This window comes from Taurulus bubalis, assembly GCF_910589615.1.
Source record: "Taurulus bubalis genome assembly, chromosome: 7".
NCBI classification, from domain to species: domain Eukaryota; kingdom Metazoa; phylum Chordata; class Actinopteri; order Perciformes; family Cottidae; genus Taurulus; species Taurulus bubalis.
The window spans coordinates 28,059,204-28,113,496 of NC_136595.1; the positions used below are offsets into that span (position 1 = coordinate 28,059,204).

The window sequence follows — 54,293 nt, forward strand, 5'->3', positions numbered from 1 at the left end:
CTCAAAGATACAAAGACACAATGAGACACAATGAGACACAAAGACACAAAGAGACACAAAGAGACAAAGAGACAGAGAGAGGAGGTTTGAGACGAGGACGTCCCATCTGGACTCCATAACTCCAGAATATCAACTGCTCTCATTACGAACCAAAAAGAAGATAAGATGAATTTGTTCTGTCGTAATTTAAAGCGCCATCAAAAGGTTCTGAGTCGCCTCCCATCGTTATATTTCGGCGTCCATGTTGTTCGTCATCTTCATCGTCGTCAGCGTAACCATAACGTCCAACATTCCCGTCCTCAGATGACGAAGACATGAACCCTTTGCTTCCTGTTGCAGGGCCGCCCGGAGGACCCATGGAGGAGACCCGTCAGTAGCCCTTTGGACCGAGACTTCACCGACTCCTCAAGCTGAACGATGGAGGGAAGCGCCGCCCAGAGCCCGTCTGACGGCGCCGCGGTGGGAGGAGGAGACGCCACCGGCAAAGCGGAGGAAGGGGCGAGCCCGCTCGCTCCGGCTGCTTCCTGCGGCAGCAAAGGGGCGGAGCATCCAGCGACGGTGGCGAGTCCCGCCGGCGAGTCCCCAGGAGGCGTGGCCCTCAAAGTGGCCACGACCGTCTTGCACCCGGTGTGCCTGGGGGACGGCCCGCTGATGCTGCCCATCCACCTCCAGATGGCCGGTGCCGCCGGGGCCCAGCTGGGCCAGATGGGCCAGATGGGGGCGGCGCCGTACTTGATAGCGAGCCAGAGCCCGGTTTCGCTCCCGCTGGTCTTGGATCAGCAGGTCCTGCAGCACATGGGCCCCTCCGTGATGCCCCAGAACACGTTCGGTTTGCCGCCGGCCGGCGAACACAAGTCGGCGGGGCAGACGCAGGACGCCAACCTGCTCTCCTTGCTGCAGAACCCGGCGTTCGCCGCCATCCTGCAGGACCTGTTCCCCTCCCAGGCGGGCGCGTCCGCCTGCCAGTCGCCGGGCTCCGCCTTCTTCCCGCTTCCTCCCCTGGCGCCGCCCTACGCCTCGCCGCTGGCGCCCTTGGTGCCGCCCGCCACGCTCCTGGTCCCGTACCCGGTCATCATCCCGCTGCCCGTCCCGCTGCCCGTCCCTCTGCCCATCCCGGTCCCCGCACCCCAGGCCGAGGACTCAAAGGGGAACATGCCAAAACCGGTTTGCACCGCGAGTAAAAGCACTCAGACGTCTCCTAAAGACACTACCTCTCCGCCGCCGTCCTCACGCCGATACGTGCCTTCGCTCCCGCCGCCTCACGCCTCGCCGTCCTTGCTTCCCGTCGATGACGGGCAGGCGTTGGACCTTTCGGTCCGAGCGTGCCCGGTCGTGCCGAAACAGGAATACCCGAGTCCCCATCAGGACGACGTGCTCGACCTGTCGGTGCCGGCGGCCGCGAGGAGGAAGTGCGTCCAGTCTTTCCGTGCCGGTCCGGACGCCGGCGGCGCCTCGTTGTCTCTGGGCGTCGACTCCAAACTCCTGGGCAGTCTGGCGTCGCTGCAGTTCAGCCGGCAGCACAAGTGGGTGGTCGACAGCACCGCCGGCGGGTCTGGCTCCCTGAGTCAGCCGGGCGGCGCCGGGACCCTGGAGATAGTCAGCGCCTCGCAGACGGCCAAGGTCATCGTCTCGGTGAAGGACGCCATCCCCGCCATCCTCTGCGGGAAGATCAAAGGCCTCTCGGGCGTCTCCACCAAGAACTTTTCCATCAAGCGGGACGGCAGCCAGGCGGCGGCGGCGCTGCAGCAGCTCTACGGGGTGCCGGCGGCGGCGGCCAACGGGGAGCAGCACGACCCCAACAACCCGCATAAGAAGCTCCCCAAGAGCCGGGCCATCAAGCTGAAGAAGGTCAGCACGCAGGAGATCCACTTCCTCCCCATGAAGAAGCAGAGACTTGCAGCGCTGCTTCCCAGGAAGTGAGAGCTGGAAACCCGGCCAGAGCAACATGAAACACATTCTGTAATCAAACTTATGAACAATCAGAGCGTTCGGCTCCAGACTGAAGCTCATGAATGTCTGACGGGGAACACAGAAGCCACCGAGACGCTTTCTGTCTGTAACGCTCCACTCGATGAACTGAACCACAAGTGTTGTTGTTGTCTGCCAGCTTAAAGGGACAGTACGGTGTTTAGAGGTCAGAGTTCTTCTGCAGCAGAAGCAGCAAAGTGATGTTGTGTGTAGTCGTATTTTAGACTCCTAGAAGAATCACTAAACCCTAGGGTCCCCTAATTGGGGTACCCTTTTATATCAGGAAGATCAAGAAAAAATCATGGTATCAATCCCTCCCCCCGCCAAAAAGAACATGTTAGGTATCAAATTAAACATAAAAATCAGGGCTACAATAATATATAATCCCCATGAACAACCTCTAAACACAACTCAAACAATAAATAGGATTAGGGGTTAGGGTCAGTAAAACTCTCAGAAGAACTCCTACAAGCATCCGTCCCTTTAGCTCTCCGTGGCTTTGAAGATTGTCTTTTCTAGATCAGAGATGTTGAGGAACAGAAAAGACACTTTGGGTTCCAGGTTTCCATTTGGGATCACGGTTTGTTTCCACTAGTCCCTTTTTTAATTTTTTAATTTAAAACCTAAAAGAAGAGCTTGAGGTTCTCAGCGGATCACTGGAGCGTTTCCCTCTCTTGTGATTGGTCGGGGGTTTAGCAGGGCGGGGTTAATCGTGACTTGGCATGAATTCATTCAGATGAATGTTGGCGACTTCCTTTTTAACGGAAGTCTTCACATTTCATCAGAACTTTCTTCGTGCCTGTGAGTAAAGTTTTTTTAGTTTTCTGGAAAAAGAGAGCAAGGTGCATGAAGCCCAGAACCCGCCGCTGCTGTTCCCTCTAACAGACTAGTGCAGGTTTAATGTGGGTTTCACTTATTGAACTTACAGCCAGGTTAAAGACGAAGAACCCCCGCTGGTGATATTAGTGAAGTGTTATTAGTCTGTTATTAGACACATTAGTTCCACGTGGTTTGGTGTCTTTTTTATTTTTTTACATGGAGGTTTCTGTTCCACGATGACGACCAGAGTTGTGAATGTGTCGTTTATTTATCCCGTTGAGTGCACTTTGTCATAGTTTAGTTGAGAAAGCGTTGCAGGGTCTTCTGTGAATCTGTGAAAGCCGGCGGACTGATGAGCGAAGGACCTCCTCTTTATTTATATTCATGAACTTCAGCTCCTGTCAGTTGGACTTGATCCCTTCTGGTCCTGCAGGGTTCCACCCTAATTTATTCACTGTACAACTGTTATTTATACGATCTGTGCGACTGCTAGCGGCTAGCTTCCTTCGTAGCCGGACGGCTCCTGAAGCTCTTTTTCGCTTCAGAAACCTGTTTGTTTGGATTGAAACGTGCTGCCTAAATGTTTGCTTTCTGTACAGTTTGTGTGCTTTTCATATGGAAGTGAACTTAAAAATCGCCGAGGTCGACTATGTGTCTCTCTTTTATTTTATTTTATATCTCAAATGTGTTTGTTTGTGTTGGAACTGGTTTGAAATGTCAGAATTTACTCATTTAAAGACGTTCTGATAAAATATCCAGCATTAAAAAGCCACACATATATCACTGCTGTATTATAGAGATAATACATGTTATTCTCCTGGTGTCCACTAGGGGCATCACTGCTGTATTATAGAGATAATACATGTTATTCTCCTGGTGTCCACTAGAGGCATCACTGCTGTATTATAGATAATACATGTTATTCTCCTGGTGTCCACTAGGGGCATCACTGCTGTATTATATAGATAATATATGTTATTCTCCTGGTGTCCACTAGGGGCATCACTGCTGTATTATAGGGATAATACATGTTATTCTCCTGGTGTCCACTAGGTCAAAACAAAGTAAACAGAATAACAACGGCTTCAAATAGCGTTTGTGGTTGAGGAGATTTTCTGTGTTTAGTATGGAGATGCAAACCATTCGCAATTTTTGAGGAAAAATCGCTCATTTTAAACAAACTTCCTGGTTTATATTATATTGCTCACTTTTTAGGTTTATTATCAGTTGTTCTCTATTGTTAGTTATGTGTTTAATTTAATATGAAATAAATCCATAAAATGTTCATGTCAAATAATTATAAAATAAATTATTAATAGAATACATTCTTGGTATAAATAATCTGCTGCAGTCAGTAAAAACACATCTTTTAGTTTTTGGTAGGTTTATATATAAAGAAAAGGAAATACACAACGTCTTAAACACACATTGTTTATCTGGCGTGACAGAAAATGGACTCGTGACACTTCAAGTAGTTCTGAAGAAGAACCTCCAGCTGTCGGTTCCTCGGGTTCTCCTTTGGCACAAGTCTTTGTGTTTAGATCCAGGAAACAGGAAACTTCTTTAGAAACAGTTTGCTACAAAAGTGGACTAACAAAGACCACCGGACTCACAAAGACCACGTAGACCTGAGAGATGTCATGAAGCGTCGAATAAGATTAAAAACAACAAAACAGACAGAAAGGCAGACTGGAAATCTGCTTTTCTTCTTCTTCTCATCTTCACATTTCTAACTCGGGTAAACGATCTCCTTTTAAAATATTACGTTTCTACAAAAATGTACATTCTTTGCTGATATTCATGGTGAAACCCATAAAACTGTACATGTGTTCTCACTGGAACAGAACCAGAGCCCTTCAGGAGCCGGGCCACGAACCAACCGCCATCCACTGGCTCAGAGGAGGGCAGTGGTGGTGATGAAGGTGATGATGACGATGCAGGAAACTCGTGAGGTTCGATCAGAACGGGGGAATGAAAGGTGACGACGTTCGAGGCGGAAGAAGACGACGTCCGTCTGAGGTTACACCCGTCTGTTGGTCGTCCTCTAACGAAGACGACGCCCCCTTCGTCTTCCACTAACGAGGAGAGCGTCCTTCATCTTCCTCTAACGAGGAGAGTCTTCCTCCTCTTCCTCTAACGAGGAGAGCGCCCTTCGTCTTCCTCTAACGAGGAGAGGAGGAAGACCGGCCCTCTGAGAAGTTTCCTCGGAGGATTTCCTCAACATGAAGTCTTAAAGACTCGATAAGAAGGAGTACAGACTGTAAACCTCAGAGGCAGATTAGTGATTCAGTTTATACAAAATAAACTGAATTAAACTCCGTCCACCAACACGGCAGGAACAATAATTAATTGATTAATTAATCAGTTAATTGTTTTTTTTTTCATTTTCTTTGAGTCAAAAGAAAAAGTAAAAAGACGTATAAATTAATCCAGAAAATGATCGTGGATGAATTCATAGTTATTTGAAGCCACAATGTGAAGAATTAATAGTAAAAGTCTACTAATAATGCACGATCTGTAGACTACTACATTAATCAGCAGCTGTGTTGATAATTGATGAATGAGTTTGAGTTATTTGATTGAATATAAAAAGCCTTCCTCTGTGACAGTTAAAAACGAGAAAACAACTCGTCAATTAACTGATAAAAACATCAACAACTCATCACAATGAAAATAAAGTTGCTCTATTGTGAAGAATTCATAGTAAAATGTCTCAGGATACGACGGGAGAGGAAGCAGCGGCGAGAACGGAGGACTTTTATTGTGAAGGAGAGCCGCGTGTCGACTTTAAATTAATCTAAAACTATTTCGATAACCGATGAAACGGTTTGTGAAGTATTGATAGTCAAATGTGCTTTTTGTTATTTCTTAAAGTCCACGAGTCCCACGAGAACTAACAGGAAATGAAATGTTTATCCGCCGTTTCACAGCCGCTCTTTTTTTAAAACCACAAAATAAATATCGATCGCGCCGAGAAGACGAGTGTGACCGCGGCCGAGCAATGACATCATCAATCAGCCAATCAGCGTTCTGCAGGCGATTAAAAAAACTCTACAAAATAAAATGAAAGATTGAGGCAAACAAGTGAAGAGATAGAGAGAGAGTGAGAGAGAGAGAGAGAGACTCTCCTCCTGAAGGAAGAACTTCTGACTTTAGTTTAGTTTTTCTCAGTAGATAAGAAACGTTCTCTTCTTTGGGGATCAGAAGGTTCCACCTCGATGTGCTGAGCAGAACGTGAGTACGGCAGAGGTTCTGTTCCTTTGGGGGGGTCGAGGTCCAGTCCCTCATGAGGTCCAGACCGCGTCCCCATGAGTCCTGGTCCCCATGAGTCCTGGTCCCCATGAGTCCTGGTCCCCATGAGCCCTGGTCCCCATGAGCCCTGGTCTCCATGAGCCCTGGTCCCCATGAGTCAAGGTCCCCATGAGTCAAAGTCCCCATGAGTCCTGGTTCCCCATGAGTCCAGGTCCCCATGAGTCCTGGTCCCCATGAGTCCTGGTCCCCATGAGTCCTGGTCCCCATGAGTCCATTGAGTCCTGGTTCCCCATGAGTCCAGGTTCCCCATGAGTCAAGGTCCCCATGAGTCAAGGTCCCCATGAGCCCATGAGCCCTGGTCCCCATGAGCCCTGGTCCCCATGAGTCCTGGTCCCTCACGGTTTCCCGTGCTTCAGCCGCTCGATGTGGTGGCACAGCTTGAGGGCGGGGCCGAGCTTCAGCCCCATGTACTTCATGATCATGTCGCTGCGCAGCAGCATCAGAGCTTTACCGTCGATCTCCTGGAGAACCGGACGAGAGAACCATCAATACATAGAACACGCAGCGAGACACGACTTGCTGCGACCAACCAATCAAAGTGTTATTAGCACAGAACCTTTTCAAAAGATTGACCAAAACAAAGAGGATAAATTATTTTTATAATAAACTATTTATTTATTAATGTCCTTTATTTAGTGTGCATTAGTCTCTTCATAGTCTCTTCTGGTTTTTAAAACATTTAAAAAAAATTTTTTAAAAAGTAAGAGTTAAAATAAAAAGAAGATATAAAATATTTCTAAATCCACAGCATAAAAACATGACTGTGTATAAAATAAATAAAACCATAAAATAATCAAACGATCAAACAAAAAAAGCACCGGCGCCAAATGTTGGTTCCGTTTGGTGGAACCTCTAAACATTCTGGTTCCGTTTGGGGGAAACCCTTAACGTTCTGGTTCTGTTTGGGGGAACCCTTAACGTTCTGGTTCCGTTTGGGGGAAACCCTTAACGTTCTGGTTCTGTTTGGGGGAACCCTTAACGTTCTGGTTCCGTTTGGGGGAACCCTTAACGTTCTGGTTCCGTTTGGGGGAACCCTTAACGTTCTGGTTCCGTTTGGGGGAACCTCTAAACATTCTGGACGCAGGAAGCGGTCTTGAAGGTAACTCACGTGTTTCCTGAACAGCTCGGCATGCGGCGCTAGCGCCGTGGGGTCGGCGTCCCTGACGAACTGCATCACCTCCTCGATGGACCAGGTGGACGGGTGCTTGCCGGGCGGCTCCGGCGCCGGCGCCTCGGGGCCGGTGGTGGAGCTGGCTGCTGCCGGAGCACAACGGACACACTGAGCACCGCGTTCACACTCACACACACGGACCGACCGCCCGCCGGTTCTCACCGTACCTTCTACTCGTCTGAGCGGCTGCTTGCTGCCGGGCTCCGCCGGGTCGGAGGAGAGGCGCCGCGCGGCCGCCGCCGCACCGTGCCGGTAGCGGGCGACGCCGTGGGAGGAGCTGTGGTACTCAGAGGAGCCGGTGCTGCGCGCCGCCGCCTGGGGTCGAGGGGTCATGGAGTTGGAGGCAGAGTCCATGAAGCGCTGCTCCTTTAAGAGCCCGTTCTCTTCATGAGGCAGCGTCTCTGCTGGAGAGAGAACCGATGACGTCAAAGACCACGTCCAGGGAGATGTTACATACCATAATATATATAGAGAGAGACCTGTCAATCACCTTGTAGCCCCGCCCCTAAAGCGTCCCCTGCTTTATGGTCTGTTTGACTCTAAATTACTATAATGTACTAAATGAACATCATGCTGTATTGAAGACTTGAAACTAGAGATTGAGACAAAAACTCATGTTTACAATGTTTACTGAGGGAATACATCAAGAGAAGTAGAGTCATTGATATAGACTTCTATACAACCAGAGGAGTCGCCGCCTGGTGGTCAGGAGAGAGAATGCAGCTTTAACACATGACAATAACAATAAATAACAATAAATAAGGAGGAGCCATGTTTTTTTTTCCTGCAGGGTTTCGACGTGACGGCGTCAGCAAGTTGCTGATGAAGCTACTTTTTAATTTACCAGACTGCGTCACAGAAACAAATGCCGGTTCAGCCGGTTTTTATTGACACTGAGCTCGTCAGCCGGACTCCAGTGGGAACGGTGCATTGATGCCACTAGAGGGCGCGGTTGGAGAACATCTGTGTGTGAGCCGTACCTTCTGACGGATGAGCTTCGGTGCGTAGATGTTTGGGCGACAGAGGAGCGGCGTACGGCGGCGAGATCCCCGAGAGGCTCCGCTTGCCGCCCCGAGCCAGAGCCGGAGCGTCCAGCGCCTCTTCCTTCACTGCAACACATGAAGACAGGCCGTGACCACCTCTCCTCGCCTTAAACGTTACCGTCGGGGCTCCCGGAGCGCGGCGTCACCTGACTTGGTGCGGTCGTAGGCGGCGTAGTGGCTGAACGGCTGGCTGCTGAACAGGTTGTCGCACTGCAGGTGGCGGCACATCGTCTCCAGGAAGCGCAGCACGAAGGACGCGCTGGACGCCGCCGGCAGCTTCACCACGCGCACGCCGCCGTCCGCTCTCACTGCGAGGGACGAAGATTTAAAACGACACGAAGCCGTTAAGTGATTAAAACAAACAGGGCAGCCTCTCGTACCGAGGATCAGCATCACAAATCAAGATTTAACCCGTGTGTTGTCTTGGGGTCAAAATGACCCATTAACACACATATACACTCGTCCTTTTGACCCCAAGACAACACGAAGAGAAGCTATCGCTTTGTTGCGCCATATGTTTAAAATGTTTTCACTCATAAGTTATCTTCTCTAAAAGGTAAATAACTAAACACACATTCAAATACATCGAAGTTCCATTTAGAAAAGATCAGCAGTGGCTATTTTTAAAGTAGTAGATTTAGTAAACCATGAATACTGGATCGGGTGTTGGCTACTACTACTATTTATATGATTATTATGATCCATCCAAGATGTTGCGGTGGCTCTACCTCTGACCACCTCTCCTCCTCCCGAGTGGGTCTGCAGGGCTCCCAGCAGGACCTTGGGCTGGTACGCACAGTCGATGCAGGACTGGACCACCTGCTGCAGCACGGCGTTCACCGGGCCCGGCCCGAAGTGGTCCGGCAGGCGCTGCATCTGCTTCCGGTCCAGGTGCGGCCCGCAGACGCCCTGCTTGTTCACGTACACGCACACTGGAACCACACCAGCTAATGAGACGTTCTAATGGTTTAACCTTCCTCTTGTGTTCGGTTTTAAATACACTTTCTTTTTTTTTATTAAAGAACCACATAAATGTGTTTATTGCATCAAGGCTTTTTGACTTTTTTTACCACTAAATTATAAAAATGTATAATGTTATAAAAATATTGTAAAAATAAGATTCACTTGATTGTTGTTGTTTTTTTTGACCTTGCAAATCAATATGTTGTGCTATGACTCGTTCTGCTTTTCATTTTGTGTTTGTATTAAAGTTCTATTGCTAAAAAAAAGTAAAAAAGTAAATATATATGGGTCAAAATTGACCCGTAACACCATAGATGTTACTATAGTTAATAATATTAAAATGAAAAAATTACTAAAACAAATTTATTTAAGAGATGTGTTCTAATACCCCTCAGTAATAGCCAGGTAACACAACAACCTTTTATTTATTTATTTATATGATTCTCTTGAGGTTCATTTTACCATTTCTTTAATAGAAATGGAGGTATGCTGACAAAGAAAAGGCCCAGAGGCTGCTAACAGAAAGCTAACACAAGAGATGCTTACAGAAAGCTAACACAAGAGATGCTAACAGAAAGCTAACACAAGAGATGCTAACAGAAAGCTAGCACAAGAGAGGGTAACAGAAAGCTAGCACAAGAGAGGGTAACAGAAAGCTAGCACAAGAGAGGGTAACAGAAAGCTAATACAAGAGATGCTAACACAAGAGATGCTAACAGAAAGCTAACACAAGAGATGCTAACAGAAAGCTAACACAAGAGATGCTAACAGAAAGCTAGCACAAGAGATGGTAACAGAAAGCTAACACAAGAGATGCTAACAGAAAGCTAGCACAAGAGATGCTAACAGAAAGCTAACACAAGAGGAAGGTTACCTGTTGAAACCACGGAGTTCAGGCTGCCGGGGCTTTCTTGAGGAACCTGGATGCTCTGCAGCTGTGCCGGGCTTTGGAGAATCTTGGACTTCCTCTGTAAAAAAGGGACACATTCATTTGCACCGCGGCAGTAAAAGAGTGACGTCATCACGGGGTTTGGGGGTGTTTGTGCAGCCGGTTCTCGTGGGTCACATGGTCTCACCTTGCTTCCGGGCTTGGGCCCCCTCTTCTTGTAGATTCGGGGGACGAGCTGCGTGCTTTCGGTCTCGGCTCCGTTCTGTGCGACCCTGCCGGCGGCGGCGGCGGCCGCTGCTGCTTCCGCCACGGCTTTGAGCAGAGCGATGGTCTCGCTCTTGGGCCGCCGGCCTCGGACCCCCTTCCTGACGGGCAGCGCCGGCAGCGGGTTGGGGAGGCGGTAGGGCGACTGCATGGAGCGCCTGCTGGGCTTGGAGGGCGACGCCGGCAGGATCGGCACGGCCTTCGGCATGCTGACTGGAGGAGGAACGGCGGGAAGATTTGGTTTGAAGGGAGTCGATATAAAAAAAGACTAGCGAGCAAGTTGTGATGGTACGGACCGTAACGACAGATTAACGTTAACAATCACAGAGCAAATAAAGTTTATCCTCCAGTATCCAGTAGAACATGTGACCAGTAAACACGGATGTTTCTCTAGTCTCTTGTGACTTTGTAAAAAAACAATCAGTGTTTAGACCAACAGGAGGAGAGCTAGTAACGTTAGCAGCACCGCTAACGGAGAACCAACAGGAGAGCTAGTAATGTTAGCAGCACCGCTAACGGAGAACCAACAGGAGGAGAGCTAGTAACGTTAGCAGCACCGCTAACGGAGAACCAACAGGAGGAGAGCTAGTAACGTTAGCAGCACCGCTAACGGAGAACCAACAGGAGAGCTAGTAATGTTAGCAGCACCGCTAACGGAGAACCAACAGGAGAGCTAGTAATGTTAGCAGCACCGCTAACGGAGAACCAACAAGACGAGAGCTAGTAATGTTAGCAGCACCGCTAACGGAGAACCAACAGGAGGAGAGCTAGTAACGTTAGCAGCACCGCTAACGGAGAACCAACAGGAGGAGAATTAGTGACGTTAGCAGCACCGCTAACGGAGAACCAACAGGAGGAGAGCTAGTAACGTTAGCAGCACCGCTAACGGAGAACCGAGGAAAGCTAGTAACGTTAGCATTACCGCTAACGGAGAACCAACAGGAGGAAATGAGGACTAGCTCAAGGTAAACGATAACGCTCTCATGATGCGTTCAGGCTCCTCTCACCGCTGTTCCCCGGCGCCTGCAGGCTGTGCTTGGTGAGCGAGCACCAGCCCACTGGGAACACGTCCCGGGCGTCGTACTGGCACCAGTAGTCGAAGGCGCCGCGCCAGCCGTCGAACATGACGAAGACCTCGTCGCCCTTCACCTCCCCGATGGTGGCGGGGCAGATGAGGTACGGGTTCTTCTTGTCCACGGCCTCCAGCTTCATGCCGGGCTTGAAGAGGTTCTGCGGCGCCCTGGGGGGTTCCTTTAAAACAAGAAATAACAATACAACGGCGAGTCAGAGCGCGGTTCTGCGTCTGTGTTGCGGGTTCTTGTTTGTTTGGAACTCACCTTTTTAAAAGCGATGGCCGGAGCCATCTCGGCTCCGTTCAAGGTCCTCAGCAGAAACATGGGCCAGGAGGACGCGTTCATCCGGAAGCCTTTAGCGACAAAGAAGCCAGAGGTGAGACGGACTACTTCAGAACCTTATTAACGCTCGTTATCTTTCCTGCTCCCGTTTCTTTCCTTATTTCATATTATTTGATGATATTTCCTGTTTTATTTCATACTCGCCACCTCTTTTGTTGCAGGCGGGGTTCCATGACTTTTTCAGGTTTTTCATGACCGTGAGAATTCTGTGCGGACGACTTCCCTTCCTGCCCGTCCCTAATTGTTCCCTAATTGTTCCCTAATTGTTCCCTAATTGTTCCCCTTTGTTGTGTTTAGTCTGTGCTCGTCAACATGTATTACATGTATAACTTGTGTAACTTGAATACATGTGTACATGTAATACAAAGAAAGACATTTGCAACGCAAAACATTAAACTGCATGAAGTCAGCGTAAAAGGAAAAGCTCCTCTTGTTTGTTTTTTCTCTTCCTTCGTCTTAAAGGCTTTGAGGCGTCGAGCGATCGGAAGGAAACAGACGTCCGCTTTATGGTTTAATATTTTAGTTTATGTGTGCAACTTATTTATCTTACTATTCTAATTATTCAAGCTGTATTACAACAATGCAAAAGAAAAAACGATGATAATCATAATAATTCATGTAAGTAGGAAAACTTATTTTCCACAGAAGACGAAGCTAAATGTTCAACGGCTATTTTCTTTCTATATATATATATATATATATATATTTTTTTTTTTTTTTCTTCTTCTTCTTTTTTTAATATATATATATATATATATATATATATTCTTTTTATTATATATATATATATATATATATATATATATATATATATATATATATATATATTTTTTTTATTATATATATATTTATACATTTATATTTTTTCATTTGTATTTATATATATATATTTATTTACCTGGGTGAAATAGCGATGTAAAATAGCGTTAGCTCGAGAGCTAATTTATCATTGGTAGTTGATCATTGGTAATTGATCATTGGTAATTGATCATTGGTAGTTGGTAGTTGATCATTGGTCATTGATCATTGGTAGTTGATCATTGGTACTTGGTAGTTGATCATTGGTCATTGATCATTGGTAATTGATCATTGGTAATTGATCATTGGTAATTGATCATTGGTCATTGATCATTGGTAGTTGGTAGTTGATCATTGGTCATTGATCATTGGTAGTTGATCATTGGTACTTGGTAGTTGATCATTGGTCATTGATCATTGGTAATTGATCATTGGTAATTGATCATTGGTAATTGATCATTGGTCATTGATCATTGGTAGTTGGTAGTTGATCATTGGTCATTGATCATTGGTAGTTGATCATTGGTACTTGGTAGTTGATCATTGGTCATTGATCATTGGTAGTTGATCATTGGTCATTGATCATTGGTCCTTGATCATTGGTCCTTGATCATTGATCGTGTCCCGGTCCCTCACCCAGCGGCGGCTGCAGCATGTCTCCGTTCTTCTCGCAGCTGCCGATCGGCTGGATGTCGGACGAGTCCACGAGCCTCCAGAAGTCGTTGCTGTTGTCGCTGCCGTCCAGGCGGAGGCGCAGGCGGACGCCCGTCAGGCCCATCACCGTGGCGATGCACACCGAGGTGGAGTTGCGCGGGTCGTGGGCCTCGAGCTTCATGCCCACCTTGAAGTCGTTGGAGGGCGGGACTCGAGCCTGCGGACACAATGCCGTGAGCGTGAGCGTGAGCGTGAGCATACGCAGAACGGTCGAGTGGATTGAAAAGCACGTTTTCTTTAAACGATCATTAAAACTACACCGTCAGAAACTGTAAACAAATTAATAAAAGAACAGTCCTTGAACGCATCATGAGAAAAAGCAACGAAAGTGAAGCTTAAAATCTTTACATTTCATCAAAAAACATTTTCTTCTGCATGTTTCATTTAAAATTTTGCTTTAACGAGATTCAGAAATTCATAAAAATTTTAGAAATCATACCTGACGAAAGCATCCTGGTGGAGCCGGTAGAGAAGACGTCTCTTTTAGATATTCTTCCCAGTTGAAAGCATCTAAATACAAAAGAAATACACAAAATATTATTGTAACAATAACTGTTTAAAGCTAAATATTGAATTGTTTTCCCCTTTTTATTTGATTTAACAGTTTAAGTGTTAAAGTCCATTATTTTAAAGTCCATTTTGATATTTTTATATATATAAATGTCAAAATTGACTATACAATAATTTAAAAAGTTAATATTTTGCTTATAAATCACATAAAATCCAGTAAACGCTTCAATCAAATGAGTTTCACCTTTAGCGGGCGCCGGCGTCGCTGCTGTCAGCGGAACCATTCTGCCTGGTTTCTCTTTTTTGACGTCTTTCTGATCTAAAAATAGGAGAAAAAAAATGAAATACATCAATTTTATACGTGTGTATGAAAGTAAAAAAGTTGTTGGTTTTTGATGGATTTATTTAACTTATTTAATTATTTACAAACATCTCATCATTTCTGGCATTTCAATAACTTTTCTCATTTGCCAACTATAATGAGAAATAACAGTTTAAATCTGGATTTCTGAGGAATTTATTGTCAAACTTAAATATCAAAATCAACAACTCTCCAACGCTTTAACCGTCCTAACGACACAAATGCAGATTATCTATATAATATTTATATAATGTGATAATTACACATTATAAATCCCACGCAGGAGTTTTCACTGGATTAACAATTTAAATAATAAAAATAACCTCAAGTCGTGAACAAAGTAAAATGTGGTCTACTTGCCTTTTAGCAGCGTTTTACCCATGGTGACTGACGACCAATGGAGACGCTCCTGCGATGACGGACCAATGGCGACGCTGCTTAGACGACAACCAATGGAGACGCTTCTTAGACGACAACCAATGGAGACGCTGCTTAGACGACAACCAATGGAGACGCTTCTTAGACGACAACCAATGGAGACGCTTCTTAGACGACAACCAATGGAGACGCTGCTTAGACGACAACCAATGGAGACGCTTCTTAGACGACAACCAATGGAGACGCTGCTTAGACGACAACCAATGGAGACGCTTCTTAGACGACAACCAATGGAGACGCTGCTTAGACGACAACCAATGGAGACGCTTCTTAGACGACAACCAATGGAGACGCTTCTTAGACGACGCCGTCGGCGACCAGGTGAGCGTCCTTGCAGCTTCCGGTTGTTTTCTAAAAAGAAAATGTATTTTACTTTTGACTCAAGTAAGATTTTGACTGTAGGACTTGTGTGTTTTCACTTGTATCACAGTATTTCTACACAGTAGTAATACTGATAGTACTCAAGTACAACAGCAGAGTACTTCCTCCACCAGTGGAGTAAATAAATAGGCTCGTTCGTTAGAGCAGCGGCCGCAGCAGGAGGCGTTGACAAAAAACTGCGATCAAGTCGGACAGTGTGTTATGAAAATACAATTTTGTATTATCAACCACACAAGATGTGTTTTTAGATTAAACACGAGACGAATAGTCAATAATCGAGGGTTAAGTGTTACAACTACACATGAAATAAGTGGTGTTTGCTGTCAGATCTAAGAGCCAATCAGCTCTCTGATGTGGCGAGAGCCAGGCCTTTCCCATCATGCACTGGGCCAAGCAGTCGTTTGAGAGCAACTGCGGCGGCTGACTCTGAAACCGACAGCCGGCTTGGTCTCGTGAGAGTATCGTTGACCACGTGTGCATGACGTCAGAGCAAGTCGGACACAAATCTACCCAGCATGCATTGCGCGCCGATCGCCGCCGATCGATTCTGCGCAGAACTGGCTCATCTGGAACGAGCCTTATGTCATCTTTGGGGGAAACAGGAAGTTGTTTTCCTCAGAAGTCACGTGAGCGACAATAACAGAGAAAACACAAACTAAATAATAAATAACGTTATTATTAATAGTTATATAGTTACTTTATCCAGCAGCATTTATAGATACAGGTAAGCAATAAAAAAATTAAATACACAATATATATATATATATATATATAAAAAAAAAATAGAATAGAATAATAAGAAAAAAATCACTATATAAAAAAATAGAATAGAATAATATTAAGAAAAATGCTCATAATATACAAAAGGTACAACATAGTAATATTACATTAAATGAACTAACAAATAAAACAGGATATACTGAATTGTATTATTATATCTAACATTGCAATATATATATATATATATATATATATATATATATATATATATATATATATATATATATATATACGTATATATATACGTATATATATATATATATATATATATATATATATATACACGTATATATATATATATATATATATATATATATATATATATATATATATATACGTATATATATATATATATATATATATATATATATATATATATATATATATATATATATATATATATGTAAATATGAGACAATAGTCTGTGGACTTTCCACTGTTTTTCCAGCCAGCTCACGTTAACCCACCTGGTGACGTCACCGCAGCCCTCAGGTGTACCTGCGCTAGAACATAAGTATAACAAGACTTTACTTACGGAGGAACACAAACACTAAAACACACTTATTGTTTTACAAACTGCTTCTTTTCCTGCGACGCGAACAGCAACGGAACGCGGCTCCAGGTGATAGTCTGGGCCCAATGTTGACAACATGGGGCCGTCTAACCCCCGCGTCCTGAAGCCTCACGCGCCCCCCCGAAGTCGTTACTCGTTAGAGTCCGAAGGAAGGAACTTACGCGCGTTGTGTTTTTGTTGTTGTTTTTGTTTTGTTGTTCCTCCTCTGAGCGAAGATCCTCACACTTCTCCCTAATCGTCAGCTGCCATTTTTTTTCCTCCACGAATGATATTTTGTAGGAGGAGCAGAAGATAGTGTGCTTCCGCATGCCCAAGCAGTCGACCAATCAGGTGTCGCGATACTCTCGCTCACAGCCAATCAGGGGACGGCTTGTTCGTTTTTAACCAATCGGCGTCTGTTCTACTCGGAATGTAGTTTGGGATCCCAGAAAGGAAGAGGAGTGATCCCTCTTCGTGTTCTAAATTCTTTGAAAGATCTTTCTGACGCGGAGTCTAAAAATGTATTTAAAATAAAATTATGTCAACGATATTACTCAGAAATAGAAAATATACGAAAATAATCTTATAGTTTCTTGAATACATGTATATATATAAATATATATATATATGTATATATATTTATATATTAAAAAATAAATAGTATACAGAAATACTATTGACCACAATTATGTTATATCATTTAATTTGTTTTATCTTCTATTTTTTAGTTTTTGTTCGTATATATAATTTGGTCAGAATCAGAATAACATTTATTACACGGGCTATAAATATTCTGATTGTGTGAACAATAAACATGTGAAGAGGAAATCTAAATGAAAGCAAAGTACTGCAAAGGTCAAGAGCATAAATATAAAATTACAAAATAAATAGGAAGAATATTCCAGAACATTACTGTGACAAATAAGTTATTTAGAATGATATTCTTGTTGCTGCAGTATTGTTGTGTTATTGAGGAGGAACGTTGTTTGTCATTTGTATTTACAAACTAATAAACATTGTTAAAAAACACATTTAACGACTAGACAAAAGGCTGTTATTTAAACAATTATGTAATAATTAAAATACAATATAATAAGTTAACAAAGTGAATTAAGCAGAGAGGCTGTTTTCATTCAATATAGAAGACTAGATCATGTATAATAAAACATATTTAAATGATGAACTAAATAATAAAAAAGAGATGATGTGGATATTAAATCCCAAAAGTGATGTTTATATTGTTTAATGAATTAAAACAGTCCGTTTCTAAGAGTGACAAAAAAGAGAAGAGTTCTCTCTCTGTTTGGTCACAACGATCTCCTGTCTTCACTCTGGTTTCCTCTCCCGGAGGATTAACCAGAACATTATTCTACCAGAACATTATTCTAGAACATTATTCTACCAGAACATTATTCTAGAACATTATTCCAGAACATTATTCTACCAGAACATTATTCTACCAGAACATTAATCTAGAACATTATTCCAGAACATTGTTCTACCAGAACATTATTCTACCAGAACATTATTCTAGAACATTATTCCAGAACATTATTCTACCAGAACATTATTCTAGAACATTATTCTACCAGAACATTATTCTAGAACATTATTCTACCAGAACATTATTCTAGAAGATTATACCACAACATTATTCTACCAGAACATTATTCTAGAACATTATTCCACAACATTATTCTACCAGAACATTATTCTAGAACATTATTCTAGAACATTATTCTACCAGAACATTATTCTAGAACATTATTCTAGAACATTATTCTACCAGAACATTATTCCAGAACATTATTCTACCACAACATTATTCTAGAACATTATTCTACCAGAACATTATTCTAGAAGATTATACCACAACATTATTCTACCAGAACATTATTCTAGAACATTATTCCACAACATTATTCTACCAGAACATTATTCTAGAACATTATTCTAGAACATTATTCTACCAGAACATTATTCTAGAACATTATTCTAGAACATTATTCTACCAGAACATTATTCCAGAACATTATTCTACCACAACATTATTCTAGAACATTATTCTAGAACATTATTCCAGAACATTATTCTACCACAACATTATTCCAGAACATTATTCTACCACAACATTATTCTAGAACATTATTCTACCACAACATTATTCCAGAACATTATTCTACCACAACATTATTCTAGAACATTATTCTACCACAACATTATTCTAGAACATTATTCTAGAACATTATTCCAGAACATTATTCTACCACAACATTATTCCACAACATTATTCTACCAGAACATTATTCTAGAACATTATTCTAGAACATTATTCCAGAACATTATTCTACCAGAACATTATTCTAGAACATTATTCTATCACAACATTATTCTAGAACATTATTCCAGAACATTATTCCAGAACATTATTCTACCAGAACATTATTCTAGAACATTATTCTACCACAACATTATTCTAGTACATTATTCCAAAACATTATTCTTCCACAACATTATTCTAAAACATTATTCTACCAGAACATTATTCTAGAACATTATTCCAGAACATTATTCTACCACAACATTATTCTAGAACATTATTCTACCAGAACATTATTCTACCAGAACATAATTCTAGAACATTATTCTAGAACATTATTCCAGAACATTATTCTACCAGAACATTATTCTACCAGAACATAATTCTAGAACATTATTCTACCACAACATTATTCTAAAACATTATTTTAGAACATTATTCTAGAACATTATTCCAGAACAATATTCTACCACAGCATTATTCTAGAATATTATTCTAGAACACAGCTGCAGTGACTGAACATTACTGTATGTTTTATTTTAAATGATTGTAATGAGCTTCATGGTTTCACTCAGACATTTATGACAACGTGGAATAACAGAAGAGAGTAAAATACACATTTAAGGTATTTGTATGTTAATTTATACTGAAGGAAATGTTGTAGTTTTTACTCCAACATTTAGAGATAATTAAGATCAAATATCAGACATTTTCATGGATTAAACCCCATAAAGTATGTAAAATAAAAACAGCTCCATCTCAAACTAAATTAAATGACTTACATATTATTATTTTTATTATTATTATTATTATTATTATTATTATTATTATTATTATATGATGTATTTACATTTATAAAGTCATTTTCCTGCATTCTGCCCTTTTACTTTTCATGCTTTAACTACATCACAGATTCATTCAGTCATTTTGCTTCATTAACATTTTGAACGCAGTACTTTGACTTGTTATGGAGTATTTTAATGTTGTTGTATTGCTAATTGTACTTAAGGATCTGAATACTATCATCATTATTATTATTATCATTATTAATATTATAATTATTATCATTATTATTATTATCATTATTATTATTATTAAAGTGCAGCTTTCAATAAAACATTATCTCTTTCACATCCTGTGATGTTTATCACACTTTCTCACAATTACAATAATTCATCATAATCCTCATAACCGGTTCAGTGGTGAACTTCATGGAGAATGAGCCAATTCATATTCAGCAATCAATAATCAATTACAAAACAAATCGATGCAGTAACCAATAGAATAATCCATAAGGCATGTATAGAAATGTCCAGTAAAAATGGCAATATTGTTTTTTTTACATTAACTCTCCAATAAAATGTGTATTTTCTTCATATTTTTAATGGTGAAAATGCTGCATTCCATGAAATAAAACCTGTGCATTTAGATTTAATCAATCAAGAAAATATTAGGGAAATACAGAAATAAACTTAAATATATTTTAGTGGCAAACTGCACATTACCGACTATCAGATACAGTGTTAGGTCCATCCTGTAGGGGGCAGCATAGATTCATGTGACGCACGGACATGGAGCGAGCCGCAAACATCCTTCAGTTTTAAATATCAATAGTTCATATTTGGGTTGAAAGACCCGTCAGCAGCTTTCTGTGTGGGCTGCAGCTTTTCATTTTCTATTCATGATGACGAGGAAAAGAAATAATGATCGCGTCTCTATTCACCAAAAGCAAACGTATAATCCCAGCCCTTTGACATCTGAAACGAGACATTGATTAAACACAACGCCGAAAAGAGTGGAGAAAGAAGCAGAAAACCTTCGTAGCGTTCAATGTTCAATGATTATGAACAAGTTCATCAGAGTGAACTGACAATGTGATGAAGATAACGTGTGTTCTAGTGTGTCCTTGAGAGGAGAAAACGAGATAAAGCGCATTCTAGTGTGTCCTTAGGTGGAGAAAACCTGATAAAGCGCATTCTAGTGTGCCCTTGAGCAGAGAAAATGAGATAACGTGCGTTCTAGTGTGTCTTTAAGTGGAGAAAACGTAATGAAGTGCGTTCCAGTGTGACGCTGAGTGGAGAAAACAAGATTAAGTGCGTTCTAGTGTGCCCTTGAGTGGAGAAAACGGGATAAAGTGCGTTCCAGTGTGCCCTTGAGTGGAGACAATGGGATAAAGCGCATTCTAGTGTTCCCTTGAGTGGAGAAAATGGGATAAAGCGCATTCTAGTGTGCCCTTGAGTGGAGAAAACGGAATAAAACACATTCTAATGTGTCCTTAAGTGGAGGAAACGTAATAAAGTACTTTCCAGTGTGCCGTTGAGTGGAGAAAATGGGATAAAGCGTGTTCTAGTGTGCCCTTGAGTGGAGAAAACGGGATAAAGTGCATTCCAGTGTGCCCTTGAGTGGAGAAAATGGGATAAAGCACATTCTAGTGTTCCCTTGAGCGGAGAAAACAGAATAACACACATTCTAATGTGTCCTCAAGTGGAGAAAACGTAATAAAGTACTTTCCAGTGTGCCGTTGAGTGGAGAAAATGGGATAAAGCGCGTTCTAGTGTGACCTTGAGTTGAGAAAACGAGATAGTGTCCACTAAGCCGCTCTTCCGGTGGAGAAAACGAGAGTGCGGCGGCTAAGGTGCCCTTTCACTGGAGAAAACGGTATGAAGTGCGCTCTATGGTGGCCTTCCAGCGTAGAAAAGGAGACGCAGTTCCCTCCGGCAGCCCCTCTGATGGAGGAAAGGTGCGTAAGAAGCCTGCAGCGAGCCCACACAGCGGAGAAAAGCCCACACAGCGGAGAAAACACGATGTCGCGTCACAGGCTTCCCCGTCTACATGAAACTTTCTGAGGGCTGCTGCGCCCACGACATGCAGCTGCTGCCCTTTATGTCTTTTAGCCCCTCCCCATCAGACCATTTATATCTTTTAGCCCCTCCCCCTCATATGGTCTGAGTTTAGTGAGGGTTGAAAAGTGACTTGCTGCCCTTGAGCAAGGCAGTTAAAAAAAAATGCGTTGCTTAATATTATATTTTGTGGTTTATATTTATAATGATGCTTTAAATAGTGTAGATTATATGATGGTACTGAAAGCAGGGTGGGATCTTGTAGGTTATGTAATTGAGAAATTAGAACAATATTATCCCACCTCATAGAAACACCCCCCCTCCTCCCTCCCCTTGTTGCTGCCGTTCTGCTCTCTGATTGGTCCAGCCGAAGGGGGGCGTGAGCATAAACAAGCGCTTCTCCCGTTTCCATTGGCCGTCGCCGCGTCACTCAGCCGTTGCCTTGGTTACCTGCCCGCGCGCAGCTCGTCACCCGCTGCTGCAGGAGAACTCCTCCGCGCCGGGAGGACGATCTCCGGGCCTCGCTCCAGCGTTTTCTCCCCCAGCAGGGACCGAGCGAGTCCCGTCTCCACGCGCATAAGGACCGCGAGCCTCCCAGCAAACATGTTGGCGCCTTCAGGTCCAGATCCCGAGAGCGGCAGCTTCAGGTTCGTGTTCCAGATCATGTGCAACACAAACAGTGTTTGTGACTTAAACGCAGAGCTTGCCGTGTTGTTGGTGTTGAAGTAGTCCGGGCTGCAGAGAGGACAGGTGAGGCTGGCTGGTTGCGTTCATTGCCGCTGCTCTGCATTGAAACGCGTTCATTCTGTGGGGAAGTCGGAGTTAACGCGCACACCTGAACGCCGCACGGGTCCATGTTAAAACACTCGCTTTAAGACGTGCGGTGCGTTCGCGGGCTGCTGGTGATGCGAGGGAACCAGCAGCAACAGTGTGGGACACATTGTTGTTATTTTAAATATCATAATGTCATTTTTTTTTTTTATCATAAATGTAAATGTTTGCTGGCTATCTTTAATTTTTTTGTTGTTGTTGGCAAAAAATGTGTTGTTAAAGTACCTAAAATGGCAGTGACGTAGGCTGGATGCTTTGTTTCTGCAACACACACAAAAAAAAAATCATCTTCCCACTATGAGTCATTTTTCCTGATCACAAATCCCAACCAGGTATCGATAACAAGAGCAATTGATCACGAGAGGAGGTTTAATAATAAAAGTCCTGCATTTTGGATTCCACAGCCTCGGTCCATTACCACGCATGAGTCATTCTGCTGAGAGACCCAGTGTGTGATCCTCACAGTATGTGATCCCCCAGTATGTGATCCCCCAGTATGTGATCCTCACAGCATTCCTGCTCATGTCAGCTCCTCGGGTCGGGGGCCTGGAGAGAATTTGGCTGAAATCTGCTCTGAAAAAAAACAAGAACAGGCTGCATGCCACTGTGTGTAGGTTGTGAAAGGCTTCTTCTTTTCTTTCTTCTTCCTCTTCTTTTCCTCCTGCAGCCATTGTCTTGCATCATCATCATCATCATCATCATCATCATCATCATCATCATCATCCTCAAGTTCACCTACAGTTGGCCATCAGTTCACTGGTGTTGGTGGCGTTCAGGGTCCTGGGGACCAGAAGGTATTCTGGTTGTTGTTGTTGTTGTTGTTTGGGTGGTCGCATCCCGATGAGCCCGTAGGTTATTATGGTCTGTAGAGCGATGTGAGTCCTCCAGCCAGGAGCAGATGAAATGGAGAAAGTGGTGTCGGGAGTCTTGTCTGATTCCATGAGATGAGGAGGAGCGCGTGGACGCCAGCGGAGGAGCTTTGATCTCCGGGCTGCGTGGCGCTGATTCACCCTCCACTAAGAGAAGAAGGTGGGAATCTAGCGGGGAGCAGCTGGGGTATCTTTTCCTATTATGTTCACAATGTACAGTAAAGTATTAAAGGCATGAAATATGGCACTTCAATTTTTTTTATATAATTCAAATGATAGGGCCTCATTTGTACTGTTTGTGCACATGAGAGTCAGGAGAGAAACCGGTTGTATAACCGTATCTTTCCTGTGGCTCCGGGGAGATTACTGGGATCTGGCGGGCGAGATAACCCGATGACATCATCGGGTTATCTCGAGTGAAACTTGAGGCTGAGAATATCTGGAACGAAACCCGTGTGTTATTTGCTCAGTGGAATGAAGTTTGAAAGGCAGGGTTTATGTAAGAAAATATATTATTTTTTAAGTGCATTCTGGGATCCAGTGTTTTTGTTAAAGTGTGACCCTGTAGTCAGTGCTGCTGGACTCACGGTTTCTATTTGAGGGGAAACACTTGAGTTGTGCTTCGGGTTTAGTCACAGACACACACTGTTGCAACGTGACGAGTACAAAAGAAAATGTCGGACGATCGTTGGAGCGCTGGACACCAGCCCAACCTTTGGCTAATTTTCTGTTACCAGTGTAGCATCAAAGCATGGCAGAAGTAGCTGGCTAGCCAGCTAGCTAACTTACCCACTGTCCACCCGCTAGCTTGTTATTTCCACCATGCTTAAGCGCTTAACTGGGTACAGAAAATGAGCCGAAAAAATTGTCACTCATCCATTGATAGCAATTTTCTTTCGGAAGTTAAGGTTTCTATTTGAGGGGAAACAGTTGTGCAGAAAAACATTTATATAATTAAACTGTTTACTGAGGTAATGTGAAAAATACAAAAGAAAATGTTCATTGTTTGCGGAGCGACTGTTAGAGGGCTGGACACCAGTCAACGTTCGGCTCATTTTCTGTTACCAGTGTAGCATCAAAGCATGGTGGAAGTAGCTAGCTACCTAGCTAGCTACTTCCACCAGCTAGCTAGCTAACGTACCCACTGTCCACTGGCTAGCTTGTTAATTCCACCATACTTTAGTGCTGCACTGGTTACAGAAAATGAGCCGAACAAAGTTGCAATTTTTTTTCGGGAGTTCTCTGACCGCCCTGCTACGTTGGTTTGAATGGGAATGTCCATGCTAATCCTTTTTCATTTCTATTCGCTACAGGTTTAAACATAGAAATATATTAGGGTGTGTTGCGTAAAGTGTTGTCACCGGGAAGAGAGTGGACGCAGCTCTGGAGATGAAGGGTTGGCTAGTTAGCTAGTTAGCTTGTCCTTATTAAATGCACGGACTGCCACTGGACAGCAGCTAATTTCCAGTGACGCATGATGGAATTAGCACGCTAGCTAACTTACCCACTATCTACTAGTTAGCTACTATGTTATCATTTACCTTCAGCCAGTACTCATTTTCACTGAGCGGAGCCTGAATGCATCATCATGTAACTGAAGGGAACCTCCGCTGTTTCTCCGTTAGCGGTGCTGCTAACATTACTAGCGCTCCCCCTGTTGGTTCTCCATTAGCGGTGCTGCTAACGTTACTAGCTCTCCTCCTGTTGGTTCTCCGTTAGCGGTGCTGCTAACGTTACTAGCTCTCCTCCTGTTGGTTCTCTGTTTAGTGGTGCTGCTAACGTTACTAGCTCTCCTCCTGTTGGTTCTCCGTTAGCGGTGCTGCTAACGTTACTAGCTCTCCTCCTGTTGGTTCTGTTAGTGGTGCTGCTAACGTTACTAGCTCTCCTCCTGTTGGTTTTCTGTTAGTGGTGATGCTAACGTTACTAGCTCTACTCCTGTTGGTTCTCCGTTAGCAGTGCTGCTAACGTTACTAGCTCTACTCCTGTTGGTTCTCTGTTAGCGGTGCTGCTAACGTTACTAGCTCTCCTCCTGTTGGTTCTCCGTTAGCGGTGCTGCTAACGTTACTAGCTCTACTCCTGTTGGTTCTCCGTTAGCGGTGCTGCTAGCGTTACTAGCTCTCCTTCTGTTGGTCTAAACACTGATTGGTTGTTTACAAAGTCACATGATCAGAGATCAGAGACTAGAGAAACATCCATGATGTCCTGGTCACATGATCTACTGGATACTTAAGGATACACTTTATTTACTCTGTGATGGTTAACATTAAACTGTAATTAATCTGTGGTTCACAACAACTCTGCAAAACCCCAAAATGTCTAAATATATTCAGTTCTGGCTGCTAACTGATGGTATCTCGAAGCTAACGGTGGAATATGTATTCATCTGCACACATGTATGTAAGTTGGTGGGTTTTCTTTCCTGCAGGTGACCCCTGAAGGAGGCATGTGGTGGATGTTATGGCTTCCAGCCGGCACTCGCCCCTCCGGTGCCGACAGCCGGCCTCCTGCCGCCGCCCTGTAGCCGGGCCGCACGCCGCCCACCCCTTACTTCATGAAGATCCCCGACACCGGTGATGTGATGAATAAATTTGAAGTCCTTGGGATCGTGGGTGAAGGTGAGAGTTCTCCTCTCAATGCCCCGTTCTGTTTCTGTTCCCGTTCCAGCCACGTCGGAGATGCGCTGGCACACGTCAGAGGCTTTTTCAGTTCAGTTGATGTTTTATTTTGCAACTCGATGAGGTTGAGGAGGCTTTGTTTGTTTTTTATATCGTGGAAAACATTGAAGATGCTGTGACCTGAGTTCATCCTCTTTGTGTTGCTGTTGTTGTAGAAATGAATGAGGTGGATTGTTGGACACCGTTTCATTGTTGTCAATATCAATGGGGGCTAATTTAGAGTGTGTGTGTGTGTGTGTGTGTGTGTGTGTGTGTGTGTGTGTGTGTGTGTGTGTGTGTGTCCGTCATCATAGATTTTTCCTCCCTGATCTCGAGGTCATTCAATGTCGTTCCTCTTTTAGGACGCAGAGATGTTCTTTTTACTATTCTTTACTATTTCTGCACGATACCGTGTGGCCGACGAGTGATAAAAACAAATATATATATTTATGTGTGTATGTATTTATGTATGTTATATATATATATATATGTATGTATGTATGTATGTATGTATGTATGTATGTATATATATATATATATATATATATATATATATATATATATATATATATATATATATATATATATATATATATATATATATATATATATGTGAGGTGGTTTCTGTTGATAAACCGTTGGGTAATATTCTCCCTAAACTTGACTAATTTAGTATTTTTTTCTGGTTATTGTAAAGTTGGTCTCATATTTCATATATATATATATATAATTTATATAAGTCTTGAAGTCTTAAATCTAACTTTCTGCTTGGATCAAACATAAATATGAACCCATTAGAGGACTTCCTGTTGCACTGATTCGAGTTCATCATGCGCCGCTCGGTCCCAGACCTCCTGTTGACCCTGAGGCGCTGCCAGGGTTCACCGCATCACTACAGGAGCTCGCCAACACTCGTGTCCCACTTTCTGAGCCACCTGCTCTCTCTTTTATTTTTATAGCGTGGGATGTTTTTCCTTATTTCATGTCAACATGTGAGATGCATTTAAAAATGGATGGAAAAGCATGTTTTCTTTAAACAATTGCCCCAAAACGACCCCGTTTATCACAGCAGGAAGCTGTAAACACTGTCATAATCGTCAGATGTTCATCTTACCGACGGCCCTTGAACGCATCATGTGTGACAAAAGCTTCCGCAAGAAAAATCAACCGAACCAAAGCTTAAAATTTGTATATTTCATCATAAATATGTCCCATTTAAAATTGTACCCCAAATAAACCGTAAAAAAATGTAAACAGCTTGATATTCATCACATGTAGAGCCTCCATTTTATTTCCCATCGCTTGTGGACACTTCATGTTGTGTGTGTAGATTATATTGTTTGCTTGTGTTTTATTTTGTTATGATTTATGTCATTCCAGCTGTGTGAAAAATAAGAGTTTGAAACACATGAATACTTTGAATAGCTGTGGTCTCATTTTAACGCTCCGTTTACTTCTCTCTTTAAGGTGCCTATGGTGTTGTTTTAAAGTGCCGACACAAGGTAAGAAAATTAAATCCTTGTTGTGTTTATTTGAATACAGTTACTATTTAAAACCATGTGTGACTTTCTAATATGAGTCTGGTGATATTCCATTGATCCTTTCGTCCACTCAACTCCATTGTTGTCCAAAGAAAAAGATTTAAAAAGATTAAAAACGCATCATGTGAGCGACACGCTCCGCCTGGCGGCTCGTTTCTTTATGTCCACGAACAAAGGCGTGAGCCGGTCCCACAGACATGAATAAATACCAAATATGTGTTAATCCACGGCTGAAAATAGTCCCGAACAAATGCAGCATTTACTCCTATTTATGAGAAACATCCCCAATGTTGTAGGAAATAATGTTGCATGTACAACCAGAGGAGTCGCCCCCTGGTGGTCAGGAGAGAGAATGCAGCTTTAACACATGAAGCATAGACTTCTATACAACCAGATGAGTCGCCCCCTGGTGGTCAGGAGAGAGAATGCAGCTTTAACACATGAAGCATAGACTTCTATACAACCAGAGGAGTCGCCCCCTGGTGGTCAGGAGAGAGAATGCAGCTTTAACACATGAAGCATAGACTTCTATACAACCAGATGAGTCGCCCCCTGGTGGTCAGGAGAGAGAATGCAGCTTTAACACATGAAGCAATGCCTACATCCACTTCTTATATTCAGTCTGTTCGTATTTGTCTCCTCTCGTGTTCGTCAGTGATCAAATAAATCTGCTTTGAATGGCAACAGTCAAATGAAATTCTTCCCCTGAATCTGCCGCTTCATGAACCTCACCCGGGTTTCCATCAAGCTCTCTTTAGTGAGACCTGAGGTTGAGGTCGTGCATTCAGAAGCGAGGTGAAAAAGAAGAGAATCTTAGCCTCTAATTGCGGGGCTCTGTTATTCAGACCGAGGCAGCTGCAAAATGCCAAACGTCTCCAGCAGAACTCATCCGTCACACAACAGACGGAGGCGGCTGCTTTGTCTGCAACACATTATCTTTTATGTTTTTATTTGTTCCAAAATACATCGCGTCATCGTGAATATGTATCACTGAGTGTCTGCAGTGTTTCAGAGCTTTAAGCCAGACAGATGCTCTGTGTTGGAGAGTAACATTAATCAATATTGGCAGGTTTTTAATCACATTTCTTATGGATTGATTTTGATTTCTGACTCAATATTCCAGTTCTGGCCTGAGGCTGTTGTTTAAATAGTTGTGTTGCAGTCTTTATATTTCCAGAGTGAATCTGTGTTTGTGCTCTGGCTTTACAAACTGTTTGACCTTCAATTTTGTGTTTTTGTTGCATGTGTAAGCAAAATGTATCTTGTTTCCGGTTTTAAGATAAGACGCTTTTATTTTGAAGGCGTTTCGGCGAGTTAAAAAGGAAGTGGATTTAATGTAAAAGGTACGAAAAATATGATCAATTTTTTATACTAATTAGATACAGTAAAGGTATCAGCACTAGTTAGTTCAGGTTGTAATAACTGTAATAATTGTAATAACTGCGTATGTTTTAAGGGAATTAGCATACACAGTTAATGGAGTTAGCATACAGTGTTGGCTCTGTGTGTGTATGCTATATTAATGCTAACGAGCAGTAATCTAACACATCATTAATAGTCTTAATTCATATTATTCTTATTATTATTATTAAAGCGCTCGTAAACGTGTTGGGAGGAAATACGACTTTAATTAAAAGGTGAATGTGTTTCAGTGTTTCACCCAAAAATCTATTAATGCGGATTTAAAGCGGAAGTAAATTATATATGTTATATTAATAATGGATATAAATTACTGTGTGTAATGTGAAAGTCTTTTTTTGTGATAAACACAAAAATAAATAAAATATCACCCAATTTGCTGATTATTATAAATACTGTGATCTCTTTTCCATACGGGGAAAAATGATTGATCCGTCTGATCAGGAATGTTTTGTCTCCTGTGTTTATGATTTTTAATATGATTTGACCTTCCTGCGCTGCTCTTCGCTGCGTCGTGTTGTTGTAATACTCACATCGGCCACAAGAGGCTGAAGCGCACGTTTTAAACTAAAAGTTTTCTTCAGGCGAGTTTTAATTTACAGAACTTAGTAACACACAAGTACCTTGTTTCTAGAGTGCATGGAGTGAATACAACTGCCTCTTGTGGTCGATATGAGTATTACAACAACAACACTATGTAGTGTATCCTGACAGGACACTGAAACACAGGAGAGAAAACTACTTTACATCTGACTGAGGAAAATGTTTCCCCAGGATTAAAGTTTCTTTCTCCCCTCTGGGTTTCTGTAGCAGAAACAAACCGCAGATGTTGAACCACCAAACAGAAATAATCCGGTTTCTAGGCGTCGCTCTTGATCTCAGAAGATTTTACCAGGAATTAAAGGCCTCCCTCATTTACAACCTGCAATGAAGTAAAAAAAAAAGTAAAACATTAAATTAGATCTTTGGCTGCGTTTTCACGACTCGATTGGACTTTAGTTTATAAAAATAATTTGTCTTTTTAATTAGCTCATTACACTTTTATTATCTCTCTGGCACAGGTGTGTGTGTGTGTGTGTGTGTGTGTGTGTGTGTGTGTGTGTGTGTGTGTGTGTGTGTGTGTGTGTGTGTGTGTGTGTGTGTGAGAGAGAGAGAGAGAGATCAATATGGACCAGTGCCATCTGGAAAGCATCATATTGTTGGTGTGAATAAACAAAAGGGCCAACTCACAGCTATGCTGCATAATTATGTGTGTGTGTGTATATACATATATGTGTATATACATACACACACATACACACATACACACACATACACACACAGCCTTACATGGTTTTGCTGAAGCTCGCTGACCGGAGGAAAGCGTCTGTATTTGTGCAGCTGCTGGCGCTCACAGAACATCTCCCGACACGCCCCTCGCGGGGCGCTACGCCTACATCATTTACCGGAACAATTAGGTGCCGGCGCGGAGACGGATTTAGAAAAGGATGGAAGCGGGGAGAACGCCATTCATCGGCGTGCACATGATAATCTGAGTCTATTTAAGGACTGCTGGAATGCGTCCGCCCCCGCGGACCTTGAACGCCTCACAACATCTGAACGCTATGTGGGGCGCAGGCAGAGTTAACTGTGTTGTTTATGATGTTCACATGAACAACACCTGCTGCCCATCGGTTTTAGGATTGATCAGGAAGGACTGAAAGGCAACTCGTGTTTATTTGTGTTTATTTGTTTACATTGACATGTTAATAAAAAATAGTTAATTTTTTTTATTTTAAAGGTTTAACATTTAAAATGAAAACATTTACAAAAAAATATTCGATATATTTTTTATTGTATTAATTCAACGTTAAACTCTAAACATTGTAAACTTCAACGCGCGCTTCAGCAGCACTCCTTCACAAACGTTTTTTTTATTTTTTTATTTACATGTTAATAAAAATATATATTTTTGTTACATTTTAATTTTAATCATTAATTTTTTTAATTTACATATTTATTTTTATTATATTTTAATTTTTTTAAATTTGAAATTTGACAAATAAATATTCTATATATATTTTTTTTATTGTATTAATTATTCAACGTTAAAATCTAAACGTTGTAAACTTCAAGGCGCTGCCATCTCAAAAGTGTTGAGCTCAGAAGCTGTGGTCTCGTATTCTGGCTCATATTTTATTCATTTCTCATAAATGGGTCACCAAAAGAACAAGTTGGGGTTTTCTCTGTGATGAGAGAACAGTGTTTTCTTAAATTAGAGTCAAAGCGCTGCAGCTACGAGCAACTTAAGGTTTCATTAAACCACACAGATTATGTTTGTTAGCCTGCAAGCTAATTACAGAAAGAGCCTCCGTGAGGATGTTGGTAAAGTCAACATGCAGCTGTTCTTCAAGTATACAGTTCTAGTACAGCGTCTGTTAGCCCTGTTAGCATCTGTTATCATCGGTTAACCCTGTTAGCATATGTTAGCCCTGTTATCATCTGTTAGCCCTGCTAGAATCTGTTAGTCCTGTTAGAAAATGTTAGCCTTGCTAGAATCTGTTAGCCCTGCTAGAATCTGTTAGCCCTGCTAGAATATGTTAGCCCTGCTAGTGTCTGTTAGCCCTGCTAGCATCTGTTTGTCCTTGTAGAATCTGTTAGACCTGCTAGAATATGTTAGCCCTGCTAGTGTCTGTTAGCCCTGCTAGCATCTGTTTGTCCTTGTAGAATCTGTTAGGCCTGTTAGAATCTGTTAGCCCTGCTAGCATCTGTTAGTCCTTGTAGAATCTGTTAGGCCTGTTAGAATCTGTTAGCCCTGTTAGCATCTGTTAGCCCTGTTAGAATTGCCAAGTTGATAAATGTCATTGCTCTTCCATTTCAATGTAAATTCACAGAACAGTGCTTCTGTGTTCTTAATCAGCATCTTGTCAATATGTAGATCTCATTGCTGAGAGGAAACCCTTCGGCTCCAGTTTGCTCTGTGAGTTCCTGGACATGAAGGAATGTTTACAGAGTAAAGCTCTCATCCATCGTACACTAACCCAGTTGTTCATCATTAAAATAATACATCTTCAATTGAAACTGGAATTACAATTTCAGTATATTTCCTTTTATTTTTTTACATTAACAAAATGGAGCCGTCCCTGAAATAATACCTAAAAAAAACAAGGCACATAATAAAAATAATAGCAGTAGTAATAATGATTTAGAGGCTTCAAAGCGTCCACCGACGTGTAAACGTTCTGTGCTCTTTACCCAAAAGACACGCCGCTCCTTTATTATCATGTGGATATTTGCTGCTTTGCATATTTCTGCTGAAATGAAACGGTATGATTTATTGAGGAAGACATTTAAAAAGAACGGAGGAGGAACATTTAGTTATATATTTGTTCTGTCTTTCCTCCCACACATCGCTGATGACTTTGAGTCTAAACTTATCTCTGGAAGTCGAACACAAAGACTTCTCCGAGTCCTGAACACGACGCCAGTGTTTGTTTAGGCGGGAAAACCCCTGCAGTCGCTCGGCAGGCGGGAAACTTTTATCAGAAATACGAAGGTGATTTAAAAGATAAGATAAGCTGAGTGTAGCAATGCAAAACAGTCCGAGGGCTCGTTGTCGAAAAAACTGGGAAACACCGGAAAAATAAACCTTATTTATTGTTGGTCGAAAAGCATAATTTGGGTGAAAAGAGGCGTTCAATGTCACTCTGGACTTTCCATACACAGGGAGAATGATGACGACTTTAAAGGACTTTTAAATCTTCAATAAAATCTGTGGCCTTTAGTTTTGTGGCTTGCAGAAATGTGTGTGTGTGTGTGTGTGTGTGTGTGTGTGTGTGTGTGTGTGTGTGTGTGTGTGTGTGTGTGTGTGTGTGTGTGTGTGTGTGTGTGTGTGTGTGTGTGTGTGTGTCTCTTGGGTAAACATGTTAACAGACCTGTTATCCTGCGTTGGCTCCTATGAGGCGACGCCAGCAGGTTCCCTGAGAGGTTCATTTTATTTTATAGCAGTTTATCTTCTCCGTCGTTCTCACAACGCGACGCGTTGACGTTCCTCTACAGACGAGGTTCTGCGTCACGAGGTTCTCCTCATGTCGAGGATGGAAACGACAACGAGAGGAAAGCGTGAAACGTGTCTGAGACGATGAAGAGTGACGCTCAACATTCTCTTCCTCTCGTTGTCTCGGTGAAAGACGGGCTGCCAACATGGAGACGTTCTTATTGGCCGCGTTCAGCCAATCAGGAGGCAGCATGTATCCATTCAGTGATACAACACGTGTGTGTGTGTGTGTGTGTGTGTGTGTGTGTGTGTGTGTGTGTGTGTGTGTGTGTGTGTGTGTGTGAATATATATATATATATATATATATATATATATATATATATATATATATAAACGGCCCGTTGACGCACCAAACTGCACTGGATTTACTATTAAAAGAACAGCTTCCCTGGATATTTGTTTTCACCGTTTTTGGGCGGTTTACAGTCTGAGAGATTTTGGTGATTTTGAGCCTCAGAGACTTTGAGATGAAACGTCTTAAAGATTCAAATCTGCATCGCTGATGTAGAGAGAAGAGAACGGAGAGCTTCTGATGCAGCTCAGAGCTCTATGCTTCATGTGTTAAAGCTGCATTCTCCTCTGGTTGTATAGAAGTCTATGCTTCATGTGTTAAAGCTGCATTCTCCTCTGGTTGTATAGAAGTCTATGCTTCATGTGTTAAAGCTGCATTCTCCTCTGGTTGTATAGAAGTCTATGCTTCATGTGTTAGAGCTGCATTCTCTCTCCTGACCACCAGGGGGCGACTCCTCTGGTTGTATAGAAGTCTATGCTTCATGTGTTAAAGCTGCATTCTCTCTCCTGACCACCAGGGGGCGACTCCTCTGGTTGTATAGAAGTCTATGCTTCATGTGTTAAAGCTGCATTCTCCTCTTGCCTCCATCAGAAATGTTCCTCTTTTTTAAGTATCTTGTATCTCAGCCTCAGCGTCACATGACCAGATTGCGTAACCGATGGCGTTTTCCCTCCAGATAACAGAATGATGCCGGTGGCTTAAATCTGGTTCCTCCTAAATAAGCCGAGTGGCTGTCAGAAGCACGGAGACGCATTTAGAGAGAGAAGCGTCTGTTTCTGCTCCCAGTGAGCAGGAACTGGGGCAGCAGAGAGGAACCAGCACTAACTGGGTCACCTTGAGGGAGGAAGACGAGCGTCTGATGGACGCTCGTCTTCCTCCCTCAGAGACGAAGACTATTTCTGAAGGCTGAGCCTGAGCCACCTGTTGACTCACATCATGGGGGCGTTAATAATAACAAGAGCAATGATAATACAAAGATATATCAAATAATAACATTGATAAAAAATAAGATAAAAATAGAATAATAAATAATGTTAAATATATTATATATAAAATATGTAAAATATTGTTGTATTATTCATATTATTATATCAAATAATAAAAATGATATAAAATCAATGATATAAAATAAAATAATGATGATTAGACATATAATTATGTATAAAATATTTCATTATTATTATTATATTATTATGTACAGCAATACAAAATATAATGACATGATAAAATAATTATAATAAAAATGTAAAATCCAAAAATAATAATAATGAGGACATAGTAATTGTTAACTATTTGACACACAAAGTGCTTTCCACTTAAAAGACTTAAAGTAAATCAAACACCAAGCGGCAGTGAAGTAATGATCTGATGTCACAATGCAAACAAGTTCAAAGATATATGGAGGATTATGAAACTAAACCAACACAATTTAAATGTCACAGTTTAAGTAAATCACCATAATTATAATAGAGGATAGAACAGAATGTTTAAAGGTTCTCTAAACATTTAGAGCATTTCTGTGTTCCTCCACAGCTCCCAACATGCGCCACGGCTGAAAGCCGGTAGCTAGCAGCTAACGGCGCTAACATCGCTAACAGTGCCGACGTGAGCTAACCAGCGTGGCACGCTCACGTGCACTAACGTCCACTAAAAGCTCACGTGCACTAACGTCCACTAAAAGCTCACGTGCACTAACAGAGCGAGGAGAACCTCGGCTCCTGCACCTTTTTTTAATTGCAGCTCCTTTAAAGTCTGTTCCAACAGTAAAGGGACTTGTTGTTGTTGTTGTCGTGTTGTTGTCGTTGTGTTGTTGTTGTTGTCGTCGTTGTTGTTGTTGTCATTGTGTTGTTGTTGTTGTTGTTGTCGTGTTGTTGTCGTTGTGTTGTTGTTGTTGTTGTTGTCGTGTTGTTGTCGTCGTTGTTGTTGTTGTCATTGTGTTGTTGTTGTTGTTGTTGTCGTTGTGTTGTTGTTGTTGTCGTCGTTGTTGTTGTTGTCATTGTGTTGTTGTTGTTGTTGTTGTCGTGTTGTTGTCGTCGTTGTTGTTGTTGTCATTGTGTTGTTGTTGTTGTTGTTGTCGTGTTGTTGTCGTCGTTGTTGTTGTTGTCATTGTGTTGTTGTTGTTGTTGTTGTCGTTGTGTTGTTGTTGTTGTCGTCGTTGTTGTTGTTGTCATTGTGTTGTTGTTGTTGTTGTTGTCGTGTTGTTGTCGTCGTTGTTGTTGTTGTCATTGTGTTGTTGTTGTTGTTGTTGTCGTTGTGTTGTTGTCATTGTGTTGTTGTGTTGTTGTTGTTGTTGTCGTTGTGTTGTTGTTGTGTTGTTGTTGTTGTGTTGTCGTTGTTGTTGTTGTCGTTGTGTTGTTGTCATTGTGTTGTTGTTGTCGTTGTTGTCGTTGTGTTGTCGTTGTAGTTGTTGTTGTTGTCGTTGTGTTGGTGTTGCATCACTCTGAGCCTCACCTGTCGGGCTCCCAGAGACCCTCCAGCCTTTATTAAGACGTCCCACGGCTCCTTATCTGGGCGTGACACGGGACCGGGACGTTATTGGTTCCAACCCCTCCTCCGTGCAGAAAGTCGATGCGTTCAGGACTTCAGTTTTCTGCAGAACTTTGGCAGCGACGCTCTTTTCAGACCGGGGGTGAAAAACTGAGAGTGCTGACTAGCTGTGTGAATAACTTAGAGATTAATTATGGTCTTTTAGTGGGAGATATTTACATAATTATAACACCGATGCATCTGTGAATTGTGGGACCAATTATCTAAAAGTACACGATTTAGTCACAACTTAATTGTTTAAAATGACTCATTAACACTTAATTACCAGAACATTTCCACCGTTCAGTTCAGTCTTTCTCGGCTTGTGAACGTGTTCTTTGCTCTGGACTCTAAATGTTGGACACCGAGCCTCAGGGGGCCGGAGCTCAGCAGGTATCGAACCGCCGTTCCCGTTTGACCCGGTTATGAAGTTTCTATATAAATAAAGATTTACACGCTTTGGTTCTCTCCCACACAAACGAGCCTCGGAGGCCGTCGCCACGCGGGAATTCCTGAAGAGCTTCAAATAAATCATTGCACAGAAAGGAGAGCAGGGAACACGCACGTGAACGTGAACGCGCACGTGAACGCGCACGTGAACGCGCACGTGAACGTGCACACGCTGTATGGCACGGAAATGTAATCGCCCGTGTCTGTTAACAAAGGAGCGATTAATGCAAACACAAGTGACTGAGTCGCTTCAGTTCTAATGGTTTGATGCTGCGTTCGGGGTCTCTTATAGTGCTGCGTTCAGGGTCTCTTATAGTGCTGCGTTCAGGGTCTCTTATAGTGCTGCGTTCGGGGTCTCTTATAGTGCTGCGTTCAGGGTCTCTTATAGTGCTGCGTTCGGGGTCTCTTATAGTGCTGCGTTCAGGGTCTCTTATAGTGCTGCGTTCGGGGTCTCTTATAGTGCTGCGTTCAGGGTCTCTTATAGTGCTGCGTTCAGGGTCTCTTATAGTGCTGCGTTCGGGGTCTCTTATAGTGCTGCGTTCAGGGTCTCTTATAGTGCTGCGTTCAGGGTCTCTTATAGTGCTGCGTTCAGGGTCTCTCACAACGCTGCGTTCAGGGTCTCTTATAATGCTGCGTTCAGGGTCTCTTATAACGCTGCGTTCAGGGTCTCTTATAGTGCTGCGTTCAGGGTCTCTCACAACGCTGCGTTCAGGGTCTCTTATAATGCTGCGTTCAGGGTCTCTTATAGTGCTGCGTTCAGGGTCTCTTATAATGCTGCGTTCAGGGTCTCTTATAGTGCTGCGTTCAGGGTCTCTTATAATGCTGCGTTCAGGGTCTCTTATAGTGCTGCGTTCAGGGTCTCTTATAATGCTGCATTCAGGGTCTCTTATAGTGCTGCGTTCAGGGTCTCTTATAGTGCTGCGTTCAGGGTCTCACACAATGCTGCGTTCAGGGTCTCTTATAGTGCTGCGTTCAGGGTCTCTTATAGTGCTGCGTTCAGGGTCTCTTATAGTGCTGCGTTCAGGGTCTCTCACAACGCTGCGTTCAGGGTCTCTCACAGCGCTGCGTTCAGGGTCTCTCACAATGCTGCGTTCAGGGTCTCTTATAGTGCTGCGTTCAGGGTCTCTTATAGTGCTGCGTTCAGGGTCTCTTATAGTGCTGCGTTCAGGGTCTCTCACAACGCTGCGTTCAGGGTCTCTTATAATGCTGCGTTCAGGGTCTCTTATAGTGCTGCGTTCAGGGTCTCTTATAATGCTGCGTTCAGGGTCTCTTATAGTGCTGCGTTCAGGGTCTCTTATAATGCTGCGTTCAGGGTCTCTTATAGTGCTGCGTTCAGGGTCTCTTATAATGCTGCGTTCAGGGTCTCTTATAGTGCTGCGTTCAGGGTCTCTTATAGTGCTGCGTTCAGGGTCTCACACAATGCTGCGTTCAGGGTCTCTCACAACGCTGCGTTCAGGGTCTCTCACAGCGCTGCGTTCAGGGTCTCTCACAATGCTGCGTTCAGGGTCTCACACGTAGAACCTCTTGGCGCTCGCGGGGTCGACCCCGCTGTGAGTCACGTATGTTCCGTGTTCCCTGTGACGCTCGTCTGAGAGCCAGAGGCAGAAATACCCGGCTAACTAGGACATGTGGAGAAACGGGGCTAGGAGGCGTCTTCCAATCACAAAAGATTGTTTTGGCTGAGTTTTTGTATCAGAACCGTTCCTTTTGTCGAGGAGCCAAAGTCCTGTTTCTACAGTTCAACAGTTCAGCTTAAAAACATCTAAATAATCAATTATTTGGCTAATCGACTAACTGTTACACATCAGACTGGTTCAGGATAAAACCTGGGAATATTATGACGAGGGAAAAATATCCTGCCTGTCAGACGCCGCTCAGGGCCCACAGGACCCTCTGTGTGATGTTTAAATAACCACATTGATTGATAGATTTCTCTCTGTTGTCTTTAGGACACCAATGAAATCGTTGCCATTAAAAAGTTCAAGGACAGCGAAGGTAAGTGGACAAAGAGATTCCTCACCTTCATCTCATCGTCATCATCACGCCATGATCCTGACTCCGCCTCCTGTCTCACGTCCAATCAGAAAATGAGGAGGTCAAAGAGACGACGCTGCGGGAGCTCAAGATGCTGCGCACCCTGAAGCAGGAGAACATCGTGGAGCTGAAGGAGGCGTTCCGCAGGCGAGGGAAGCTGTACCTCGTCTTTGAGTACGTGGAGAAGGTGAGCTCTTCCTCTTTTACCTGTTCCTCGTCTTCGAGTACGTGGAGAAGGTGAGCTCTTCCTCTTTTACCTGTTCCTCGTCTTCGAGAATGTGAGGAAGGTGAGCTCTTCCTCTTTTACCTGTTCCTCTTCTTCGAGTACGTGAGGAAGGTGAGCTCTTCCTCTTTTACCCCACAACCTTCAGCTCATCAGCCAGAAGCTGTAAAAATCGTGTCAGATATTCATCTTTCCGACGGTCCTTGAACACATCATGCGGAACCAAAAGAAAGAAACATTTTATTCTAATGTCTCATTAAAAATGACACAGTAAATAAACCGTCTGAAGAAACCAGATTCTGTAAAAAACATAAAAATCTGAGCTCTTAAACGCAACTATGACGTCATAATTTATTCACCTGAGACCAACGGTCATGTGACCACATGAGGAGAAACTGTGTGTTGTGGTTCTCCTGCAGAACATGCTGGAGCTGCTGGAGGAGTTGCCCAACGGCGTGCCGACGGATAAAGCTCGCAGCTACATCTACCAGCTGATCAGAGCGATACACTGGTGCCACAAGCACGACATCGTCCACCGAGGTACACACACACACACACACACACACACACACACACACACACACACACACACACACACCGAGGTAGACCCAGTGAAGACCCTGAGAGGGTTTGAGTGAGGTGGAGAAGAGGCATTCAGGCTCATGCACAGACGGCGGTATTTACCACTTCACCATCTGTGCTCCGCTTTGAACAAACAGGAGAAAAACAATGCTGCACATGTCACTCTTTACACACACACACACACACACACACACAGAGAAAGTCGTAGAATAAATGTAGAGCGTTCTTCTCTCAGAATGTGATGACCTCAATGTTCACGACACGTTGAGCTTTTAGGAGAAGAGTCGGTAGCAGGAAGCCAGATGGACGGTGAGCCTTTTGGCTCCTGAATGCAACACGGCATCCAAAGGGCCCGCAGTGCAGCCTGCTACACACACACACACACACACACACACTTATGACACACACACAGACACACACATGCAGACATACACACACACACACAGACACACGCATACACACAGACACACACAGACACACACACGCAGACATACACACATACACACACACACACACTCACACACACACAGACACACACAGACACACACTCACACACACACAGACAGACACACACACTCACACACACACAGACACACACAGACACACACTCACACACACACAGACACACACACAGACAGACACACACACTCACACTCACACACACCGTCAGATCTCATGTGTAAATCATATTTTGTCATTTACAATCTGGGACTTTTTTACACGATTGAATTCTTTGATTTTAAATGTTCATGAAAGGAAACTGAGAGAATGAAACAATGTATCCGATGAGACGGAGCATGTTGAGTGATGACGTAATGATCTGCTCCTTCTCCTAGACATAAAGCCAGAGAACCTCCTCATCAGCTCTGAAGACGTCCTCAAGCTCTGTGACTTCGGTGAGCGCCTCCTTCATGAACGCGTGTAAAAAGCAGTGTTGTTGTTTTGTCTGGAGGCTCGGTGGCTCCATCCGCTCTCTGAAGCTCCGTGCATCTTTTCCCTCGCCGCACACGGATGAGGAGCGTGTTGGGAAAACAAGCTCGCCGGCGCGCGGAGGTCCAATCTGGTCGCGCCACAACATCACCATGATGTCGCAATCTGGAGCGAGAGACTGGAGGCTGAGAGCCGGAAGGCTGCGAGAGAACCGACAGAAAGGCCACCGGCCTGCTGAGGAGGGTCACGTCTCACTGAGCGCTCACTGTCACTGCTGCAGACGCAGAGTTCCACTGCAGCAGTGATGCCCCCAGTGGACACCAGGAGAATAACATGTATTATCTCTATAATGCAGCAGTGATGCCCCCAGTGGACACCAGGAGAATTACATGTATTATCTCTATAATACAGCAGTGATGCCCCTAGTGGACACCAGGAGAATAACATGTATTATCTCTATAATGCAGCAGTGATGCCCCCAGTGGACACCAGGAGAATTACATGTATAATCTCTATAATACAGCAGTGATGCCCCTAGTGGACACCAGGAGAATAACATGTATTATCTCTATAATACAGCAGTGATGCCCCCAGTGGACACCAGGAGAATAACATGTATTATCTCTATAATACAGCAGTGATGCCCCCAGTGGACACCAGGAGAATAACATGTATTATCTCTATAATGCAGCAGTGATGCCCCTAGTGGACACCAGGAGAATAACATGTATTATCTCTGTAATACAGCAGTGATGCCCCTAGTGGACACCAGGAGAATAACATGTATTATCTTGATAATACAGCAGTGATGCCCCTAGTGGACACCAGGAGAATAACATGTATTATCTATAATACAGCAGTGATGCCCCCAGTGGACACCAGGAGAATAACATGTATTATCTCTATAATACAGCAGTGATGCCCCTAGTGGACACCAGGAGAATAACATGTATTGTTTCTATAATACAGCAGTGATGCCCCCAGTAGACACCAGGAGAATAACATGTATTATCTCTATAATGCAGCAGTGATGCCCCTAGTGGACACCAGGAGAATAACATGTATTATCTCTATAATACAGCAGTGATGCCCCTAGTGGACACCAGGAGAATAACATTTATTATCTTGATAATACAGCAGTGATGCCCCTAGTGGACACCAGGAGAATTACATGTATTATCTCTATAATACAGCAGTGATGCCCCTAGTGGACACCAGGAGAATAACATGTATTATCTATATAATACAGCAGTGATGCCCCTAGTGGACACCAGGAGAATAACATGTATTATCTCTATAATACAGCAGTGATGCCCCTAGTGGACACCAGGAGAATAACATTTATTATCTTGATAATACAGCAGTGATGCCCCTAGTGGACACCAGGAGAATTACATGTATTATCTCTATAATACAGCAGTGATGCCCCTAGTGGACACCAGGAGAATAACATGTATTATCTCTATAATATAATGCCTCTAGTGGACACGAGGAGAATAACATGTATTATCTCTATAATACAGCAGTGATGCCTCTAGTGGACACCAGGAGAATAACATGTATTATCTCCAAAAGTCAGGACTCTGGATTTAACGTCTGATATAATAGAATGAATGATGTTCTGCTGTAATGGGATCAAACATTATGGGTTTAACGGGTCTGTATTCATGCCATATGCATTAACACAGACAAAATAAGTGCAAAAAAGCCAAACTCCCCTGTGGTGTCTCTCTTTAATGTGACTACTTTTGCCCGTGCAATGTGTCACAAGAGTCCTCATCTCTCCTGTATTACTGCAGCTTTTCTCCAACTCGACTGCTTTATAACTTACACCTCTGAATCCTAATGAGTGTCCAGAGAGCTGCAGTCTTTTTTTTTTCGGTGTCTCAGCATGTCGAGCATATCATAAAGCTCCTCATTATACCATATTGCCTCCCTCTGTCTTCTCTTGCCAGGCTTCGCACGTAATCTCTCCGAAGGGACGGACGCCAATTACACCGAGTACGTGGCCACGAGATGGTACCGCTCTCCAGAGCTGCTGCTCGGGTACGTCTGTACATTTTCCTCTACGCTTCTCGTCCACACGGGAAAATTATAGACTTCTATACAACCAGAGGAGTCGCCCCCTGGTAGTCAGGAGAGAGAATGCATCTTTAACACATGAAGCATAGACTTCTATACAACCAGAGGAGTCGCCCCCTGGTGGTCAGGAGAGAGAATGCATCTTTAACACATGAAGCATAGACTTCTATACAACCAGAGGAGTCGCCCCCTGGTAGTCAGGAGAGAGAATGCATCTTTAACACATGAAGCATAGACTTCTATACAACCAGAGGAGTCGCCCCCTGGTAGTCAGGAGAGAGAATGCAGCTTTAACACATGAAGCATAGACTTCTATACAACCAGAGGTGTCGCCCCCTGGTAGTCAGGAGAGAGAATGCATCTTTAACACATGAAGCATAGACTTCTATACAACCAGAGGAGTAGTCGCCTGGTGGTCAGGAGAGAGAATGCAGCTTTAACACATGAAGGATACACTTCTATACAACCAAAGGAGTCGTCCCTAGTGGTCAGGAGAGAGAATGCAGCTTTAGCACATGAAGTATAGACTTCTATACAACCAGAGGAGTCACACTCTGGTGGTCAAGAGAATCTTCCTCACGTAGCTTTTATCGCCACCTGCTGGCCCGGTGAGTCGTTTTCTTTTGCGTTCTGACTTCGAAAACGTAGAGGAAAATATCCGTATATTCTCAGACGGCGGAGCCCTCGGCGTCGAAGCTATTCTCACGTCCTCTTTAGCGGCTGACCAACCAACCCCCTCTTTCTAAACGTGTGGTCGCAGGGCTCCCTACGGGAAGGCCGTGGACATGTGGTCGGTGGGCTGCATCTTGGGGGAGCTGAGCGACGGGCAGCCTCTGTTCCCGGGAGAGAGCGAGATCGACCAGCTCTTCACCATCCAGAAGGTTCTGGGGCCGCTGCCGCCGGAGCAGATGAAGCTCTTCTACAACAACCCTCGCTTCCACGGGCTGCGGGTAACCCTTCACCCTTCACCCGCTGACCCCTGACCTCCACGCTCTGACTGCTCCTTCCTCCTTCCATCTCTTTCTTCTTCCCTCATTTATTTTCTGTCTCTGCTTGTGTTTCTTCTTCTCCTGCTGGCTGTGTTTGCTTTGCCGTGACTGATTGGATCACAGTGACTCATGCGGTGTCATCCTGTCCGCTCTGTGTTAGGTAGAAACAGACCTGGTCCTTCCCTTCGCCTCGCCGCCCACGCCTCAGGATGTATATTAGTTCTCAAACTGCCCCTCTGTGAAGACCTGCCGCTGAATGCCCACTAATGAGGCCCCTGCTTGATAATGCTGCTTTTAGATTTTTAGTAGGGACACTTGTGGGTATAAACTGTGCTTCATGTGTGGAGGCCAATCTGATGCTGTTCCATTTCCAGCCCCTTTTTGTCGACTATAAAATGCTGTAAAAAAGGAACCAACACAGCCTCACAGCACTTTAGGAAATAGTCCCGAAAAGCATCTAATGGTTTTGTTTATGCAGTGATTATTCGCTCATTTATCACTTGCACAGTTGTTGTTGCAACAGTTTTTCTTCTGCTGAACTGTAATCCCCTGTTTCTTGTGTTAGTTCCCAGCTGTGAATCACCCCCAGACGTTGGAGCGGAGATACCTGGGAATCATCGGCGGAGCGCTGCTGGACCTGCTGAAGGTCGGGAATCACAGATTTTCCTCTGATTATTATTATTATTACTACGTCGTGACTGCGCGATGCCTCCTCGCTGCTCTGCACACAGGAGCTCCGTGTCAAGAATGTGGGCAGTGCTTGTGCACTTGCGCTTTTCCCCAGCAGATAACAAAATGACTCACTGCAAACACAATGTCATCTCCCAGCCGACTGCAGCAAGGACCGGCATCTCTCTCGCTTCCAATCAGGCTTCCTCGAGTCGAGCCGGGCGATCGATTTGACGGGACGTGTTTGATGGCTGCTAATGCCAAGCTCTGTTGTTGTGTTGTTGTGTTGTTGTGTTGTTGTGGTGTTTTCCTGAGAAAAGTAGCTGCCAGTATAAATAGAAGTTAAGCAAACTCTCTCCAGTGCATTAATGCAGGATTCAGCTTGCATTCCACAGAGAACAATGCAAGCATAAACATTCAACGTTTATTGTTAAATGTTAAATGTTAAGCACCTTCCACCAGTACAAACTCCTTGCATGTGAAAGCATACATGGCAATAAATGGTTCTGATTCTATGTGGAACAATGCAAGCTGAATCCTGCATTAAGACGGGTTATTAAACATGTTTATGTTCGTGAGAAAAGAATTGTCACAAATCATATTTCACATCACAAGGACATTGAACTGCAGCAGCAGCCCGCCGGCGGTGACTCACGGCTTGTGCACGCTCTCCCTCTCCTCTTCCAGAACCTGCTGCTGCTGAACCCGACGGAGCGCTTCCTCACCGAGCAGAGCCTGAACCACCACGCCTTCCAGACCCTGCGGCTGGTGGAGCGGCCCGGCCCGCCCACGCCGACGCCCGTACGCTCGTCCAAGAGGAAGCCTCACCACGGAGACAACACCACCCCCAGCAGGTCGGTTGTGACGCGTCTCCTGGTTGTGCAGAAGTTAATGTTCAGGGTTCTTACGCTCATGGAAGACCTGGAAAAGTCATGGCTGGTTGTGTTACTGTTTTTACATCTGCAGCCACAGAGCTGTTGTTGCTGCTGGTCGAGTCGGGGCTCGTCCCACGCCAAGGTCTTGTGTGTTCAGTGTTTTTAGTGCCGCGGTTTTGTTGGATTGTTTTGTTATAATTAAACAGGGGTTTACAAGGGTTACGGTATCGTAGCAATTTAAATGAAGTCAAACAACCATGTGGTTCCGGAGATAATTAAGGAAACATTTTTTTGTGTACGAGAATAAGCGCGAGGGGCTTGGTGCTTAAAGAAACATAACTTCAAACAGTTATTTCCAGTCCTAGAAAAGTCCTTGAAAAAAATAAAATCCCAAAAGTTTAGTAAAAGTCATGTAAATGTGTTATATTCATGTGTTCATGTATATGTGTTATATTCATGTGTTCATGACGTTCATTTACGCTGAGTTTGAAATAATGAATATGCTTTGAAAAGAAAGACTCAAAATATAAGCAGGCATACATACAGGCATCTATATAAATGTTTATTCTTTTAATCAAACTATTGTCTCATTCATTTGAGTCATTTAAGGTTTACTGTATGCTTTGTATTCTATTGTTAGTTTAAATACTACATTTACTCACTTTTTACTGTTTACACCCAGATTTCACTAAATGTTTAGTCATGGAAATTGGTTAAAGGTCATGGAAAAGTCAAGAAACCCATTGGTCAGAATGTGTATACCCTGATGTTTCATGCACATGTGATGGTTGTTTGCAGTCACAACCCCCAGGGGAATATTATCTGCACTATAGTCTGCAGCAGTCAGACATTTGTGCAGAATGGATCGCCCTTCGTGAGAAAACTCACAATCTGTCACGAAACAGCCGATAAGCTATTGATTGACCGGCGTCGGTGCACATTAATCAACATTCCAGTTTTCATCCGCAGTCCCTGGGCAGGTTATTACAACGTAATGGTGAACTAGAAGAGAGCAGACCTCCACCAAGGCCAAACAGCCTGTCTGTTGTTTACGGAAGTGAGAGATGATTCAGATCCGCCCCCAAAATGTTCTGGTTTCTTCCTTTGCCCGTGCTATTAAACTGACCTGCAATACGTTCTTTATTTAAAACCATCTTTGAAGCCGTCATTGGAAAAAGCCAGGTATCTTAAAATATATATATTTTTAAAACTCTATTGAATCAAGCTGTGAGAAGAGTGAAAACATCTTTTCCATCAGAAAAAGCCTTCAGTTCCGTTGTTTGTTCTTCTTTCAGTGAAGAAGAACATTGGTTCAGGTGTAACAGATGCTACGCTAGGCTAACGTCCTCACAAGCTGCCATTGTTGCAGGAGGAAATGTTTGGTTTGCATGAGCTGTAACTTCGTACTGCATTTTTTCCAGAGATATCACCAGAAACACCGCTCATAATACTGCAAATACATAAACATCGCCATACTTTTGCAATCATCAGCGGCCTAAAGGCTCAATCACTTGTTTTATCTTCCCTCGGCGATGGATAGGTGACTTAAGACATTTATTTATATGAAAATCTTTGAGAGGACCACTTTACATATAGAAGAGTAGTGGTTCTAAGATTGATCCCTGTGGAACACCACAGGTAAAAACTCCTGGATCTGATACGGTGCTGTTAATATCTACAATAACCTCCAAGCGATTGCATAAAATATGAAGTTTCCTGTCCAGTACCTGCATATTCATGTCCTTTCTGTCTGCTCTTGCCCAGGAGCTACGGGGGAAAGACCCCCGGGGGCCACCGCTCCAGCAGCAGGGAGTGCTCCAGTTTGCCCCGGCACGAGGACCTGCATCCCGGCAGCAACGACGGCTTCCTCAACGGCAACATGCCGACGCCGATCAACCTCAGCCCCACCCTGCACCCCAAGAACTACCAGCCGCAGATCTTCAACCACGCCGCCTCGTGCACCGTGGACCTCGCCGGCGGCAACCTGCCTCACCTGCTCAGCCCCGGAGAGGCCAAGAGCAAAGGCGACCCGGGGTCCAAGGGGTCCGACGGCCCCGGGGCCAAGTACCTCAAATCCAACTTCCAACGTTCGCAGCAGAACCGCCATTCTTTCGTGGAGGGGAAGACCAACACGCTGCAGTCGGGCGAGAAGCACGGTCGCCGCGGCTACACGGAGTCCCACACCGGCTCCACGCCGGCCTCCAAGTTCGCCTACCTGAACCTGTCCAAGAGCTACGGCACGCTGAGCGACGCCAAGTCGGTGGGCAACTTGAACGACGCGCACCTTTACGCCGACGAGCCCGCGGCACGCTACTTCCCCTCGAGCTGCCTGGACCTCACGGCGCCGAGCAGCCCGGCGGTCCGGCGAGCGGACCGGCTGGGACCCGGCGCGGCCGGCAGAGGGAGCACGCGCTCCGAGAGAGAGAGCAACACCTTGGACTCGTCCTGCAGGCGCTCCTCCGCCCGCCACAAGTCCTCGGAGGACGCCAAGTCGCCGGACGCCCCGGACCCGGCGGAGAGCGGCGTGAGCGTGGCGGAAAGGAGCCACGCCCACTCCCTCTCAGCGCCGCACGACCCTCTGGCTTACGGCCAGGGGTACACCAGCCCCTTCTCCTCGCAGCAGCGGCCGCACCGCCACTCCATGTACGTCCGGAGGGACCACCAGAGGACGCACGGGGCAGGGGAGGGGCTGAAGGTGGGCCCGGGCGTGCCCACCCGGGCGAGCAGCCTTCAGATGCTGTCTCCGCTGCTGCAGCACCGCACGCTGCCTCGCCACGCGGGCTCCAGGGAGGACGACGTGAGCCGGGTCAGTCCACGTCACAGCCCACGTCACAGCCCACGTCACAGCCCACGTCACAGCCCACGTCACAGCCCACGTCACAGCCCACGTCACAGTCCACGTCACAGCCCACGTCACAGTCCACATCACAGTCCACGTCACAGTCCACATCACAGTCCACGTCACAGCCCACGTCACAGCTCACATCACAGCCCACGTCACAAGCCATTCCCGCCCAAAGGGAAGCCTTAAGCTAGGGCTGGGCGGTATGGCCACAAATTCATATCACAGTGTTTTGTAAGATTCTAGCAGATTCACGGTATATCACGGTATTTCCCATAAACACATTCATTCATTGACGCCGAAAAGGACCGCCGGCCAACTGAGTTAGGAAGCTAAACATGGAGGGACTTAGGACCCAGGGGAATGTAGGTGAAAAAAACCAGGAAGGGTCTGTCTCTTCCTGCGACGGAGTTTCTTCTTGTTGTGATAGTGGGTGAGCTTTACCCAGCATGCAGTTCGGCGGTGTAATTTTATAAATGTACAATTATTAGTTTGACGAATTGTTTATGTGTCACAAACTGTGTTTTACCTGTTAAAGAGCGTTATTGTGGGTTATTAATTGCTGTTATAAAGTTTTAACCATGACTAAAGTTAGAACCGTAGCGGTGAAAAATAAATGTTGCTGCCTGCCGAAGAGTGATAACAGTTGTTACGGCCATGCACCGGTATGACGGCATGTGAAGCCGGTACACCGCACAGCCCTACCTTAAGCCCACCATGCTAATCTTTCCGAAGGCCTCCAGCGGGCCGCGTTGGGTAACGCTGCCTCTACGGCGAGCAGCCAGGATTCTATTCTGGTGGCGTCTGAAAATATCATGTTTATCTGTTTTTATTCACAGCTTTGAAGGAGCTTCCTGTTTAGGATATACAGTGAATCCTTACCTGTATATTTATATATATATATATATATATATATACTGCATCTAGTACAGTGCTGATTCTGAGAAAGAACAAAACAAGAAAAAAAACATTTACAGCGTCTGCAGATTTATTACAATAACGACCAGTTGTGAATCAATACGCCTCCTCTCTCTCTCTCTCTCTCTCTCTCTCTCTCTCTCTCTCTCTCTCATTTGTATGTTCTGTAAATAAAGCGTCCTCAGGTAGGAGCGGCATGTGAAGCCGTCTTCTTGACGGCTGTTCTTGTGTTGTGACTGCAGGTCGGCTTGTATCACGACCAGCAGGCAGAAGACGGCTCGTCCAAAGAGAACCGCAACATCTACAGCGAGTCCATGCCGAGGAGGGTGGGCAGCTTCTACAGAGGTGGGTTGAGTCGCCCACACAGCAGTGGTGGCCGTCAGGGCCTGTAAGCCTTCTCTGCTGCATCACAGAATCACAAAGTTATAGCTATTTTATAATGTCATTGTTTTTCACAAATACACTACATGTATTATAATTATTTTATCCCTATCAGCTTATTTTCTTATTGCACAGCTCCTGCCTTCCTCTGTTGCTCTGCCGTCAGTCTGCAGCACTTTAGCTGGTTTTAAGGAGAAGCTTTCATCCAATCACATTGTTCTCCTCCTGTGTCTCTGTCAGCAGAGCAGTTTAAGCCTTTGCAGGTTAAAGAACACAGAGAGGACGTTGTGGTTGATTGTCATGGACTTCGACAAATCAGATCTTTAGTTTGACAAGCTGGGCGGATTCTTTGACGTGCGGCGCCTGCGAAATCGCGTGGATGTATATGATTGGTCAGTGGACCAGCGTGACCATTAACATGCGCTGTGATTGGTCAGTGGGGCAGCGTATGGGAGAAGAAGAAGAAGAAGAAGCTAGAACCTAGAAGCCGGTCTGACAGTCCCTGATGTAGACGATACGGCACTGAAAGCCGAGGTCGAAAACGCACGGCCCGCCACTGCCACACACACACACACACACACACACACACACACACACACACACACACACACACACACACACACACACACATTCAGGTCTCGGTGCCGGGTTGCATTAAACCCGTTGGCTGAGGTCGCCCTTCACATCCTCCACTGAGGACGCTGCAGAAAAGGACATAAAATGAAGGATGTTGTATGAAACGAGCTTTTTAATCTGTACGTGTTTGACCTGAGCTGCTTATGTATTCCCTTATGCATTAGAAGGTCTTTAGTAACCATTTTATTAATTTGAAGAGGCCCGTGGCATTCTCTTAAAAGTGAAACAATTTGTGCAATGGCTGAGTTTATGGTGATTGAAGAAGCCTCATGCTAATGCAGTGACCACGTGAAGTGCATTGTGGGCCACATTCTGCTGTGAAATAGTTGGTTTGTTTTTTACTTGGTGCGTCGGAAAGGTGAACGAGCGTCTCTGTTGTGTTTGTTGAACAGTCCCTTCTCCCCGGCCAGACAACTCCTTCCACGACAGCAGAGGTCAGAGCCGGAGCTCCGGCCTGTCGGGGGACGGCGGCAGTTTGGCAAACCACTCCAAGCGTCAGCCGACCTTCGACCCCTGGTAATTACCTCTTCTAACCACTACAGAGAATATCTACGTCTGAGAGAAAATTATGTTTTCTCTCCTGTGTTAAAAACTTAAGAACGGGTAAAAAAAGGTTTTGCCAAGATACTTTTTGTTGTTGTAATACTCATTTTGGCCACAAGAGGCCGTAGTGTATCACTACCCCATGTCCTAAATAAGCATTCGTATTTAGTTGGGTGAGTGAAGCAGATGCAAATGTCTGTTAAACCTGCATTCTCTCTCCTGACCACCAGGGAGCGACTCCTGTGGTTGTATAGAAGTATATGCTTCATGTGTTAACGCTGCATTCTCTCTCCTGACCACCAGGGGGCGACTCCTCTGGTTGTATAGAAGTATATGCTTCATGTGTTAAAGCAGCATTTTCTCTCCTGACCACCAGGGGGCGACTCCTCTGGTTGTATAGAAGTATATGCTTCATGTGTTAACGCTGCATTATCTCTACTGACCACCGGAGGGTGACTCCTCTGGTTGTATAGAAGCCTATGCTTCATGTGTTAACTTAGTAAATGTCACATGACACCGGGGCTCTAGCGGAGCTCGCCCGGTCCCATCGGGACTCGAACCATCGGTGCATTGAGAGTTCGGGACGTCGCGCTCAGCCGCCTGTGTTGTGTTTCCAGGACCGGCCCGGACACGGTGGTGCTGAACCCCTCAGAGCCGTCCAAAGAGAAGGAGAAGCAGGGCTTCTTCAGGGCCATGAAGAAGAAAAAGAAAAAATCTCAAATGGTAACTTGTATGTCCAGAAGGTCAGAGGTCGTCTGGACATCAACGTTGTTGGTGAAGCCGTGTGTCTTCTTGTTGTCATGCTTCACGTTCCCTGTGCCACCGCCATGTGCCTCTGTATTACAGATGCAAGTCCCCGAGGGACGGCCTCCCGCCATCAAGAAAAGCCTGTTCCCTCTGTTTAGCCCCAAGAGTATAAAGCATAGCTCCTCTGTGAGAGGAATCCCCATGGGGTCGACTCCCATGGTACACCTGCTTCACCGGCTCGCCTCCCCACTCACCGCATGCATTCACCACCAAGAGTCCGCTCTGAGCTTCTGTAGGGAACGCCACACACACCGGCCAGATCCACGTCTGTGCTTTGAAGCACATTACTGATGCTTTCTAATAAGTACACACTATTTACATTATAAAGCATGAAGACACACTGAATTCATCATTTATAAAGCATTGATCCGACATGAACACTCAGTAGTAACTCATTAGTATGCAATTCATAAACACAGTTATACAGGTTTCATTCTTCATTAATAAGCTTTGGGTTTCATTCTTTATAAATGATGGACTCCCCATTTATAAATGAAGTATTAAGGATTTATAGATGATTAATAATGAAGTATTAAGGATTTATAGGTGATTAATAATGAAGTATTAAGGATTTATAGATGATTAATAATGAAGTATTAAGGATTTATAGGTGATTAATAATGAAGTATTAAGGACTTATAGATGATTAATAACGAAGTATTAAGGACTTATAAATGATTAATACGATCATTTATAAATGAAGTTTTAAGGACTTATAGATGATTAATAATGAAGTATGAAGGAATTATAGATGATTAATAAGATAATTTATAATGAAGTATGAAGGACTTATAAATAATAAGATCATTTATAAATGAAGTATTAAGGACTTATAGATGATTAATAAGATAATTTGTAAAGTGTTAGTAAATGATAAAAAATCCTCCAATTCTTATTAATGAAGAATGAAACATGTATAATTGTGTTTATGAATTACTCTAATTGCTCATTACTAATGAGTTACTATTGAGTGTTCATGTTGGAACAATGCTTTATAAATGATGATGTTTATTCATGCTTTATAATGTAAATAGTGTATTTATTATAAAGTGCTCCTGATATATATATATATATATATATATATATATATATATATATATATATATATATATATATATATATATATATGTATGTATATATATATATATATATATATATATATATATTGATCAGTGTGATGTGAGCGGACCCGGCTGGTCGGTGGCTGTGATTGGCTCCAGCCCTCTCTGCATGTCGTGGGGTCGCTCTCAGCGTTACTTCTCTGGGTCGACGCCCCTCAAACCCATGATTATGTTTTATTGACGGCTGACGGTCAGGAGACGCGTCCATGAGCAGCAGGTGTTGGAGGCTCTTCTCCCTCGCCGTTCTATTCATATCCTTCCGCTCTGTCGGCTGAGGGTTTAGCGCTGATGACTGAGCTCCAATCTCAAATCAAATGCAATCTGGACGCGGAGGAAGCCGCAGTCAGAAACCCAGAAACCATCAAACGCCTCGGATCGGTTCCAGATGCATGTTAACGTTCTTTTAATTCATGCATTTATTTAATTGAATGACCTCACTGCACAATAATCTGACTTGTGTTCATGATGACACCATTCACACAAACAATCATCTTTCCTTCAGCATATTGTTACAATTAAAAATAAATAAAAATGGTGGAAAAGCCGGTAATATTCTGAGAAAAAAAACTAAATTTTAGAAAGAAAAATTGTAAATTTTACGAGAAAAATCCTCCTGGAGATTAAAGTGGTGAATTGATGAGAATCCTTATTGCGCAATCTGATTGCAGTACCATTTGATCTCATCCACATGACACACAGCAAGCAGCCGGTGGTCGGATGAGGTTGGTGTTATTCCTTGTAGAAAGAAAAGTTCAAATAAACACATTTTCTGAGGGTTTTTTTACGTAAATTTGTGAGTTTTTTTTTTTCCAGAGATTAAAAAATGTTTTCTCGGAAATTCAAAGTTTATTTTCTCTTCTTAATCTTTTCCCTCGTTCTTCCGGCTCCATATTTATTTGTTTAAGGTTAAAAAAGGGGGATAATATTCTGAGAAATAAACTCGCAAACAAATAACTACATTTACGAGAAAAACACAGAAACTTACAAGAAAAACCCTCAAATCGATTCTGGGATCAAATCTTGAGTATTAACTTATTGCTGAATCTGATTGCAAAGTAAAATTTAACACTTTTCCTTAAATTTGTGACCATAATCTTTGACGTTTCTCAGAATATGATCCCCCGCCTCATGATTACAGATTGTTTTATAGTTGTTTCAATTAAAGCACATTGTGTGTCTCGTGGTCCTCCACGTTGTTCATTGACGTGTGTGTGTGTGTGTGTGTGTGTGTGTGTGTGTGTGGAAGGTTCCCGGTGACGGCGTGGACGCGGTCCTCCAGAAGTCCTCCAGGTCCTCCGGTCACCAGAGCAGCCGCCACAGGACCCGGGACAAGAGCCGAGACCGGGACAAGAGCCGAGACCGGGACCAGGACCGGGACAAGGACTGGCCGCCTGAGAAACTGTCCGATTCGCACACTTCAGTAAGAAACGCAGATGAAAAGATGAGTGTTCTCTTCCTGTGTGTGTGATGCTCACCGTGTCGTCCGTCCCTTCAGAGTCAGCCGCTGAAGTCTCTGCGTAAGCTGCTGCACCTCTCGTCCTCGTCCTCCAGCCAGCCGCCGCAGCCCGACATGCGCTACCAGCCGCTGCCGGCGCCGGCCCCGGTGCAGGGCGGCTTCTCCGAGGGCCGCGGCCACCCGGGGGTCAGCACGCCGCAGCTGAAGAGCCGGCAGGCGGCATACCCGCTGCCCGGGCAGCTGGAGGCCGGCTGGCACCCCACGGCCCTGGGCCGCCCCGAGGGGAACCCCTACCCGGAGCAGATGGGCATCAAGGGGGGCCAGAACGGCCACGGCTTCGGACGGCCCTCCAGGTCCCGAATGCCCAACCTCAACGACCTGAAGGAGACGGCGCTGTGATCCCCGAGGATCCGACTCCTCTGTTGCTCCTACGCGGCTATTGCGTAACAGTACACCTGCTGACTGCACACACACACACCTACACACACACACACACACAAACACACACCTACACACACACGCACCTACACACACACGCACCTACACACACACACACACCAAACCTTCAGTTTTAAACACTGCTTGCAAACGGGCCAAAAGCCTTTTTACGTCTTCATTTTTTTTAAAGCTTCCATGTTTGATAGACTTTATATTATTACTTCTGTAATTCTGATTATAATTTGTATTATAAAGTAAATATATTACAAATTAAATATATATATATATATATATATCCATATATATTATATATCCATATATATATATATATATATATATATATATATATATATATATATATATATATATATATATATATATATATATATATTATATAGAAGTGTAGATTTTAAATGTAAGTATTTTTGTTTCTATTCAATATAGGAATATAGTACATTTTACTGCGTAGTATTTCCTTAAGACTCTGTAAGGCGTCCGGATGGAGATCTGTGGCGTCGGTGTTCATCTCGTCCTCTGGACGTCCTGCTGGTCTTCTTCCCTGAATTATAGCTCTTGTGCAAGTTTTCTGAGTTGGCACTGACAATCTTT

General features: G+C 43.8%; 3 protein-coding genes across 3 annotated transcripts; 2 read left to right on the top strand and 1 right to left on the bottom strand.

Annotated features, from left to right (window-relative positions):
- Positions 1–417: 417 nt before the first annotated feature.
- On the top strand, positions 418–1,920 carry rai2 (retinoic acid induced 2; the record flags this gene model as incomplete). The annotated part of the gene is made up of 1 exon (XM_079220874.1): positions 418–1,920. One exon carries the CDS (start codon positions 418–420, stop codon positions 1,918–1,920), a length of 1,503 nt encoding a protein of 500 aa, XP_079077000.1.
- A 4,514-nt stretch (positions 1,921–6,434) lies between these two features.
- Positions 6,435–14,153, bottom strand: LOC306739000 (sex comb on midleg-like protein 2; the record flags this gene model as incomplete). Its single annotated transcript, XM_079220937.1, has 13 exons — positions 14,111–14,153; positions 13,796–13,866; positions 13,279–13,513; positions 11,767–11,855; positions 11,437–11,680; positions 10,353–10,642; positions 10,151–10,244; positions 9,042–9,245; positions 8,460–8,621; positions 8,251–8,379; positions 7,438–7,674; positions 7,208–7,356; positions 6,435–6,560 (listed from the first exon to the last, which is right to left on the bottom strand). The coding sequence occupies exons 1-13, from the start codon at positions 14,148–14,150 to the stop codon at positions 6,435–6,437; spliced, it is 2,070 nt and encodes a 689-aa protein (XP_079077063.1). The 5' UTR covers positions 14,151–14,153.
- An 11,637-nt stretch (positions 14,154–25,790) lies between these two features.
- Positions 25,791–53,645, top strand: LOC306738999 (cyclin-dependent kinase-like 5; the record flags this gene model as incomplete). Its single annotated transcript, XM_079220936.1, is given in 18 exon segments — positions 25,791–25,854; positions 27,361–27,395; positions 38,108–38,153; positions 38,243–38,379; positions 38,835–38,955; positions 39,834–39,893; positions 41,883–41,973; positions 42,770–42,959; positions 43,564–43,644; positions 44,355–44,521; positions 46,307–47,348; positions 47,350–47,454; positions 48,545–48,647; positions 49,712–49,835; positions 50,480–50,585; positions 50,709–50,828; positions 53,037–53,210; positions 53,286–53,645. Coding segments are annotated over 18 exon segments (3,126 nt in total).
- Positions 53,646–54,293: the final 648 nt, after the last annotated feature.